Here is a 72,089-nt window from a genome sequence, read left to right as displayed (position 1 = left end):
AGTTACTTGTGAAATGTCAACTGTTAGTATAGATTATGAAACCATCTGCAACACTGTACTGGATAATGCTGACTTCCGGGTTTCTTCACTGGTAATAAGAGGATTTTCACCAAACTGGCTGTATGATATATTAATAATTCTGCACGTTTGGTATGTGACAGAGATGAGGAGCACTCACTAAGTATCGTCTCAATACGGGATATAGTTTTAAACACTCGGATTATATAACACTTCACTGTTTTTTGTTTCTTTGTTTTCACATAACACAGACGTCTTGGTATGTCTACTAGTTTAACGTATCCGTTAACCCCACCGCTGCCACCTATATGAACCCGTCGGTTAATCCCCCAGTTAACCGGGTTGTTCACATATATTAGATATTGGGGTTTTAGTAATGAAACCCAATTGAAGTTCCTTGTTTTATTACAAAAGGATTATGTCTATAATTCCTGAGTGTAGATCAACCGTAAGTTCCACTATTTATGAGTGAACGAGAAAGAGGACGGCGTTTATTAATATAAACGTGGATCACGTCCGTTCGATATTAGTTGATGTGAGTGACTGACTTAAGAGCGTCGCCTCTGGTGCGCGCTTACATAGATGCTGACATATGGGCTTCTCCGTCTTGGGAAAGCTACCGTTCACGTGTTCAACTCATGTCTTACTCATAGACAGTGGAAAGTTACAGGGTGGTGAAATCTGAATATAATATCAGATGTAAGAACCCATTTATATAATATGTTCTGTCGATGAGACAGGGGCCATTACACTCCCTTCCCTTCCACTTGACAATGACAGCAGCTTGTGGAACTTTCCCCCGGTAATGTCGACGTATACTGAGTATACTAGAATTAAAGTCACGCTCATCTTCGATGTCAGCGTATCGGGGGAAACGTTTCACTGGGATGTGGCAACATTCATTAGCGTCTACTGGAGGAGGCATCAGGACGACCCCGTCAAAGCCAACAGTACTAAGTGTTTCATAGACCTCAGGAGTCTGACACTTGATAAAGTTCCGGTTCTTACCTTGTCGGAATTGAATGTTGAGACCGTGCTGTCTGCAGTACTTCATCATCCAATTAAAGCGTTCCTCTACAGTTTTCAGAGAGTCCTTGGGGAAGTGCAGATTCAGCTTACTTGGCTGGTTGGCAGAGGGCAGGGTGATAGGGTCAGTGGCATTGGTGTTTCCACTCCGGCTAGTGTTTCCCATAGAAACATTACCGTCACTGTCATAATCACTGGGGTCTGACTCTGGAAGAGTGTTGGATTCAGTATGACCAGGCGAGTTGGCAATGGCATCTGTATCAGAGATGTCTGCGTCTGCGTCCATGTGAGAGCCTCTTCTGGAACGTTTATGTCGACCCCCCAATCTGGCAAATCTTGCCAGCTGAGGGGACCTTTGTGGGACGATCGGGAAGTCAAGAGCACCTAGGGAACGTCTGTCCTCTTATGTGGTCACGCCACTATTGCGCATCATTTGTTGTAGTAAACACCAGTGAATGACCCAGGTGTACTAATCTCAGTTATATGTGCAAAGTAGTATTGTTGTACAAAATTAGCAGAAATATAATTGCCCCAGATTGAGTATGGAAACCATAAATATTGCTATGGCCAGTGTTAAAGTTTGTTTTATGTGTTGTGAGTAAACCATCAATGTGTAATCCCAAATTGAGATGCTGGTACCTGTTTCTATGTTGCTAATTCAGTACTAACATGATGTTATAAGGAACGTATTAATATCTGTGTGTGAGAGGTTTGAATAATAGACCAGGTTCTTTTGAGACTTTACTCTTGCAGTGTCAGACAGAGACTGGCAACCCGGCGCTGCCACAGACAAACTCCCGCCTCAACACATGGGAAAACATATCGCACGATGATACTCCATCTCACAATCTCACACTGCTATTAGCAAGTGTGTAAAATGACCATCTTTATTGTCAAAGAAACAATATAACAGTTGTTTAAGGTTATAACAAATAATCGAAGATCTATTTTGTTACTTATAAAGTAAGACCTTGGGGTCCATTTTTGTCTGAGTGTGTTTAAATTGTCATATTATTCACTTATGATTTTAAAAAATATTTAATTTGTAAATTGTGAGTATCACCGCTCTTTTTCTTCTCACAATTGCTTCTCAGAAAATAAATACTGTAACTCACATACTAAGCTCATGTCTATTGTATAATATGGACACGAAGTAGTACCTTAAGCTGTGTATTCTTATATTACTCTATTAATTATGTATAGTAAAGTATTACAGAACATGTATTAATCCTATGTAATATTTCCATTTATTATGCACCATGTTATGTATGTGAATTATCATATTTACATATTATGTATTCAGCTTGTGAATGCTGACATCTGTACATGCCAGCACAGAGTGATACAGAGAGTTGAGATCGCTAGTCCTTATGGTATGGAAGCCGACTGTCTATTAGTTCCTCTGTATATCTCCCGTACGAGAATAAGAACCTATTTTCAAGATAACAAGTGTTTGTGTATACCCTCAGTAGTGTAGAACATTTTGGGGGTATCAAAGACAAACATAGATCTACCAAGCTACCTACCACCTTATGATAGTAGTTATATTCTAATAAAAGCCTGGGTGGTGGCAGTCTACCTTGTAGTATTATAGTTAAACTAATATGTGTTGTTAAAGAATGATATGGTTTTCCCAGGTTAATCCACCGAATATAATATAACTAAGTAAAGCTGAGAATAAAAAGAAGTTAGAGGAAATAAGCAAGTTAGTAAAAATATTGAAAGAAATACAATATATAAAGAAAAGAAAGACCAAGCAAAGTCAGAGTATAGAAGGGCTGAAAAGAAGTTCCAGAGGCAGATTGCAAGCGAGGTCAAGTCAAACCCAGAGGCTTTTTACCGCTATGCAAAGTCTAAATAAAAAACGCTAGTAGGCGTATCGGACCTGAGGCTTGAAGGTGGTAGTTGCGCAGATTCTGACCAGGACAAGGCGGAGGTGTTGAACAGATTGTTTTTTCCTCGGTGTTCTCAAGAGAGGATGAGAGCAATCTTCCTGTGTAAAGGGGCGGGTTTTCTTACTTCATATTATGTACTGTTCTTCTCTCTTAGATTCTGATTTTTTTCTTTTCTTACTCAGGTCTATCTTTTATATTAAACTTTTATGGTGTGTTTATTTAATAATTTCTCTGCTGATGTCTTTAGTTCCACCATGTAAATATATGTCTTATATTTCTCTGCTTATCTTTTCTAAATCAATGTTCTTTTCTTTTCATTTCTTTTTATATATATATTATTATAGTCTCTGAGTTTCAATATTCTTACCTTTCTGAAGTATACTTTACTTATATTCTCATACATGGGTTAGTCTGGGGAACCATGTCTTTCTTAGTACAACACTTATTATACTTACAACGGTAGCCTGCCACCACCCAGACTTTTATTAGAATATACTAGGTTTTAGTAGTGCATTGTTAGGTAGAGTGGGAGATAGGGCCTAGGCACGTAAGTACAAGGTGATTTTCTGAGAGCCAATGTTTAGAGGGAATAGAGTGGTGATACTCTCAGTTACTAATTTAATATTAGATGTTAATTAAATTCACTCAGACAAGCTGGACCCTCAGGTCTTACTGTACCATTCAAAAATAGATTTGCAATGACTTATTAATTCATTAAACACTTCAAGTACTTATTATATCATTAAGCAACTTCATTAATTATTCCTTCATTAGACAACTGTTGTATTATTTCTTTGACAAATAAGACTCAGTAGTTATTACACACGGTCAGATAATACTGAACCCTCAGGTCTTACTGTTACAGGTAACAAATCACACCTTCAATTCTTGGTTACAACATTTAACAGTCATTGTATTATTTCACGGCCAATCCAGCTGGCGGTATAATACACTTGTCACTATCCCAAATTAACTTATTATCAAACACACCCTGTTAGTTCAGAATGAACAACATGGAACACGTGGTAGAACACCTGGTTAGTGAACTCAACTCCTTCAATCAGTAGTACCGCTGGTAACACCAACTTTCATGGGTTCACTACTTAACCTTGGATCACTATATTTCTGCTAGTGAATTCCCAAATATCGATACCAATACTGCTCAGTACCAATAACCAAGATCAATGTATGGACACCAATCACAGGACAGGGTTCACTGGAGGGAGGTGTTTACACCGACCGCCAAGCTGAGGCTCACTCTCAAGGAGCGCCCTGGGGGGCGGGGGGGGGGCTGGACTCGTGGCAGTGTCTCTTTATGGCGTTCCCCGAGAAATCTTGTCTTGGGATTCTAATCTCGCCATATTAAAGACATCCTTCGAGAACCATCTTGCCCATAGGCGGCTACCGACCCTCAGTAGTGGTGCCACACAAACAGTGCCTGAAGATACATTGAGGAAGAGTCACGAATGCGTAAATGTCTAATTTCAAGTATACAAAACATACGTCTGCCAACGATACAGACGACACTTACTTTATATTAATTCTTTCACTGGGTAAATGACAATTTCACTGTTACATCATGAACACTGATATTCACAAAATTGACTTAGGTAAACTGACTTAATATGGCAGCGGGGAACACTCGTTCACATACCTGAAGATACGTTGAGGAAGAGTCACGAATGCGTGATTCTCCCTCGTGCAGCGGTATATACCTGTGCCCGTGGGGCCACTCTGGCCCACGCATTCATACCAGAAAGGTTGATCTCACCAACAACAGACCTTTCTACCATTTTGGATCGCTGTATACTTAGTTATGAACTTCAGTGTTCCTGATCAGGGTAATTTCCTATGTCTATTCATATAATCTAATCAGAGGTTGAGTTTGCCAGGAAAAGGTGGAATATACACGTTGATAACATCAATTTTGCAAGCTCAGGGCTGCTGCGAACAAGGAACTATTGACGGGGAGGCGTTAGATCTTGGAGATTATACAGGTTGACAGAATAGTTCAGGAGATTAATGACTTCCTTAACTAGACTACTGACACTAACTAAACTACAAACATCAGATTCTCTGATGTTTGGGCTACAAAATAATCTGACTTCAGTAGCAATTGGAAACTCATGGTTAATCCTATGGACAATACCGTGGGTGTCATTTGTACTGGCAGACTCAACACTCACTTACTTAACCAATGTTACTAACATTAAAGACAGTTAAAGCTTTCAACATCACTCACAAAGGATCTTGTATGCTTTAACTGTAATCAAACATATCTAAGTTGACTCAAAACAAGGATGTTCTCTCTCACATTCAAATTCATTTATAGAGAGGTTGGTTTCAGAAAGTCAGAGAAAATGGGATAACGGAGGACTAAGGCGTCTTGAAGCGATGAGAAAACGGACTCCTCAGATGGGGGACTCAAAAGAAGGCAGAGCTACATGTTTTGTGGGCTTTTGAGCGCAATATGAATCGTCTCATTTTGCGTTAACTGACGTGTATGACCGTGGTCATTACACCTGCGTTTGAGGAAAGACAGTCTGACACAGCGCTGACCTACATTGTCTTTTCAGAAGAGGGAATAAGAAATAAATTGTCAAAGCTAAAGGCTCATATGAGTCCCGGCGCTGACATGGTGTACCCCAGAGTGTTAAAGAGAGTCGTGCAACGAGCTTGTGGAACCCCTTTAGATCCTGTTCTGTAAATGCCTGGATTAGCAAAAGGTCCCCAGTGACTGATAAGTGGCTTATGTGAGTCCTATATTCAAGAAGGGAGATCGTCACTCCACGAATAATTTTAGACCGGTGACACATACTATCATAGTGTGTAAAGTACTAGAGATCATCATAAGAGATGCCATGATGAAACATCTACTAGGAAACAACCTTATAGAGGATTGCCAACATGGTTTTATGCCGGGACGATCCTGCTTAACACAATTACTCAAGATCCTGGATGTTTGGACTCATATTCTGGAACAAGGCGGTAATATCGACAATATATATAAGTAGATTTTGCCAAGGTTTACGACAGTGTACCCCATGAAAAACTGAGAATTATACAGGAAGGGTACAGGATTCAGGGAAGTGTCCTAGCTTGGATCGGATAATTTCTTTGCGATCTCAATCAATGTGGGGTACTAGCACGAAATCGTCGTGTGTACCAGTGACAAGTGGGGCACCACAGGGCAGTGTATTGGGCACGTTGTTTTTGGTTTGTTTCATAAAATAATGACATGGTAGAAGCTATACACTCCTCCATACAAATGTTTGCGGACGATTCCTGTAGATGTTCGGGGTACTTAGTTCTAACTACAGGAGCGAACACAAACACATGTAGAGTTCTGTAGGTTCTATTTAACGGAAGTATACAGGAGTGCACTTACAAGCGCCGGTAGCCCCTACACTCCTATATGGGTCAACTGACCTCTCTCTGACCTCTCAGGCAACATGTGATAAGTGGTACATTAGCAGCCTCCAGATCTCGCCAGGCACATTATCTAAGAGTGTGGTGAAATGAAACAGGGGCATTGCCACACGCTACTGACTAGAGAAATGTATATAAGTAGGGTACATACATGGTATACATACAACATACATAATACACATACACCTCCCCCCCCCCCACCTATACGCTCATAGCAAAGTCTTGAGCGGACCTTTTCCTGTGGATCCGTTCTGAGCGTCGAGGGGCTTGATCACTGGGGGGGGGGGATATGGGACTCAGCACTGGTGACGGGGTCAGCGGAAGGTGTTACGGGGCGGAGAAAACGGCGGTTCCTCCACCACACACGACCACTGGGTAACCTCACCTGGTAGTCCCGTGACCTATTGAGACCCATGACTACGCCCACTTTGTCCCAACATAGGGAGGTCTGGTCCTGGACGCGGACTTGGGTGCTGACACTCAACCTGGGGAGAGGACGGGCGTGGTCGTTGTAGCGGGCGACGACGTCTTGAACACGTTCGGCGGCTCGGCGATCACAATCCTCTGTCTTGGCCTGCCACTCCTTGGAGAAGGACTGAGGGTGAGCAGGGACACAAGAACGGAGGGGGCGTCCATACAAGACCTGGGCAGGGGAGCGTCCGGTGTAATTGGGTGTGTTGCGGAGCTCAAGGAGACCCCGGTCGAAGGCCTCGCAGTCAATATTCCCAGAAGGGGCCACTTTGAGGATGAGGTGCTTCAGGGATTTGACAGCAGCCTCAGCGTGGCCGTTGGACTGCGGGTAATGGGGCGGTGACAATACATGCTGGACTCCCCATGGTCGAGGAACGCAGCAAAGTCCCGGCTTGTGAATTGGGGCCCTCCGTTGGTTCATTGGCGCACAGGGACGGCCACGTAACGGAAGTAGTGGCGGAATTTGCTGATGGTGGCGGCAGACGTCATATCGTTACCACACTTGATGACAACCGGCCAACCAGAGAGACGGTCGACGATAACCAGGAAGGACTTTCCTGACACACAGAAAAAGTCGGCCGACACAGACTCAAAGGGGCGGGTGGGGTTGTCGTCACATGAAGGGTTCCTACTGCTGGCTTGGTTGTAGTACTTGGCAGGGCTTACAAGCATGGACAACATTGGAGATGTCGGGGTCGATGCCAGGCTGGAACGCAGTCTGTCTTGCACGCCGTTTGGTGGCCTCGGCTCCACGGTGACTGTCGTGGAGGCAAGCCAAGACGTGGGGACGTGAAGCAGCAGGGTCAACTACCAAAGGAGAGGTGTCACTGGCCAGAGGTAGGGGTAGGGCGACAGCAGGGTAGTTGCTGCTCCCTTCGTGCACCCTGTTGGCGTATTTTACCTCGAGAATCGGTGTTGGGAAGTCCTGGGAGATGATGGCCAACTCTTGGCAATGTCTGTAGGACAGCAAAGGAGTCGGGACACCATTATGCACGTCAATCCAGGCTTGACACGACCTGTTGCCAAAGGTGACATGTGTATAGAGTGAACCTAGGGCAGGGGCCATCTGTGAACCATCTGCCGTGATGCAGAGGTCCTTGGGAGGCGGTCCTAGATCACTTGGAGAGAGACCCAAGCATTGCAAATGGTGGGGACCGATGACCGTAGCCTCAGCGCCGGTGTCGGGCAGCATCTCGAGACAGGATGACACACTGCCGTAGGTCACGATGACGCTGATGTGCTGGGGAGCTTTGGTCCTGGGACGCGAGGAGGAGTACACCCTCCTAATATGGGTCGGGCGTTGTCCAGGGTCGTCGTGCCTCTGATTTGACGACTATGGGAGGCCCTCGCTGGTGGAAGGGCGCTGCTGCTTCCCTGCTTCCGCCGACGCTGTCCCTTGGGTTTGTTGGTCGGGCAACACTTGTCGTAGTGGCCCAGACGACCACACACATTGCACTGGACGCGTTTGGCTGGGCACCGTACTGTAAGTGACCAGTGGCCCTTGGTCACAACTGTTGCAGGTAGACTCAGCAGCTGGACACACCTGTGTTCTGTGCTGCCTACCACAACTGTTGCAAAGGGAGCCGGGTGTGGGCGTGTTGGGCATAGGCGTTGGGGTAGCCTTCTTGTCTTTCTTGTATTGGGACATAGCCCGTACAGCTGTAGGGGGAGCTCGGATGGCAGTGGTGGCACACCTGGCAGCCTCATAGGAACGACATATTGTCAAAACATCCTTAAGAGAAGAGGAAGAGTCGAGGGAGGTGAGGCGCTGGACAAGCTCCTCATCCTTAACACCCATCAGGATCACCTGCTTCAACTGGGTCTCCTCGCACTGCTGGTGATTACAGGGACATATGTCTATCTCTTCCGAGGCTCTCTTGAGTCGTACATAGAAATCGTCAAAAATCTCGTCCTCCATCTGTCTACAGCTAAACAATTCCTTCCTGCGGAGAGCTTCATTCCACTGACCTTTGATGTATCGTTCTAGAACATCCAGTACCTCCTCTACAGAACACAAAGAAGTCGGGGGCACCTGCAACGTATGTTCTAACACATGCTGCGTTTCCAAAGACAGGCTCATACGCAGCTGAATGAGTTGTTTAGGCTGTGGCAAGCTCTGGAGATCCACCATTGTAGCCATCACTCCACCGTCGCCGCCACTCACGAAAAGTCTGGAAAGTCTCATTAGGCTTCAAGGTGGGTGGGGGTTGGACAGCCGCTTTGGCAGAAGGCGTTGACAAGGTATCTGAGCCAGTCGATACCGGAGCAGTGGAAAGGCCAAGGGCTTGATTCACAGTGAGGCTAGATATGAAAGCTGCAAACCGTTCGTTATCTTCCAATCTCCTTTGGTGGTATCTGTTTGCCTCGACTTGTCTCCTCTCTTCGTCCTCAGCACGTCTTCTCGCTTCGTCCTCACGCCTTTCCTCCCTCATAAGCTTCATCAGAGCAATTATCTCTGAAGACAAGGTTGAGGGTCGAGGGGGGGGCTGCAACATGTATTTAGAGAGGGTGGAGCGTTGCGCTCTGACTGGTCATCCATCTCTGTAGAGCTGTCATCCGTCTGGCTCATCTGGGCATTTGGGACACCCCTGCGTGAGGCCCGGGGCATAATTAATTTATCTGTATATTATATCTCAAATCAGTGTTGACCGGTCAGCCCGTCGTATCAACCAGATCTGAGACAACAAAATTAATTGAATACACAGATGAGTAACTTATATATATATATATATATATATATATATATATATATATATATATATATATATATATATATATATATATATATATATATATATATATATAAAGAAATTACTGCAGTCGGTGTGTTCGTGCTTGAGTTGGTGTGTGTGTACCCGTGGTGGTGTGTAGAGGCGCGGGACTCGCAGAGGGAGGCGTGGGGGTGAGCGGTGGAGGGTGGAGCAGGTGGAGCGCAGGGCCGGTCAGTTACACTCTAGAGCAGGGGTGGGCAACCCTTGGCACGCGTGCCAAACATGGCACGCTAACGGCTTCTTTCCGGCACGCGAGACCCGGGCTCACCTCAATAAAAAAAAACCTTTATATGGCAACCGCATGCCGCCTTGGCGGCAGCGGGTGGAAGGATTGTTTCCCGTTCTGTTGTTAAATAATTAGCCATGCGGCCAGACGTGGTGTGACTCCTTTACCATCATTAATATTTTATATATTTTTTCGAGTTTTGCAGTTAAGCAAAGAATTTATCGGTTAGCAAAATCCAAGTTCAGCTATATGAATGTTTAAATTTAATTAAAAGAAAAACAAATATTACACCAAGATCTGTAATAATTATCTGGCTATCAGAGATTGCATTAAAAACATTATATCAAAAGTCAACCTCTTTTAGATCACTGGGTCATTATATGGCACATTAACTTAAAAGGTGTCTTAACTTTCATGGAAGGGAACATGGCTTTTTTGCTCAGTGTCCCATAAATGTCACATGCATATCCGTTCTCTCTAATCATTGTTCCTCTGGTGGTGAATGTGTGAAGTGTGAACCAGCAAAGTAAACATAGCAAGAGGGAGAATCGCTGACCACGTGCAAGTAAGTTATTATTTACTGTCCAAATTATCAGCTGTCATAGTGTTTGTCATGCTTACCCATAAATTTATCGATGTTCCTAAGACACTGCTGAATCTGTATACTCCTGTGCACAAGGAAAATTTGGCGCAACTTACCTTAGCAAGGCGATTTAAATTTTGCCCCTAAAATGTGACCTTTTTTAAGCTGAATAATGGATCTCACCCCGCTTAAGTGAGTAAAGCAAACCTTTGCTGAAAATTTTATGAACTTGTTGGTAGTGAGTATATTTATGGAGCGTGACATATCTGGCACACTGGTCAGAAGGTCCAAAAGAGGTTAATGAAGCCTGTTCTTCAGCATACTGTATGTGCCATAAACATAAGTTATTATTAAAGCTAAGGGAAATGTATTATTAATATTCAGGATTATGAAGTGTTATCTGCACGTGATCAGATAGCATGCATGCCTTTCTCGTTGATTTGCATTGTGTAGGCATGCCTATAATTGTACCAATTTATTTTATTTTTTATTTTTTTATTATCCACCAACTGATTTTCATAAACCTTGGTATATGTATGCAGAGAGTTGTTTGTAGGACTTCTTCTGTGAAGAGACATTTTGAAACTGTTCATAAAAACTTAAGTAATGTAACTGAGCAAGAACGAAGAGAATTAATTTCTCGTGAAATGATTAAGACAAAAAAACAGTCTGATGTTTTGATGAAATTTATTTCAGGTAGGCCAAGTTCCAACTTAGTTGCTGCTGGTTTTGAGGTTTCAAAAGTTATTGCCCAACATGGAAAGCCACTCAGTGATGGGGAGTATATTAAAGAAGCATGGCTAGAATGTGCTCCTTTCCTTTTTGATAACCTTTCAGAAAAGGACAAGATTATTCAGCGCATTAAAGATTTGTCTGTGAGTAGAAAAACAGTTAAGGATAGGATACTTAAGATGGAAATGAATACAACTGACCAATTAACAAAGGATTTAGCTTCATGTAAGTTCTTTTCTATTTGTGTTGATGAAAGCACAGATATTACATCATCAGCTAGGCTAGCAATTTTTTCTCGATTTTGTAGGGATGATGAGGTATGCGAAGAGATGATTAACCTTGTAACACTACCTGAGCGTACCACTGGGGCTGACATATGTAAAGCAGTTGTGAACGAATTATCTATTCGACAAATTGACATTTCAAAAGTAGTATCCGTCACAACAGATGGTGCACCCAGTATGATTGGTAAGGAAGCAGGATTTGTAAATCTGTTTGCAAAACATGTTGGTCATCCGCTGATAGGTTTTCATTGCATCATACATGAGGAGGCTTTATGTGCTAAAGCTGGTCTAAGGGAACTTCAAGAAGTGATGCAAACAGTCACCAAGGTTGTTAATTACATTTCTGCACGTGCCTTAAATAAAAGACAATTTCGGAATTTATTGAATGAGGTGGATTCGGTGTACAAAGGACTAACAATGTACAACAATGTTCGTTGGCTTAGTCGAGGATTTGTTTTGAAACGATTTGTTGAATGCATGGATGAGATAAATCTCTTTCTGATTAACCAACAAATGTCTTATAAAGAAATGTCTGACATCGTGTGGGTTTGTAAACTAATGTTTTTTGCAGATTTATGTGAACATTTAAATGACTTAAATGTTAAATTACAAGGCTCTGGTAAGACACTTGATGTTATGTTTGATTACATAAAGGCATTTGAAATGAAACTAGGAGTTTTTAAGAGGGATGTAGATAGTGAAAGATTTAGATACTTTCCAAACCTAAAGAAATACATCAATGATCTCACAAAGGATGACAAAACAGACTGCCAGTGTCTTCAGAAGCTATTTGTAAACATCATTGAGTCAACTGTTGAGCAGTTCTCAACAAGATTTGCTAGGTTCAGAGAATTAGAAGAGACTGCAAAATTCATTAAGTTTCCAGACAGTATAAAACTGGATGAACTAAACTTGCAGAAGTTTTCATGGATAGATATGGATGATTTTGAAATGCAATTGATTGAATTTCAAACTAGCTCAATTTGGAGGCAGAAATTTGTTGAGCTTAGAGCTGACTTGGAAAGTATTGAAAAGGATCAATTAGAGAAGGGAGTAAGAGAGAGAAATGCCGAAAACGAGGTACTGAGGACTTGGAATACTATTCCAGAAACTTTTGTCTGTTTAAAAAAACTTGCAACAACATTACTATCCATTTTTTCATCTACATATTCTTGTGAATCATTGTTCTCAGTGATGAACTCTGTTAAGTCTCATAATAGAAGTAGCCTTACTGATGAAACTAGTAGCGCATGTATATCTCTCAAGGTTACAAAATATAAACCGGATATAAATTATCTATCATCAGGGATGCAGCAGCAGAAGTCTCATTGATTCTAAATAAAGAAAAGGTTCACAATTATTCGTTCTCTAATTTTCATTTGATGTATTCTGTTAAAAATATTAAGGATTCGCTTTGGTTTAATATAATACAGTGTGTATTTTTGTAGGTAAAATAACTTTTATATTTTCTCTGTGGTTTTTATGCATCATTCATAAAGGATTAAGAATCAATAAAAGAATATCTTTAGTTTTATATCCTTTTATTGTGTTTTAGTCGAGTAAATCGATATTGAGCTTGGTATTGAAAAGGTTCTCCCATTACGTAAAAGATACCAAATAATATGTGACCCGGAAATTTTGGTTGGCACGAGAGAAAATTTTGTATCAAAGATTTGGTCGATTTTGGCACACACACTCAAAAAGGTTGCCCACCCCTGCTCTAGAGTCTAGACACAGCCGAGGGAGGATGCGCTGACACACTACTCCTCACAGATGCCCTATATTAGCCTTCCACCTTTGAGAATCCTTTAGAACAAGGTCACACTTATGGCACTTTACACACAGGGCACTTAAGACACTTCACCGAGACTTGAGGTCACTGCACACTGCTCAAAACTCATTGGTCATTCAAACGAATTTTTGGGGGAGACAATGGCGACGGTTGAGTTGGCGGAGCGGGGTCTACCGGTCTTGATTTTACACGAACGCACTTATTTCCACATAAATCGATCACTGATACTCACTGCGCCATGTAGTTGTTCGGGGTACTTAGTTCTAACTACAGGAGCGAACACAAACACCTGTAGAGTTCTGTAGGTTCTATTTAACGGAAGTATACAGGAGTGCGCTTACAATCGCCGTTAGTCCCTACACTCCTATATGGGTCAACTGACCTCTGACCTCTCAGGCGACATGTGGTAAGTGGTACATTTGCAGCTTCCAGATCTCGCCAGGCACATTATCTAAGCGTGTGGTGATATGAAACAGGGGCATTGCCACACGCTACTGACTAGAGAAGTAATGTATATAAGTAAGGTACATACATGGTATACATACAACATACATAATGCACATACAATTCCAAGTTATTCAGGGAAATTAAGGCTATACTAATTAAATTGTTAATAAGTTGACATACAATTAATTCACATATACTGCACCCGTATATATTTCATTTGAAATATACAAAATACTGACAGTGTTTATTGAACCTAATTACTGTAATTTAGCACAGAGACCATTTGGAAAACGATGAAATATAAATATGGTGCATTACCATAAGTAGGCAAATAATAATCTTTTAATGCAAAATAATCAATGTTTTGTATTAGGAAATATTCCCTAGATATCTAAAGTCTTATGTCAAAGCCTATTGACTATATATAAATTGTTTTTATTTACTATTCAGGCGTTATCGCACAATCCTTGGCTAAACATTAATCTCCCAGTGGCTGAATCCCTCGTCCTCCGATTGACTTGATTGTTGAGGGACAAGTGGGTGATCATTTTGATTAAACTCGATATCGTAGGCCAAATCATGAGCCAAAACTAGAATGAGGGGCGGTGCTTATATTGGATATCAATAAAAAATGAACTATAATCTAGTCTAAAAGAGCCGAACATAACCGAATATAACATGAACTATCTTCACCTAACATTACCTAATAGGTATACACAATAGCATAAAACAATGAAAATTGAATTAGTGAAATTTCGTGAATTCTGTTCATTGTATTATTTAGGGTGGTGAAATTTTCTCTAACTGTAAATAGTTTAATGGAATTTCCTCTAGGGAGCGATATCCAGCTGAGAGTTGTGTAGATACGTAGAAAGGTAGTCAGCTGGCCGATCACACATCACCATGACGGTGCCAAATGTTCCTCACCTGTTAAACTCAACTCAGCAGTCCTATCTTTAGTAGTGTGTCACATGCAAAATAAATATGTATCAATAATGAAACCTTTTTAAATCCTTCATAATGCATTGAGGCGTATCTTGCGGATTACTGAAAGTTTGTTTTGAAGGAAAATAAGAAACTGGTGAGTATGCAAGGACATTATAGTCTGTGGGGTTTCGAGATGTTGTCTCACACTCAGGATGAGTTGGAGAAAGGAAACTCACAATGCGCTCTCTGTATATATATTGTATTGGATGTACAATGCAGCTTGGTGCTGGGAAGCTGCTGCGTGGTTAGGAGCTTGCTGGTTCGGGAGCGTGGAGTAGAGAGAGCTGGTTGGTGAGGAGCTTGCTCGGAGGAGGTGTTGTGTGCTGCTGGGCTCAGGTAGAAGAAGGAGGGAGGTCACAGCGAGGTTGAGAGCTTATATAGCGGAGGTAGGCGTGGCTTGATGGCTGACCTGCGCTTTGTCAGACGTCGCTAGTAGCCGACCTTAGACCATGAGGGTGGGTAACCCGAAAGGGGATCGGCTAGTCAGCGACAAACTGCAGTTGTAGGTGTAGGGGAAATTTCCACTACAAGTCCCCAGGGCGCAATTGCGTTAGATAATTACCGATAATTCTAGAAGGCGAGCTCCTTCATCTTAGATAAGATAAACTGTATTTGTTGATACTTGTGTAGTTAATTTTATATTCGTAAGTTTTAATTAAATAGATACAGAAAAGGGGATGTTATATTTTCCTTATTGCCACAAAACATATTTAAGAAGTACAGCATTTCTGTTATGAAGTTCCAAATTGTGACCATAGGTTCCATCAATTACCACAATAGAAGTAGTTTGCAGACTCCTTATTTTCTTATGTTCTTATGTTCTTATAGTTGGGCGACGAGAGTCAGGCACGGTGCCATGACCAATATTGATTGTAAACTTGATATGAGCAAATTTTAGTCTGTGTTTGGTTTTATACGGTTCTGTTTGTTTCTTTTTTTTCATTCTTCTACATATATACTTATAAGTGCCGTTAGAAACCATCTACAATTCGTGTAGGAAACGTATCTCTTATGACGTCAATAGGTTAAGATGTGGTGTAATTACTGTTGTGTGTTTATCGCACAACGGCACAATACAAAATATACATTTTTTTTCTATTTGCGTCTTACTATTCGATGCTTCTGGTTTGAAGTAGATCCAACGAATTCATATAATAATTAAAAATACACTAATCATAATAATGTTATTACAATGAAATAAGGAGAGATCGATCTATTTAAATGACCCGCGCAAGTAAAGCCACGTATATTAGACTCGTGACCTGAAGTTCACTACACTGTTTGATTCCGTTGTGGTTCATCACCTTAGGAATTTTCTTAAATAATATGATTAATACCGACTAGAATGCTACGATATGTTGAAAAATTTATAATAATATTTAAAAATAAGCATAATTACAGTATACTACACTAAATACATATATAAAGTTTAACACATTAACATCATCAGGGCAAGGCGAAATCAATGCTGGAGCTCCGAACATTGTTGACGTATCATGGGTGGCTGATGTAAGTTCCTGTAACATTCTTTAATATTGATACCAAGAGCTCCGTCCTTCATTCGTTTAAGTTACTCCATAACGGTTAGATATTTATTGAAAGTGTTCTTTGGGAAGCCATGAGCGTATAAGCGGAGGAAGACAATATCTGCATAGTTTCTGAAGGTTTCGGATATTTCAGTGGTCGCCATTTGCTTCTGAGGAGTAAAGGTCTGTCAAGGTCTAGCTAAAGCCAGCAAGTAACTATATTCGTCTGCGCCATGGAAGGGATAAACCTACAAAGATTTCGCCGTGGCCTCACCGAAAATCTGTAAGTATATCGCACAGATGACTTTGAAAACCTTATGGAAGTTTTAATTGTGTGAAAATATAACCGTACTGAGGGAGTACGTGATGAACCTGTCGTCCTTATCACTCTGCTAGTTTATGCGTCATTTCGAAGTACCTTGGATAACTTGACTCTTATTTAGTACTCGTGTTCTTTATGAAATGAATCCTTTATTTCGAGTATATTTAGCTTGATTTGTTTGAAAGCTGTCAGCCCTTGTCACAACATATTTCTTGCCTTAGTTTAGTATTATCTGCACAGTGAGTGTTTTGGGCAAAATATTTGGTAAAGGTTTACGAATTTGTTATCATCCGAAGGAAATATGCGATTTGGTTTACATTTTTTGTACAGACTAATAGCATGATATTAAACAGAAATGGAAACTACATAGAACCTAATAGAACCTGACCTAACATACCCATAGGTTGGGTATGTTAGGTCTGGTTTTATTAGCTAGGAAATGTCTCGAAGAGGGATTCAGCGAGGTAAATGCCGTCGGGAGGAGAATTGTGAAGCGGGATTGAGTAATAATTAAAGAAAAAATACTTCAAATTGTAATGGAAAGTTGTCGTTTCTTTTAATATACCCTATTTAAAATCATCAAAAGCAAGAAGTATAGCAAAAATAAAGAAAATCAACAACTTCTAATGATAATAGTTTTGTAAATATTTACCACATATTTATAATATACACCAGAAAATGTAACCTTTATAATAGAAAGTTAGGCATTCATGAAGTGTTAGGGTCAATATTGATTAGATACCCACTGACTCGTTATTTGTTTTGATGATTCTTTTCTGAATATATTCGTAGTGGGTGTTTTACCTTGACCGGCTAAGTTCCTACTTGGTTAACATTGACAACTGACCTGCGGATGAGTTATTTGTTTTGGTGTGTATTTTCTTACTCTTTTTTCATCAGTGAGTACTGATATGATAATCATTTATTATGCAAATGCTTCGTTTGGTAGATATATAAGTGGCTAAGGTGCGCACTACTTTGTCTTCTCAGCGGTAATGCAGCGGTTTTTTATGCGTTATGAACGAATTTGACGTTCATTTCTGGCGCATATCAATAGTTTGAGATAAGCCCCCCCCCCTCCCCCCCCCAATCTCAGATTCTAAAGATTTGTAATAAAAATCAACGTTCAAAGAGTAAATTTATAGAAAAGCACCGTTCTTTCTTTGGATATTAAAAATATGTTTTTCCTATGGATTCTGAGTTTTGAACAAATTTGAAATTCATTTCTGCTGGAAATCACTCGTTTTTTAGATACAACTCCCCCCCTCCCCCAACAATTTTATTGGGAAGAAGTTGGAAAATTTGAGGCTTTTGTAGGGTAAATCACTGAAACGGGTGATTTCCATTGGAGAACAAGGCAAAAAATCTGATTATTTGTGAGAGATTTTCCCAATATTATTTATTTGTATGTGTTTTGTGTGTGTGTGTCTCCTCACACAAACACACACACACACACACACACACACATATATACAATACAGATAAAGGAAATTACTGTCTCTAGAATGAATGGCTCCCTGTCCCAGCCATGAAAATGCCGGCAACTTTAAAACTACCCACAGACATTCTTGGGTACATTCAGAGTGTCATCCGCGAAGAATAGAGGACCGCAAAATAAAAATCCGTGAATTTGGGGTGCTCCATGTACCAATATTCCCACACTGATGATGCTAGTGTCGTTTCCTTAGATGTCCTGTACTGGACCGTATGTGTTACACCCACTTCACCCATGGTGTTGACACAATACTCCCTCATATTGACCCTGATGCCTTAATACAAAACTCACTGGGTTACACCAACCCTAACTGTACTTATTACTTTCCTGGCTCTCCTGAGTTAAGTTCTAGTCTTCTACTACTACCTCATTCCTTCTCCTTAATTCCCCATAACATCAGCAGTATTCCCCTTCACTTAGATACCATTTTTGATCAGTGTACATCTTCTATTGCCCACAAATTTGATGTACTTGGGTTCTGTGAGACCAAACTCACTAACTATATTGAACATTTGTATAATATTCCTAATTATAATGTACACAGCGTCAAAACGTCACAACACAGTGGTGGTGTCACTATATGTTGGTATCAAGTGTAACACTTCTGTAAGAGATGATTTAAAGGTTCAGGAGGAGTTCATGGAGTGTTTTCACTGAATTACGTAATGACACGAAATACCCTAGTAGGAGTAATCTACAGAAGACCCCACACTAATGTAAGGAATTTTCTTGATTAATTTTTGGAGCTTATCATAAATTCAGAGAGGAAACTTTACTACATTACAGGAGATTTCAACCTTGATCTAATAAAATCAGAAACCGACACCTCATTAATAGACCTTTCTACCTGTCATTCTAAACTCTTCTTCAACACTAACCAAACTCACTAGAGTAACTGCCACCTCTGCCACTGTGATAGATTATATCTGGACTAACAACACACCTAACAATCCTGCAAGTGGAATTATTTATAACAGTATCTCAGATCACTTCCCAGTTTTTGCCATGTGTAAATCAGTCACAAGATCCGAAAGGTCTAATAAGAGTCCCAACAAAATACAGAGACTACTGCGCCGACAACATGCTCCTTTTTTAAAACAACTTAATGATTGCTTAGTGAGATCTTGTCTATGCCTCTGACAACCCTAATGTAAGCTGCTGCAACTTCTCTTGCATCTTTAATACTTGCATTGATAAATGCTTCCCCCACAAGACTAAGTAAAGTGAAAACTGTATCCATCTCCAAACCCTATATTACGAGTGAAATCAAGGCAATGATAAAGGAAAAACACACTCAAAAGGAAATTTGCAAAAGACCCATAACTTTTGGTGATCCTTACCGAAGTATCAGAAATAGAGTAACTCAGGCAGTTAGAAATGCCAGACATAGCTATTATACAAATAAGCTCCGGTCAGCATCACGCAACAGTAAGAAAACCTGGAATATCATCTATTCTATTCAGAACAGGAACACCCAACCTTCGGCTCCCCACTCAGCTTTTATGATAAATGATTCAGTTGTAACGGCACCATCCCTCATTACCAACCACCTCAATGACTATTTTATCAATGTTGGCAAAAATCTTGCAGAGAGCATCCCTAATCACCATGAGGAATTTAGAGCCTACCAGCAAAACAGACAGCAAAATGAGCAGCCTCTTATCCTCTGTCACAGCAGATGAATTAGTGACCAGCATAAAAATTTATAAAGATGCAGCAGCAGGCGACGACAATATACCAATGAGCATCATTAAGAAATTAACCCCACCTATTACTACCTGTTCTCTTACACATTTATAACTCCTCCTTCACTAGTGGTGTCTTTCTGGATAAACTGAAAGTTGCTTAAGTTCACCCAGCATATAAAAAATCTGGGGACAAAGGTCTTTTCAAGAATTAACGCTCCATATCAGTCCTCCCAGCCTTAAGTAAGATACTGGAGAAGCTAGCATGTAGTAGTCTAAATTCCTTCTGCAGTGTCAATAACATCCTTACAGACTCTCGGTTTGGATTTAGAGCTAGAAGGTCAACCGAGAGTGCTCTGCTATCCTTTACAAATGACATCTTAAACTCCTTTGATGACAGTCAGTTCACAGTCTATATATTCCTGGATCTCTTTAAACCTTTTGATATTGTCCACAATACCATCCTCCTTTCAAAGCTTGATCATTACAGCGTCAAGGAATCATCCCACAATTGGTTTACCTTATGCAGTGGTCCCTCGATTAACGAACGGTTCAATTAACGAAATTTTGGTTAACGAACTAGCTCCCATAAGGATTTTCAGTTCCATTAACGAACAAAACTTCGATTAACGACAGCCTTACGAGAAACACGCTTTGTTGTGCGCATCAGCTGATCGGTTAGTCTGCCAATACAGTAATTGGCTCTTATGTTTACATTTGTTTCCATTGGAGTAAATATCAAGAAAGTTGTGCTCTTGAATATTTTTGCATTTTTTATATTAAAATTATTAGGCATTCTGAAATTAAGTTAACATATTGATAATACTGTATATACAGTACTGTACAGGGAACAGTTTTTGTGTGCCCTTCAGTTGATCGAATCATCCACCAACGCTTCTCAGTTTAACTGTTTACAGTGGAGTGAACATCTAGTTTGTTGGTCTCTTGAATATTTTTTCATTTTTACATTAAAATTTTTGGTCATTCTGAAATTTAGTTAACATATTGATAATATACAGTGCAGAAATTATTATGACACATGAAGAAGGCATCAGAACCAATGCACTCTGTAAAGAATATGGCATGTCATCATAGACTGCCTTTACAATCGGCTGTTTGATGTAAACAAAGCCACTGGCAATACGACATACACACCTCAAAGTAAGTTAAAATACAGTAATCTATTGTTTGCTTTTTATTATTGTACAGTATACTGTACAGTACAGTACTGTATTTAGTTTATATTTAATGTTTTGTTAATTCTGTTACCGGTATACAGTACAGGTGCTCCTCTACTTACGAACGAGTCACTCCTGTAGATACCGAACATATTGTAAAAAAATGAAAAGATTATGGATATTTAGTACAGCTATACCCTTTAATTCAACCTTAAAACCTGGCTCACTCTTCTCCTGTTAAGTAATGTTTGTTCACTGGAATTTTCTTCAAAATAATCCAGTCTCATCCACATTAAACACCTGTTCTGGCAGGTAACCTCCCTCGGTGATGATGTTTGTATCTCTGAAAGTTTGTAAGTTGAACGTTCTTAAGTAGAGGAGCACCTGTACTTTGTATGTATACTTTTTCTGTGAGTTAGAACCAATTGCCCAATATTCCATTGAAATAATAGATTTAGTTAACAAAATTTTCGGTTAACAACCGACTCTGTGGAACCAATTGTGTTCGTTAATCGAGGGACCATTGTATCTGACAAATAGGAAGCAGTATGTCTGCTATAGTAATCGTCAATATGACTCCTCACCAATTTTGTATGGCATCCCCCAAGGCTTCATTCTTGGTCCTATACTGTTTTTGTTGCACATAATTGATATAGTCCACTCCAGCACACTCATAAAATACAACTTATTTGCAGACGATAATAATCTCAATGCCAGCAACTCAGATCTCCATTCCGTGATGAGAACTATGAGCAATGAATTGACTAAAGTCAGGAACTCAGTAATACATAATAATCTGACCTTAAACCTCGAAAAAACCCACTACACCATTTTTCACAGAAGGAAAAACTTACCTCCTGATTTGGACCCCCTGTACCTTGGTAACACAGTCCTCAAATGCAAACAAAATACTGTACAGGTACACCACCGATTATCCGGGAACTGATGGTCCAGCACCTCCTTTAGTCCGGACAAAATTACGAGAGAGCACTTAACTTTCCTACTTCCCTTCCAGTCAGGGTGAAGGTAGTTTTAGGCTTAAAGTTTTTGTCTTATAAAATGTAACAGACTAAACTTAGCAAAATATAACTTACATTGCTGGAATCCTTGTAAGATAGTGATTAATTTGAGTACAACCATCATATACAGTAGTTTGCACAGGAGATAAAATTTTTTGTCCTTTAGTCTAGTGTAGTACATTTGAGTACAGTGACCCCTCGGTTAACGAACTCAATCCATTCCAGAAGGTCGTTCGTTAACCGAAACCATTGTTTCAATGGGTTTTTGGGTAATTGGTTCCAGCTCACCGAAAATTTCCTAAATTCAACAAAAATGGTAGAAAAGTTCACTTACTTTGAGGTGTGTATGTAGAAGGCTCCTGGATGATGATGGGAATTAGAATGGGGGTGGAGGAGAAGGAAGAAGAGAAGGCATTGGGGTGGAAGAGAAGTCACCCCATGGCACCATTTCACCCATAAAATTTTAGTTCTCTTGGTGTATTTCAAGATTATTTTCTTTAAATCAACACTGCACTGCATTATGTATTGTCAATATGTAAAATATATTTCAAAATGACCAATAATTTGCTTGGAAACACAGAAAAAAGCGTTTAGTTGAAGAGAGTCTCAAGCAAGATGTTACCTCCACTGAAAACAGAGAGAGACTAATGCCTGTTTGCTGTGTTAAGAGGCTGGATGCCGCGCATTAAACTAGTCACTTTACCTTCAATTATGTTCAATAATTGTTAAAATGACTAAAAAATTGAATATTAAACTTTTAAAATTATTGAACTTCTTGATATTTACTAAAATAGTAACGAATTTAAGCCCTAGAACCGTGTATTGGCGGACTGATACTAAAGCTGGTTGCCCGGTCAGTGCAAGCGAAAACATGTTGAGGTCGGTTCGTAAGAAATTCGTTAACCGAATTGAAGATCCTTATGGAAGGCAGTTCGTTAACCGAGGCGTTCGTTAAACGAGGGGTCACTGTACAAAGTGTGTTCAGTAATATGTTGCTCAAAATTATGGATTTTTCACATTTAATTTACATTTAACATTTGTTTAATTTAAGTTTCTAGCGGTCCATGGTGCTTTAGAGACATGGGAGGTGTATAATTAGTGGGTCAGGTGTATTGTTGAATTATTATTACCTGACCTCGGTTGGTCCGGTAAAACGGATAATCAGGCAAGGGTGCCGGAAAATCGGTGGTGTACCTGTATTAAATTCCTTGGGGTTATTGTTGATGAGAAACTTAACTGGAGAAATCACATACAGTATTACCCCGCTTTACGCGGTTTCACTTTCCGCGATTTCTCATTTATGCGGTGCCTCGCCAGAACCGAACTTTCACTTTCCGCGGTGCATCTACTCATATACGCGGGAAGCGGCGCGGGCAGGATGCGCACAAGGTCGCCCAGTCATCAAAACATTACCGAGTTCTTCACCCACCACAGCCGGCCCAAGTCAGTGATAGTGATAATTATAGTGAGCATTTGGACTTATATGGACTTTGAGGGGTTTGACAAAGAGGCCCTGCAAGCCTCTGTGGTGGATAGTGATACAGGTGAGGGCCAATAATCTGCCCTCTGCCTCGGAACCAACCCCCCATCCCCGTGTGCCCAGCCATCTTTTCTACTAATGTAAGTGTTAAAAAAACTAATATTATTGATATTTCTCTTAATTATTAATTGTGTGTGCATACCATCATAAAGTTAAGATAATATTTTTACTACAACATAGTTGTGTGTCGTCAAAAAGTGGAGTTTGGGGGTCGGGCCAGTCTCTTGGAATTAATCCCATATGTTCTGTTGTTCACTTTACGCTGTTTTCACTTTACGCGGTACCCTGTGGGTTCAATTGACCGCGTAAATCGGGGTACTACTGTACACGCCATTCACAGTAAAGTCAATAAACAATATGGTGTCATGTATCACACTGCTCAGTCACTCACTCTCACAGCAATGAAAGAAATCTATTATGATCTTGTTTACCAACAACTGATACACTGCTGTCACACACTATGGGGGGGGCTCTCTCTTCAAAAACACAACCCCTGATTACTGCACAAAAGATGACCTACTTGAAAAACACCTGATTACACTGACGAACAATTTGCTAAATTGGAAATGTTAAAATGAGGATATTAACACCTTCTGCTGTGCCCTACGTATTTGTATACAAATATGTCAATCACTTACTTGACACTAATTATTTTCAGTTACGGAATAATTAAGGTATCTTTAATTATTCCGGAACTTAAGACACCCAGACCTACTAAGACCCCCCCCCTCCCCAGTGCTCCTCTCAGTCCTAGACCTCCATAAATTATCATGGTATGAAGGTGTGGAACAACTTGCCCCCACCCATCCGAGCAAAGATTACGCTCCCTTTCTTTAAATCATCTCTTAAAAAATATCTATTCTGTAAGTATTAATACCTTTTGTGATACCTACTTTATATTCCTGCTTTTATTGTACAGTACTACCAAAACCGTTTTATCAGAAATTATCATGTACATAGAAATTATCATTGCAATAAATATATTTGCCAATTTGACATGATACTGATCAGCTGTCCTCTTGTTCCACCTTAATACAACCCACATTGTACTTCTTCTCTCCCTTTTCATATTTATGTATATTAACTCCACTGTAAAGTATGTATATACTTATCATATAATGTAAAAAAAAAAAATTTTGAAGTAATAACTGTGGTAACATTCTGATGTTACTACCACCATGCTATGTGTACAATTCCAGATGATACTAAATGTTACTTAATACCTCCTTGAGATAAATGTACAGTATATGTCAGGTGCCTACAAGAGATCTCAGGTTCTCACTGGCACAGCCATGTTCATAATATTTTTTCGACTCTGTATCTATGTTCTTGTAGCTAAATAAACTGTTTCAATATCAGTCTCTTCTAAGAATGCTTCTGCTGCTTGTTTTTCTTATCAACTAAAGTTAAGTTAGGATTAGTTTAGAAATAATAAATTTTTAACACATTTACTGCAACAGTGTCCTCTACAAAGCAGTGAAATTGCATTTTTTTTTTTAAATTAAATTATTGTCTATGAAAAATTGGCTGCGGGTGTCTTGTCAATAATTACCTATATAATAAACATTAGAAAGGAAATTTTTGGTTTTGAAGTACAATATTGTACACTAAATTATCTTGGGAAACAAAATACATCATAATTCCCAGTAAACTAATCCATTGTAAAAAGTCATTTCTGCTACAACGCGTGTTTTCTCAACGCAAATTGGTTGTAATGCGATTGATGAATAGGGGAACGCTGTTTGTAAAATGCGAACTTTTTGCATACGAATGTTGGCTGTAACACGATTCCATCCTCAATGTTTTGATTTCATCCTCAACGTATTAAGCGTGGCGCGGGGTTATGTAATGTTTACAGTTCACGTTCGACATCACGTGTTCAATTGAGTCGTGTCTTTTGTTTGTGAAGTGTTTTTTAGAGGTACTCTGTAAAATTCGTTCTTTTTTGCAAATTTAGCTGTTGCCCATAAATACTGTATGAAAAGAATAAGTAAAAAAATATGTTTCGCAGTGTGGACTAATACAGTAGAACGTCGATTTAAAGCGATTCAATTTAAGATTATTGATTTAAAGCGACACACAATTAAAGACAATGTTTTAATTTAAGCGTTTCTTTCCTATTTTGCGCGAGTCAATCTGGTGCATCATATTTAAAATTTTGCGCCTAATGTTTCTCTGGGCACTATACACTGTCCTAAGGGCAAAGCTGTATTGTACATTTACTCAAAATAGTGTACTAAATGATGACTAAAATTTTTGTCTAGTGCAAACTATAGCATGTTTATATAACAAATTAATCACTATCTTATAATAATTTCAGCAATGTAAATTATTTTCTTTCCCAGTCACTTCTGTGACATTTTATAAGCAAAAAACATAAACTCAAGCTAAAAGACATAAATAAACAAATAAATACTTCACTAGAACTTCCGCGCCAACTGTCAAACATGTCACTGTCACTTCCTTCCTTCCCCCCCCCCCATTTTCCCAGCCAGGGTTTGGTGTTTAGGCTTAAAGTTTTTATATTTTATAATGTCACAGGCTAAAGTTAAGGAGAATATAATTTGTATTGCTGGAATCCTTGCAAGACAGAGAATAATTTGAATATAAACTTCATATATTTTGCACAAGAGATAAAAATTTTTGCTCTTTGTACTAAAATTCTTAAATTAGAACTAAAATTTGGATGTCTAATGCAAACTATAGTATGTTTATATTCAAATTAATCACTATCCTATAAGAATTCCAGCAATGTTAATTATATTCTCCCATGTCAGTTCAGTGACATTTTATAATGTAGACACACACACTCACAAAACACACAAGTAAATAATGGGAAAATCTTCTCACAAATAATCAGAAGCAAATGTCTACTCCTTACTTTGTTATTAATAAAGCACGGAGGGTAGACTCAAAATTTTTAATACTACATTTGTTTCTGATTATTTGTGAGAAGAATTTCCCATTATTTATTTGTGTGTTTTGTGAGTGTGTGTCTACACACGCACACACACACACAGGTAAATAAAAATCCTCGAATTATCTCAGCATACTGTAGTTGGAGAAGCAAAAATTAGCTTGTGAAATGCTCTGGTAACATAAACAATATCTTGAAGGGAACAAGGTAAGGTTACCGGGTACATAATTTCAGCGACATCCTCCATCGAGCTGTGTGTAGTCACGCAACCAGGCAGGGTATATGTCTTAGAATTTGTGACTCATTTATTAAGGAGCTATATCAAGATTCCAGAGTTGGCATGTTACTATTATGGGAATTTTTGTGGAACAGGTGTGTTTATTGGCCAAAAAGCGGCAAGTTGTTAACATTAAACCCCAAAACTGAATCTTAACAATTACAGTAAAGGTATAGTATACTGTAGCAAGAATTTTGGCATGCATGTTGGTGATACATACCCAGTACTGTACTTCAAATACTGTACTGTACACCCAAATTTTATTGCAAATTTAAATGTCAGTTCAAGGGGTTGAAGTTGGTATGATAAGCATTTTTATCCCCCCCCCTCCACATACCTACCCAGGTGTATGTTCCAGAGACAGTTTAACTTCATGTGACTTTGAGGTCAGGCTTCTTAGTATGGACCATTGTTTTGCTCCAACAGAGGCTACTGAATTCAGGACAAGGTTTTGGGATTATTCTAGGTGCTGTCTAATATGAGGAAGGCCCATTTTACAGAAAAGCCTACATGATGTGTAATATGTGTAATCTTTGCCCTTATGCATCAGAACGTCCTCGTTTGCAGACATACAATATAGATAACCAAGTCTTGTCTTTTGCAGTTCGTTAAATTTTGATCAAACATTATGATAAATATTTAACCAATCCACTGGAAACAAAATACGTATGTCTTACCCACTAATTCTTTTGTTACCACGTACTAAATGTACAGTAAATTCCTTTTTGTATGAATGTGTGCATGTGCATATATACAACTGTATCTTCTCTTTACTTTTTAGATAAGTACAGTATGCCTATACAACACTGTATGTTTACCCATATTTGTGTAGTTGATGAGTACTCTATTTCATAAACTAAACTAATTTTGAACCCTAAAACCCTAATATGGAATTTTTCCAAAATTTTAAGCTCTTAAATTCAGTATATGTACAGAAATTGTCCAGCATATATGTGCAAAAATATGAATGAATTGTGACGAATGATAAAAGTATGTAATTTGTTACAGAATTAAGAAAGGTATAAAGGAAGATTTTTGGCTATAGGGCCACTGATGATTCTTCCTGTGATGGCCGTTGCAGCCATTTTTTGTTCCGCCACTACTGCAAATTCAATTATGTAACATGAACTTTAAAAATAATCAAAATAATCTTGTACTTGAAGTGTCTATACCCATGTTTTCAGGGTAGAGGATTGGAATAAAGCAATCATAATTCGTGTACAGTATTGTATGAATTTATTCTACAATCATATACTGTATGTATACTTTGGTCAGTATACGGTACTTTGTCTGATCCAGAAATGGCAAGAGTGATTAAGGAATTTTAGGTATCAATGGAAACATAAAAGTCACAATGTGACTCACCATTAACAGATGCAGTAATGTGCAGTCACTCAAAGATGCCATCAATGAAATGTGAAATCTATTTAGTGACAACAGCACAGATCTTCTGGTGCTCCCCAGCAGAGACCTGGAAAATTTAGACAAGAACAGTACGATGCCTATGTCAAAGACCGTCTTATAAATGTGTTTAAACCCATTGCTGATTCCATCAAGCGCGACAACCTTCCTCTCTTCAGTCGACCTCCAGGCAGAGCAAATTCTAAAGATCAGCAACAAGTGTTCTCTTTGAAGAATGACTCTTCTCTTTTCTCCAGACTTAGTGTGAGATGGAGAACTTAACAAGTTCTTTGAGCATGAAAATTTAGTACAGTGATCTCCGTTTGCCAGAATAATTGATGCAGAGCACTTCCGGGAATGAGAGATTTCCGGGTAATCTGACGACTCTCTTGAGCCGGGAAAAAATCCTTCATCCTCGTAATTTTTCGGATGCGGGAAAAAATTTTCTCGGAATTTTCCGGAAAATGTGTCCCTCGGTAAATTGTAATTCCGGCTATCGGAGAGTTCCGGGATTGAGGGATTCCGGCTAAAGGACATATTACTGTATATCCTCCTGTGATGTCGCATTTGGGTAAACTGAGACATGGCACTAAATCAGATCATGTGGGATGTTTGAAGGATTTAGTACCGCCATGCACGTAGTAGGCTCTCTTATTTGGACACCTATTTAGACTGTAAAAACCTCGCAAAATTCAAATCGTCCAAATTTAATACAACTTCCTCTGGAGAAAATTAATTTGAGTCTGGTACTTTCGATGTTTGGCTTAATTTTGCCTTATTTACCCTACTTTTTTTCGAATTACTACCTGTAATAAAGCAACATCCTAATAAACCAACGAAAATAACACAAAGTTAAATAAAAACTAAAAACAACACAGAAAAAGTTTACTAACAAAAAAAACACAAACCGAAGACACAGCACTGATGGGCTTGGGTGAATGGTGGGTTGAGGTGGGTTAGTTGGATGTGGGCCCATCCTGGGCCACATCCAGAAATCCTTCAAAGTCTAAGTCGTTCTTGAGTGGTTCAACATCTGCCGTTGCAGCATTCTCGGCCCCATCTGCTTCACAAATGTTCTGGATTGCGTCGGCTACATCCTGGCGGCGTCGGAAGAGTCTTGTTATCACAGACTGTTGTTTTTCCCTGATTTTGCAGTTGTAAATTGCCATGAGAATATCATTTAGACTGTCAAGGTGGGGCAATGCATTTTGTAGTTCAGGGGCGTCTTGGGTGAATTCCTGGAGTGATTCTTTCGTGTCACTGCACTCTGCGAGAATCTTTGCCAGCTTGGCAGTGGCCTGAGCTAGAATCAGAATCATTTTTAAGCATTTCAATTATGTTTCTTCAGAATTAAAAGTCACAAGGTTCATAACAAGTGTCCTCCGTGACCTCGGCAAATTCACCGCCTACATGCTTTACTGACTCGACTGTCTAACAGTGAACCGTTGTCTAGCTGCTGCGCACCTGAGGCACTTCCACACTCGACCTTGAGATGAGGGAAGAGTGGTGTCCAAGGGTGTGTGATTGTTGAAACATTGATCTCATTCCACGAATCAACCATTGTGTCAACAGCATTGCGAATGTTAAATTTTTTCCAAAATTCCTTAACAGTTAGGATATGGGCAGGGGTGGAAGACGGTCCTTGGGTGGCAGAAGATGGTCCAGGTGTGGCAGATGGTTAAAGGTGGCAGACTCGTTCTCATCTTCACTCTCAATATCACTAGCTGTAGCAATCTGTAGCAGTTCAACTTGGCTGTCAGGTTCATGGTGCATTTGGTTGTGAACGGTGTGGTAGTACATGAGCTTAACATTGGCTATCAGTTCTTGATCCAGCAGCTGTATCTTTGAAGTTGTGTTCGCTGGAAGGAAGCACACTTGTACGGTGGGATGGAAGTCTACCAAATACCTAGAATGACCAAACTCATTGTCCATGAATAACAACGCCTTGAAATCTAGGTTCTTACGCCTACAATGTGCCCTTGCGTCAGGGATAAATACTTCTCAAACCACTTCTTTGACAGATTTTTGTCCATGTAACCTTTGGCAGTCTTCTCCCAATACACATTAAGCTTATTCATATCTTGATTCCTGTATGCATGCGGTTTCTGGTACTTGTAAATAACAAGAGGTTTCATTTTATGCGAACCAGATGCATTGCAAGTGAATAACACACTTGCGAGTTTGGTGCCCTTTGCTTGTTTCTCTGTTTTGTGCATGTACGTGATAGTATGGGACTTTTTCCAGTAAAAACCAATTTCGTCATAGTTGTATATTTGTTCGTAGGAATAACCACCATCTTCAACAATCTGCTTTGCAATCGCTGGAAATGAGTCAGCTCCACTAATGTCTGCAGAGGCATTTTCACGATGATACTTCGCCAACTTCACTTGACACCGCTTTTTAAAATTAGCAAGCCAGCCAACAGACGCCTTGAAACTGGGGGGAGATGAAATGTTTTTCTTTTTGCACACTGCACTGTAAATCACTCTAGCCTGCTCACGCAACTCTGGCCCGGACACGCTGGAATCCTCCTGCTCTCTCCTGCTCAACCACTTGCTAAGGTACGCCTCGGTTATTGCAATGATTTTGCGATATTCACTTGTGTCTGCACTCATTCGTTCGTGGGTGCCAAAATACTTCTTTCCAATGTCCGTTTGTTGTTTAATAGTCCCTTTCTTTTGCTTCAGTGTTCTTACTGTACTTTCAGGTGCACCTGTCAGTCGCCAAATTTCACTGGTCTTCATGCCTTTCTCGATATATTTCACAATTTTCACCTTGTCAGCCAAACTATATTTTGCATGTTTCTTGCCAACTCTGTACTCCCTTTTTGCCTTTGGTGGTTCTGGGAGCTTAGGAAGGTTCCCATTCATACTAAGTTGACCCCCACCACCTACTAGTTCAACACTTGCCATATCAAGGGCGCGAAATGAGCGTCTGAGCACGAGATCACTAAGAGATAAAGTTCTGGCTGTCTCGGTGCGTGGGCGGGAAGGAACTAATGGCACTACTAGTGCCACAAACAACTAAGAACTAACTGGCGGGCTGCTCAAACCCGTCGAAATTCGAGTTTCCGCCGTCAAAATTTGAAATTGTGTATTTTTTTGTGTTCAAGTAAAAACGTTGAATTAAAAACTCGCGAAATTTGAGAACCTACTGTATTCTTACCTTACATAGAATCCCAGTTGCAGGAGACTTTTTGTGTTCAGTAGTTGTGTGGGATGAATACCTTTCTCATAGCATAAAGGCTGGTACACGACAGTGAAGAGGCAGAGGAGTGAGGAGACGTGTGAATGTGACAGGTTTCATTCCTAGAAATTGGCAAGAGTGTTCCTTCGGCTGTAAAAGTGATGTCGGTGAGTACCGAGAAACAGGTTATCAGCACACAACATGCAACCGTTCTCTTCACCCAGCATTAGAGACGCATCTGGTGTAGCTCCATGTAACCATGAAGAGGCAGACACGAGAATGAAGCTGCACTTGAAAGATGCTGTAAATGAGGGTTAGACCACGGCATCAATACGCACTGTAGATACAAGTGTGGATAGTCTTAGCTGTTGCATCAGCTAATCGTCTGAACATCGATGCACACTGGGTCTCCTTCAAGACAAGGAAAAATATGAGTCACATTCCAGTCAATGAAACTGCCAGAGCAATGGGACTTGATCGCTGCCTTGCATTTCCAATGTTTCATGTCTTTGCAGGCAGAGGAAAGAAAACAGCCTGAGAAGTCCTATGATGCAGTTACTGCAGCTTTTGGTGCAACACCTAAAGAAGTAGAAGCCTGGACGAAACATGTAGAACGTTTTATATCGTACTGTATAACCACACCAGTGGCAAAGAAAGTGTAAACCAGGCCCACAAAGAGCTCTTCACTCGGAAGGGAAGAACTGTGGAAAATATACCACATACCGTGAGAACTGTGTACCAAGCTGGATTTTGCTGGGCACAGGCGATGATTGCAGAACCTGATCTTCCTTCGCCAGATAAATGGGGTTGGGTTATGAATGATGAAGGTGAATGGAATGTTTATTGGACCACTTTGTCTGAAGCATCAGCTGCTTGTCGTGAGCTACTACGGTGTGTTTACAAAATGGGGTGCAGTGGACACTGCAACTGTGTCAAGGCAGCTCTCCCATGTACTGGCCTATGTCTGTGTGGGGGTCAGTGTGCTGCTAATTGTGATTGAATGTATCTAAATGACTACAACTGTTACACTGTAAATTGGAAGATTATGTATATGGTGATATTCTTATTTTGTCTTGAACATTGGACAGCATTTAAGATGTCTCATTGCACAGCAAGTGCATAATGGGAATATTTTAATAAAGAATTATATTTATGCTGCCGTTGTATGTCGATGTGTTAAAACAAGAATATTTTAGACAATGCACTGTTTTCAGTTTTTTATTTTGGCAAAGAGCTCATGCACAATGTCGGCAATTGAAAAAGGCCCTCTGACAATATTTTCTCAGGATTGCACGATATAGGTACATAATACACTACATCTGATGGTTCTATTGCACCCCTTGACCCTGAAAACATGGGTATAGACACTTCAAATCCAAGATTATCTTGATTAGTACAGTACAGTGGTCCCTCGGTTAACGAACACAATTCGTTCCAGAAGGTCGTTCGTTAACCGAAAATTTCGTTAACCGAAACCATTGTTTCAATGGGATTTTTGGATAATTGGTTCCAGCTCACCGAAAATTACATACAAACTAAAAATAAATGCAGTAAAGTACACTTTCTTTGAGGTGTGCATGTAGAAGGCTCCTGGTTGATGATGATGATGGGAATTAGATGTGGGGGTGGAGGAGAAGGGAGAAGAGAAGGCAGTGGGGGTGGAAGAGAAGTCACCCCATGCTTCATACCGCCATTTCACCCATAAAATTTTAAGTTCACTTGTGTAATTCAAGATTATTTTCTTTAAATCAACACTGCACTATATATTGTCAATATGTAAAATATATTTCAGAATGACCAATAATTGTACAGTGCTATACTGTAAAAACATAAAAATAGTTTATGTTCAAGAGAGTCTCAAGCAAGATGCTAGCTCCACTGAGCAGAGACACAAACTGACGCCATTCTGGGTGAGTCAAGTGGCTGTTTGGCGTGCTAAAAACTAGTTCCCTGTACTTCAATTATGTTAAATAAGTTGTTAAAATGACAAAAAAATTTAATATAAGACTTGGAAAATTATTGAATAGTACAACCTTCTTGATATTTACTCAAATGGTAAAGAATTTAAGCCCTAAAACCGATTACTGTATTGGCGGACTATACTCCAGCTGGTGAGCAGGCGAAAACATGTTGACAAAATTTCGTAAGGATTTAACCGAATATTTGTTCGTTAATCGAGTTGAAGATTCTTATGGAAGGTAATTCATTAACCGAGGCGTTCGTTAACCGAGGGATCACTGTATTAAAGGTATGACGCATAACTGATTTTGCCGTTATGGCGGAACAAATAATGGCAGCCACGACCATTACTGGAAGAATCTCGAGTGGCTGTATAGCTTAAAATCTTTTAGACCTACCCTATATATGTGCCAAATTTCATGCTTTTATCATTAAAGTCACAATTCTTTCACATCTGCTCCACTAATTACAAAAAAAATAATTGTTTTTTACCCAACAAATGGAGTTATCGCTATACAGTAAGATCTCATATTTTGCGCAATTTCATTTCACGTTTTTTGATTTCGCGAGCACTACCTAATGTAACCAAATCTTGTATTTGGGGTAAAATATCGTGAGTTTCGCGAGATCCAACCGGCTGAATGCTGGCCACCGTCTTGAATGAAGTCACAGCTCTCATACCAGTTAGTCATTTCTGCTACAACGCTTGTTTTGTCAAAGTGAATTGGTTGTAACCCAATTGATGAATAGGGGAACGCTGTTTGTAAAATGCGAACTTCTGCATATTAATGTTGGCTGTAACACAATTCCACCCTCATGTTTTGATTCCATCCTCAATGTTTTAAGCGTGGCACGGGGTTATGCAATGTTTACAATTCACACTTGACATCGCATGTTCAATTGATTCCTGTCATTTGTTGTGAAGTGTTTTTTGAGACACTAAATTTTTTCTATTTTTTTGCAAATTTAGCTGTTACCCATAAATACTGTATGAAAAGGATAAATAAAAAGAATGTTTCGCAGTGAGGACTAATAACGGTTTACACCAGCGCTCTCTGTTTACATCACGTGATCAGTTGAATCACTCGGTTTCTGTCAATTACTCAGTGAATTTTGCTATTTTCTCCAATTTTGATGTGTTAGCAATGAATACAGAAAGATAGGGTAAGAAGAATGTTTCCAAGAAGCGTTCTGGTGATCAAATTGCTGGTGGTGAACGTAAAAGAGAGTTACAAGAACGCAACTATCACGTTGTAGCCCACACCATCCTAGCGACCACCCGGGCTGCTATTGTGTGCATTTTTGGGTGGTGCTACCACCTGTCGAATCAAGATTATGGCCTCTACCTCTACTGGGGGTCCTACTGGTGCTAGTGGGGGTGGGACAGACCCACCTAATCGGCTAAATAAGGAAAAGGAGAAGCGGGACTATCATAAGGGAGTTAAGTTTGCCAAGTACTCGATGCAGGATAAGCAGCGTGTGATTAAGTTACATACATACTTTGTATGTATAATTTTTCTGTGAGTTGGAACCAATTACCCAATATCCCATTGAAATAATAGATTCAGTTAACGAAATTTTCGGTTAACAACTGACTGTGTTACCAATTGTGTTCGTTAATCGAGGGACCACTGTACACTATTTTCATTTGGCGAATTTGAATTTGGTGCAATTTTTCCAGTCTATATTACTCGCGAAATACAAGATCTTACTGTATACTGTATAGGAAAATGTCGATAATTTTGGTAGCCGCGATATAAAAAATTTGTTATATAAAGTCGTGATATATCCCGACCCTACTATTCTCTTAATGTGGCTTAGGAATAAGAAAATAAAGCATAAAACAATAAAATAGAAAAATGAAGAGCATGGCTGTGTATGTATAGGAAGTGAAAATTTGTGTGGAGGAAGTGGGCTATAACTGCACACCCGACTCCCCATTCCAGCCGCTCTCCCTCCCTCCATTCCACAATGTGTGTCACCTGGGTGGCTGAGCAGCTGACTGTGTCACGTCACCCGGAGGAGCTATTCTTTGTACGTAAAATATTATATACTGACCCAGTAAATGTGAGGAATAAAAAAAATTCTGCATTGCCATTTGGCAACCATTTTATTATACACTGGACACAGGATACAGCCATCAACGCAGATCCCTCACTCGGCTCCCCTCTCCTCTTCCTCTGCTGTGTGTGCTTACTCCAAGGCATGAAGAAATAATTATTCCTTGTTTTTGATCTTGTGACCATGGTTTTTCATTGCACGTTTTGTATGAACGATTGTGTGTACAGCACGTGTAATAAGAGTAAAAAAAAATTACGTATATTTACTCAAATTATGTGGTTGAAAGGTAACCATAATATAAGGTCGCATCTCACACAAAGAAATTTCTATTCCCATTATGTTTTTGCCCTTAAGGTAATTTTATTTTAATTTTTTTTTCATATTTTGTATAAGAGATTGTGTGCATGTAATAGAGTAAAAAAAAGAACTAAATAAATATATAAATAAATAAAATAAAACATTGTATATCTTCCTGACATTACGAGTTGAAAAGTAACCATAGCATATAACTGGCATTCCCTCTGGTAAAGTTTATTCTCTACTTGTAAATTTTACCACAATCGTGGCCTGTGGTGACGAGTGAGAAGAAGAATATAGCACATACAGTAGACCTTCGCCTACTGTAGGTTTGCCATCCGCGGATTCTAGGTTTTTAGTCTGTACGCCATTTCACCAGCCATGGCGGTGAATTTCAAGTATCTGGATTATTGTGGCATCTTTATCCCTCCACGGTCTGATGTATTCCTCTATAAATGTGAGGAATGAATAAAAATAATACTAATAAATAAAGGAAAAGAAAAAATACTGCATTGCCATTTGGCAATCGTTTCACTAAGGACATGGGAGACAGGAGCGCGATCCCCTCCCACGATCGTGGGCTAACTCCCGCAGACATAAGAAATTTTTATATTCTTTGTGTATGACTATGATAATCATTTATTTACCATATTTATTTATCTTATTTTTTGGCATTTGCTCTGAGTGGTAGTGTGTGCATATAACAGTAAAAGAATGAGTAAAATTACATAAAGTAATATCTCTGTTAGCTGGAATCCCTCAAACCCGTAACTCTCTGATAGCCGGAATTCAAATTTTCTCGGAAAATCGCCCCCAGAGCCGTAATTTTCCGGAAAATTGCAGCTCTGGAACGATTTTCTGAGGGGCACATTTTCCAGAAAATTGAGAAAATATTCCCGATACCCGGAAAATTCCGGGGGTGGTGGAGATATTTTTTCTGGTTTGAGAGATGAAAATCAGGTGCATTTTCTGGAAATTCCAAGAATAAAAAATTCCGGTACCCGGAAAATTCTGGAAAATTCAGGGGATGGGGAATATTTTTCTGGGTTCGAGAGATGATGTAATGGGCAATTTCTGGAACTTCTGAGAAAATTTTTCCGTTCGCTGGAAAATTCCGGGGATGTGGGATTTTTCCCGGTTTGAGAGTCGTCTCGTTACCCATAAATCTCTCATCCCCAGAAGAGATCTGCACCAATTATTCCGTTGATGGGATATCACTATATATCTACCTGAAACTATGAGTTGAAAAAGAAGAATAACGCATCTCACGGATTGGCCTGCTAGGGAGAGGCTGAGATCCCTGTCACCACACCCCTTTCCACCCTCCCCTCCCATGATCGAACACTATCTCCCTTGGACATTTCTTCTCTATGTTTTTGACCGTATGATAATCATTTCTTTTATTATTTTTTGCACATTTTGTCTGAACGATTGTGTATGCATGTAACAATAAAAAATTAAATAAACTTGCGGACTGTATATCTACCCTGAAAATATGAGTTGAAAAAAAATTAACACAGCAAGGCCTGATAGGGGGAAGAGCTAGAACAGTGGTTCTCAACCTTGTTTGCCCCATGCACCCCTTTCACCATATGTCAGAATGTCATTCCCTCCTCCTTTCCAAGATTGTCTGCCTCAAAAAGTGCATTCCAAATAATATGCATATAATACTGAAAATCCTTTATTTTTTCCATATTAGTACATATACATTTACAATTTTACATGAATTATTTTTATAGTGGAGTTTTACAAATTAAATGCCAATTGAAAATGTTGATGGATTTATAAAACTTGAATAAAAGAAAATAGTTTTTTTTTATTTATAATGAATTACTTAACAGACCAAACTGAAGCATAATGCAATAAACAAAAAGTTCAATAGAATACCAGGATATTGTAAATTTGTAATTAATTTTATTCAGATGAAGATTACAGTCAATGAGAAACCTGTGATTGTTTTTTCTTCGCCAATTCTGGGATACGCGGAGGAGTGCTTGAAAGGGCACAACGCAGGTCATTTTCTACCTCTAATCTACTACGTTGCTTCGTTTTAATTTGCAACTGAGTTGAAAAGCCTGACTCACAAAGATATGTCGACACAAACGGAAGCAATGCACGGATAGCTCTTTCTGCCACTTTTGGGTAGGAATCGCACATCAAGGGCCAAAATTCTGTGATTGATTTCTCATCGAACATATCTCTTGCTCCCGAATCAGTTTCCCCCCCCTGAAAACCTGAATTCCCCCCCTGGGGGGAATTCCCCCCTGGTTGAGAACCCCTGAGCTAGAAGGATGTAGTAATAGGGACAGTTTAACTTGGCAACCTGCCAAGTCCACACACACATACACAGACATCCTTGACCACTGGAGGGTCGAGACCTACCAGGCGCTGCTGAGCAGTGGCCCCCCTTGGCCATGTTCGGCCCCACTCCTCAAGTCCTTCTCCTCGATCCATCATCACCACCTGGATATCAACATCATCAAAAGTGACAATTTCGTTTCAGAAAAAAGTGGGATCAGTGATAACCAGTGTTTAAGCCAGTGAATTCAGCACCAGACAGTACCAGTGAGAGCAGTGACCCACCACTGAGATGAGCACCCCTGGGAACTGACCACCAACTTCTGACCAGGAGGTGCTAATCAGTCCACCATGGGAACAACAGTGGGTCGGCTTCACACTTGACTACGAGATAACACAACACCACCCAACAGAGTGAGGTACTGTGACATCACCCCACACCACACAGTGTTCCCATGACCACGTGAGGTCCTTCAAATCAACACCTACAGACGAGTTACTACACCACGTGAACACCACACCACCCGGTGTCTCCATGACCACGTGAGGTCCTTCATATCAACACCCGAGAATGAGTTACAACACCACGTGAACGCCACACCACCTGGTGTCCCCATAACCATGTGAGGTCCTTCTTGTCAAAACCTACGGACGAGTTACTGCACCACGTAAACACCACACCACCCAATGTCTCCATGACCAGCCCTGGCCTGGGCCATCAACAGTAAACTATAATAATTTGTATGTTCAGTTCATGTTCCTTCTCCTTTCAGTAATGAAAGCTTTTGTTAAACGACCCACCCACCCCATGTCTTTGAATGTAATAAGTCATTTTTGTCCAATGTATATTTTCAGCCTTCAGACTGCAGAACTTTTTCAATAAACCGTTAATGATTATTATTATTATTATTATTATTATTATTATTATTATTATTATTATTATTATTATTATACACACACACACACACACACACACACACACACTCACTCACTCCACCGAATTGTACTGTAAAATTTATATTACTATTTAATTATGCTATTTTATATGGATTTGACTCATTTAATTAATATACAATACTGTACAGGTATTATTTAGTGAAGGAAAGGGCAACTGCAGGGTGTTAAAGGAACCTAACCCCCATGGTTGGCGAGGGACTACTGTACTGTGAGAACTTTTGAGAAAAAAAAAATCAAGATAGAGTATTGGACTTACTAAGGAGTGGGGAATCGAATGCTGAAGTTATGCATCAGTTACCTTATTATATTAAAGGGGTTATAATATAATAATACAGGTGCTCCTCTACTTAAGAACGTTCAACTTTCAGAGATACAAACATCATCACTGGGGGGGTTACCTGCCAGAACAGGTGTTTAATGTGGATGAGACTGGATTACAGTATTTTGAAGAAAATTCCACATAGAACAAACATTACCTATGAGGAGAAGAGTGAGCCTGGTTTTAAGGCTGTATTAAAGGGTATAGTTGTACAAACAATTGGACTTAAAAACAAGCCTCAGGAACGTAACTCATTCGTAAGTAGCGGAGGAGCACCTAATAAAATAAATAAATATTGAAGTGATAACCGTGGTAACATTATGAGATGTTCTTATTACCACCATGCTATTGTACAATTCCAGATGTTACTAAATGTTACATAATACTTCCTTGAGATAAATGTATAGTACAGTATATATCAGGTGCCTACAGGAGAGCTCAGGTTCTCAACTGGCTCAGCCATGTTAATATTGTTATTATTATCCACTCTGTATCTGTGTTTCTCTGGCGAAATAAACTTTCAATTCACGAAGTCCTACAGGCTGATATCACAAATTCATCTCAGAAAAACGGACTTCTTTAACACTCATTCCTCTCCATTTTATTGGTGTAGCTTGGAAATAAAGCAAAATAGTATAAAACTAGAATAAGGAAAATGAAGTTGTGTGTGTGAAATAATAATAATTAACGGTTTATTGAAAGAGCATGGCAGCCGGAAGGCTGAAAATATACAATTACATAATTGGGAAGTGGGTCTCTTGATTTACAAATGTTATCCAGGCAACATAAGTGATACAAATATGATATATAATAATTAGGTGTTGATAATTTTTACAATGGTTGGGACTGGGCTGTTCTTAAGCAATCAGTACATGCTCGTATGGGCTGGATGTGGTTGGAAAGGTGTGTGTCCACGTGGCCAGGACTGTAGCTTGGGGCAAAGCAGGTGTGCTCCATCCTTCAGGTTAGGTCAGATCCAGCCACACTCAGTATTGCTGTGTTTTTCCAACGAGTTGAAATTCCCACTTTTGTATATCACTTGTGGGTTGATCGTCAATCTTTGCTCTCTGTGTGCGTGCGTGGCCGGCCATAGCTGCGTCACTGACTTTCCAACCCAGCCGCCTCATATATTGTTAAATGTAATGAAACTAAAATTTGTAGAAAAATCATTACAATACAGTGCAGAACTTTAATGTAGCTTAGAAATAAAGAAAATATAATATAATATAAAACTACTGTACAGTAGTACCCTGATTTACGCGGTCAATTGAACCCACAAGGTTCCGCGTTAAGTGAAATCCGCGTAAATGGAACAACAGAACATATGGGATTACAGTAATTCCAATAGAGACTGGCCCGACCCCCAAACTCTACTTTTTCCGACACAATACCTATGTTCTAGTAAAAATAACATCTTAATTTTATGATAGTACATGCACACAGTTAATACTTAAGAGAAATACAGTCGCCAAGTTAATGTCCATTCAAATAATGGACTCAACTCCCTCCCCCTCTTCTCACACTACACTGCTGGCTCTTCCCTCTCTGAGACATTTTGGGGGGAAAACCACTAGATTTTAATAAATAATACCTCAAACTAAAGTTAGGATAATATAATTGACATTGCTGGATTCCTTGTAAGACCAGGAATATTTTGAATATAAATGTCGTATATTTTGCACAAAAGATAACATATTTACTCAGAGTAAACATTATATCTAAAATTTGTATGTCTAATGCAAAATCTATGATGTTTATATTCAAAATGATAATCATATTGTAAGAATTCCAGCAATGTAAATTATATTCTGGCTGGGTAATTTGTATGAATTTTATGAGCTAAATAAAAAAAATATATATTATACTTCACCGCGTATATGAGTAGATGAACCGCGTTAAGTGAAAGTTCGGTTCTGGCGAGGCACCGCGTATATGAGAAATCGCGTTAAGTGAAACCGCGTAAAGCGGGGTAATACTGTATAAAATAAGGAAAATGAAGAGAATGGGTGTGAAGGTGGTGTGCTATAAATGCTTGGCTGCACTCCCATCCCGATGTGGCGTCATTGCTTAAGCCCCGTCCACACGATCGAGCAGTGCCCAGCGGGCTTTGCCCGTTTACCAGGCAAAGCCTGTGTGTTGTTGTACACATGGGGGTGGTTGGCGGCAGTCATAGTCGGGCGCCGGTAGGTGGTCAGCAGTGGCGGGTGCGGTACAATCACCATGGTGTGTCGCAGGAATAATCGCCGGACAGTTAAAGCGAAGAGCGTTGTGTACTATAATAATTGCTGCTATGTGCAAAGAGAAGAACCAAATGCAGAAAAGGGAATGGTGCAAAGAGTGGTTAGGTCGAAGAAAAGTATTAGGAAGTCATGCCACGATTTTACGTGAACTGCAAGATGGACATGAGAAAGACTTCACCAATTACATGAGAATGGACCCCAACACCTTTGTACACCTTTTACAAACTCCTAGTGAACGTGGAACCATACCGGTATATAAAAAAAACAGGATACCAATATGAGGGAGAGTATATCTGCCAAGGCTCGTCTAGAGGCAACGCTCATATATCTTTCAACTGGGTGCACCTACACGTCACTTCAGTATAGAACGAGGATATCAAAACAAAGTTTGTCCCTCATAATATCTGCAACTTGTCAAGCCATGTATGGAGTACTCAAGGAAGATTACTTGCAGGTGAGATTTGTAGTACAGTACATAAAAATTCATTGAATAATGTTAGAATTATGATATGCATAGACAGGAAGCTATGGGACTAGAGTGAGGAGAGCGGCAGGAACGAAGAACACACATGAATCTCCTTGTTACATAATACATATACAATCTCCCGTTTATTGTCACGCCAATAATGTTCATTGCATAAGTTTATTTGGTTATACACTGGACATCTGGACCGAGCGGGCAACATATACGTATTACATTTGCAGTACTTAACTCAGGTTTTACAAAGTACTAGCTTACGTTCTGTCAGTATCTCTGTTCATTCCTCACCGACTTGAGGACCCCGACCCCCGAGGTCAGCGGTGGTGTAGTGATGAGCTGTTTTTGACAGTCACGTGAGGTTCCAATAATAACACGTGTCTTGTATTGCAAGCTTGTGTAATGTTGAATATTAATGACAATATTATAGGAATATCAGTTTTCGGGTTTTATCGTTTGTCTGGCAGAGTCGTCGCTCCATATCCGGCAGCAAACCACCAGACAGGTGGACCATGATTTCGCTCAACGACTGGCACGAGCAATCCGCTGGTTTGCCCGCCAATTTTGCCCGATAACGGGCATTTAGCGCGTGCCCGCCGGGCACTGCTCGATCGTGTGGACGGGCCTTTACACACAGCACCATGCGACAGCCACACATGTATGATTCAGCTGGTTGACTGCCTGGCTGAAGTGGGTCGCATATCCCAGAGGACGGTTTGGGTGTGAAGGAACCTTTTTTTTTTCTTTTTTTCATATTCATAAAATATGGGCTGTTGTATTTTATGATATGCTATGTATCAATTTTTTATTTATCCTAGCAATAAATATGGCAGCTCATCTCTGTTGGGATTTGTCTTCAAGCTTATGATTCTAGCTGATTTTGGACTCGAGATATCAGGTTATACTGTACAGTAATTGGTTCTGTTAGGGGGCTCATTTTTTATGGTTATGCATTAGGAGAGAGCAAAATAAATTTAATGGGGCACCACTGTCCAGTGTGCTTGTTCTTGCATTACCCCCTGAACCGTAGATTAGCTCTTATTATTATTTTATTATCAGTACCATGTATAATGCCATTGCTGTAAAGTTTTATATCATGCAATCTTGCAAATATGTATTAATACTATTTGAACTGTGCCTCCCAAGTAATGTTTGAGTTATCCGAAGTCACCCCAACTCAAACACAATTTTCACATACTGTACCTCCATTCAAGTTATATTTTCAGCTATAGCTATAGGATATATCAAGCACCACAGATTGTCTCTAAATTTTCAAGTAAGACATGTTTCTATTAGTTTTCACTCGTGTAGTTATATTATTGTGTGTTGTACTCTGGTACGCTCCTGTTAGAGAAAGTTTTGCAGCATTTGAATTTAAAAAATGGATTTGATTATTGACTTCCATTTATAACTTACACTTTAAACTAGCAAATGATACTCACATATCAAAACTACATAGTTAGGGCAACAATTTGATACCAAGAAAACTTTGCTTGCTGTAGCTCTCTATCTGTCACCCCATCTTATGGTACCTTGTTTTATATTTTAAGTGAGGAACCAGTGAGAAAGCATCTGAAGAATGTGTATGCCACCTTTACCCTGGCCACCATTGCCGCCTCAGCTGGTGGCTATGTTCACATGTTTAGCTCCTACATTGGAGCTGGGCTGTTGACTGGCTTGGGAGCTTTTGGAACACTGATCTGGCTTATGATGACTCCTTACAATGACAAGAACCAGATCCAGCGCCTTTCTCTTCTTGGCACCTTTGCTTTCCTTTCTGGATGCAACCTTGGTCCTCTTCTTGATCTGGCTGTTATGGTCAACCCTGCTCTGGTAAGTTTATATTTTGCCCCCTCTTTGTTGTCTTAAAGGCAGATGCTATTTGTCTACATGTTTTTAAAATTCTATGCCAGCACTGTACATCCCAGACCGTAGTTCGTGAAACGGTCTAGAGGGAGGGTGTAAAGTCTGCCCCCACCCTTACTGTATGGCGCGTCGCTGTCCAGCCATCGCCTCCAACATACAAACTAGCACCCTCACAGTTCAACAATCGAGTTCTGATACTTCCATTTCTCAATAAGGACTGAGAAAGGATGCCATTGTTTTATTTAATAAATTTATGAAATAATTTAGCTAATCAAGTTTTACAGTACAGTATTGACATAATAGGTTAAATCACTATTAGATAATCATGGCATTCTGTACAATACAGAATACACAGTGGAGACAGTGTGTCTTGGTCGTTGGGTCTACCGCACATAGGTAACCTTGATTCCTACAATGGATGACATACGAGTGACATATGCTTTTCAATGACGACCTGTAGCCTATCCGACATGGATGCCACAAGATCTTGCAACAGTTCCAGTCTTCCCCTTGTAGTATTCCCACTGTCTGTTAATGTGTACCATAATTTGATTACCGGTCAGTTTCTCTTTATTCTCCCACAGTTGACCATGTATACACACAACCACACATGCTATATAACGTTTATGTCTGTTTTCTTGCTGGGCCATTCTAGGAGCTCAAGGTTGTCCTGCCTCCCAAACCTCTGTTGACATTATGGTGCACATTAACAGACAGTGTGGATACTACTGTACTACTACGAACCATATTATCACTTGCATCATGCATACTATACTGACTACCAATCTCAGGGAAAATACAGCTTGTTTTGTAAAGAGTATGTCATGATATCTAATAATGATGTAACCTGTTATGTCAAATAATGTAAAGCCTGATTGGATAAATTGTTTTGTGAATTTATTAAACAAAACTATAACATCCTTACCCAGTCCTTATTGGGAATTGAAAGTATTAGAGCTCGATTGTTATACTGCGAGGGTGCTAGTTTGTGAGTTGGAGACGATGACTGGACAGCGATCAGTGGAGCCACAGCTTGAAATTTTTGGCTTATCTTGACAAATTTACCCCAACATTGAAAGCTTGAAAGAAAATTTTGGAAACCTTCCATAAATTAAAACATTTTTTCTCTTAACCCTTAAGCCCTGGGTTAGGGTAATGCTGGCAATACCCCCCCCTCCCCCCCCGTGGGGTTAAATCGAGAAAAAATAAATTTTTTCCAAAAATTATAATAATAAAAAATGGCGGGAAAATAGGCGAACGTTCTGGAACGTCACCCGGGACCTAAGGGTTAATTTTCTGCTTTCATAAAAGAAATTACAATATTCTTTAGGCACTTAGTTTAAGTAATTTAGCACCCCTGGGCCCATGATAGCCGATTTTACACCTCTATGCAACGCAAATTTTCCTGCTTTCATTTTGACAGAAATGTTAAAAAAATATATACAGTATGTATGTATATATATATATATATATATATATATATATATATATATATATATATATATATATATATATATATATATATATATATATATATATATGTATGTATGTATGTATGTATGTATGTATGTATGTATGTATGTATGTATGTATGTATGTATGTATGTATGTATGTATGTATGTATGTATGTATGTATGTATGTATGTATGTATGTATGTCATGTAAATCCACAATGAAAACGTGGATAAGATAAATCTTGATAAAATCACACGGGAAAATGGAAACAACGGAGTACCTTAGCTTTCGTCTTTATTCAAGACGAAAGCGACAATTAAAATTTATTACCCCCTGTATTTAGTAAGCTATACTAAATTATTACTACAGTACTATAGTATGTAGTCTACCGAACTAGAGATGGTCTACCAGGACATTGACACTAGCGTCCATTAACCTAACTTAACTTAACCAAACATGGGTTGAGTTACATTAATGGACGTTACAGTGTAAATAACCTGACCTAACGTGACCCAACCTGACTTGACCTGTCTTGACTCTACATTGTAAATATCCCGGTAGACCAACTATCAATTAGGTATTTCACATACTATAGTAGCACCATTTTAATTTAGTTTCATCTCCAACAGTCCAACAAATACCATATGTTTAGTCTTCTTTTGTAATGCAGAATACCAGGTGTTAATTTTCATTTGATTATCTATTATTTTTGTGTATTTCATATATTTTTTTGCATTTTGTAAAATTGTATTGCTTAAAATTTAAATACAGTAATTGTAAGTGGATATAATTTTGTCATGCCTTGAATTTTTTAGCTGTCTGGAAAAATTCAGTCAAAAATTTGGTAAAATTTGTATTTTCATGAGTGGCATCACTGAAAAGACATGCTATCCAGTAAGGGTGGGGCCAGAATTCACACTCACCAACAGTATCAAGAACTTCAGTCTGGGATTGTACATGTACAGTAGTCGCTTAACACTTTGTGTATGGGTTCCTCTCTGAGCTGAATAAATTTACTGACATTATCCAGATAAAATATTAATAGTGGTGTATTTTTTAAATACCCTGAACTGTGTGTTAAATTTTAGAGTGAAAAGTTAGGCTTAACCCATTCATTATAGGGATTCCACTTATCATTGTATTTGGCTAACTAGGCTAAAGAAAAGCTATTTCTTAAATTTATAAAATGTTACCAGGAACACAAAAAACAAATGACACTAATATTTTTGGTTTGTTGTTACATGTTTCCCTCACATCCAGTACAGTACTGTATGTATTTTATAAATACGTGTGGTAATCCGAATTAGTACAGTGGGGTATGCTATAACGAGTCTAATTGGTTCTCGAACCTTGTTCGTTATAGCATTCGTTCGTTATAGGATTAATCCGCTCCAGGCCCCCAAATACAACCACTTAACACTGAAAAATATACCGTATATACTCGTGTATAGTTCGAGTTTTTATGACCAAATTTTTAGGCAAAAAATTGGGGGTCGTCCTATACATGCATAATAGTTCTGTTAGGTTGAACCCGTGCATGATGGGAAGGGCGAGGAGCAACTTTTAGCTTCAGACATGAAAAATATTTACCATTTACTGCCAGTAAACAATGGAAACGTAAAATATGTACCAATTAGTAATGAAAAGTTGTGCAGTTCCTTCAGCAAATGAAGCTCATCAACTTACAATAGGCTAAATTACCTTACAATGTGCTTTCAGTAGTCTATGTTGAAGTTCTTAGCACAGGCTAACTTATCATATCATATACGGTATCACAGTTCTCATTGATCTACAAAAAATACCGGCAATAAAAACCTTTTCGATATTTCACACTTCATATAATACCCGGTAATCTACTTCAACCTCCTATTGTTTACAACGACGCATGACGCACCACCAGCTGTTGAGTGTATCAGCTTGACGGTACACGTGTTTTTCGAATCGTTTTCAGTTAAAAAACTGTTACATCACATGTATATTTTACCTTAACTGTGCCTGAATGAATATATTCTCGGAAATAAATAGTAGTTTTGCTGAAACGTGATGTATTTTAATGTAAAATAGGATAAAATACATGACGAAAACAAAAGACTTTACCTAACCTTCCGATGTTCAAGAGAAGTTACTCGTTTTTTTAATAGTTTTTGGTTAAAATATTGTTATATTACAATGGTATTCTATTCATACTGTGCTTGATATAATGCATTCACGGAAATGAAATATTTTTGCTGAAATGACGTACATATTACAGTGGAAAGTGGGATAAAGTCGTGACGAAAACAATTACTTTCGCTTTCTTTCGTTCAAAAGATGTTACCGTAATCGCTTTTCGAATGGTTTTCAGTTAAAAAACTGTTGTATTACAATAATATTCTATCCTAATTGACTTGAATAAATACTACGATACCATATTTCTGAATATTTTCATTAAAATCCATCAAAATCATTTTCCTTGTCATCGTCTGCAGCACCAAACAGCTTCTCCCAGTCCTCTCCTTGATCAGGGCTAGAGGCTGCGTGTTTTTCGAATCGTTTTCAGTTAAAAAACTGTTACATCACATGTATATTTTACCTAAACTGTGCCTGAATGAATATATTCTCGGAAATAAATAGTAGTTTTGCTGAAACGTGATGTATTTCAATGTAAAATAGGTTAAAATACATGACGAAAACAAAAGACTTTACCTAACCTTCCGATGTTCAAGAGATGTTACTCGTTTTTATAATAGTTTTCGGTTAAAATTCTGTTATATTACAATGATATTCTATTCATACTGTGCTTGATATAATGCATTCACGGAAATGTAATATTTTTGCTGAAATGACGTACGTATTACAGTGGAAAGTGGGATAAAATCGTGACGAAAACAATGACTTGCTTTCTTTCGTTCAAAAGATATTACCGTAATCGCTTTTTGAATGGTTTAGTTAAAAAACTGTTGTATTACAATAATATTCCCTCCTAATTGACTTGAATAAATACTTGAATGGAAATATACATTATTTTTGTTGAAACTACCTGCATTTCAGTGTAAAGTGGTGTAAAGTGTCGTGTCGTAATAATAAGTGGTAAACAATTTGCCTTCGGCACTCGGTGTTTCAGGCACGGCGAGCCTCAGTTTATAGGACGTAGAGCGTTTTTACTGAAGATTTTGTTGTTCCATTACCCTCAAAAGTCGACCTATAAACGAGGAATATCATAAATTAACGATTTCTTGGTCAAAAAATCAGGGTCGACCTATAAACGAGGGGGGGTTATAGACGAGTATATACGGTAATATAAAATTGTACAAATTGTAAAAAAGTGCATAAATATGCATCTAAACTCCTGAAATAAAGAATATCATTAATACTTGTAATAAAAAACAATAAATTGGTAAAAAAAAATAAATAAAAAAAAAATAATAAAAAATTACTGTTCGTTGTAGGAATTTCGTTCGTTATAGCATTCTCAATTTTATAGGTAAAACCGTTCGTTATAGGAATATTCGTAGTAGAATCCGTTCGTTATAGCATACCCCACTGTACTGTAATTATTATTTTGGAAATTAAATTATGCCCATGGAACTAACCATTGTGGCATCATTGTCAGCCAGGAGTCAAGCCAGAGCAATGTCTGGAAAGACATTTAGTTAGGTTACAGTATGGTACTTACATTACATTTTAGACCATAAAAATAAAGAGTGGAAGGTCAGAAATAATATCAACAGGGGGGAATTTGGCTGTAACTTACTCACCTCTTTACCTAGGAAATTTATAATTCATACTAGTTTACTGATTCCAGCATCTTCATGGAATACAACCTCCGACATAAATTAAATTACTCTAGTGTGTTGTACATGTATTTGAAAATCCAGTACTCCTGCATTCTGAGTTCAGTATTAAGTAAACTATCTCACTCGGTTTCTAAAATACCCTGTACAGGTACTACTGTAATACAGTAATAGTATATGATTACAGTATACTAATTAAAGCTCAGTCGATATACTGTGTGTTGATCTTTTGTAGACTTTTAATTATTCTTGACTTTGTGCTTTATTTTAATAGCAGGACTAATGAAATAATGTAAAGACATGTACATAAAAGTTTTAGAACCTGTAAGCAAAAGAAAATTGCTGGAAGTGGAAAAATATGGGTTTTTCACAGCCAAATTGCTAATCTTGACCAGGACAATTAATGTATACCAAATATTTTATTTATTTTTTAATATACAGTATTCATGTTTTTCCTCAGATTCTACAAGCACTGCTTGGCACAAGCGTGGTGTTTGCCTGCTTCTCCCTGTCTGCCCTGTATGCTCCCCGAGGCCAGTATTTGTACCTGGGTGGCACATTGCTGTCTGCACTATCCACACTCTTCTGGCTTTCCATGCTCAATATCTTCTTTGGGTCTCGTCTGCTCTTCCAGGTCAGTCTTCGTCGGTAATTTGATGTGTAACTCGGTAGGTTTCACGTAAATGGCACTGACACATTTTGTAACTAAATAGAGTAAGTTAATTTTTAAACATTAATTGATATTGCCACCTTTTTCAGTAACTAATTATGTTTTGATTAAATCCCTTTATTACACCATGTGGCATTACCTAGTTAGGGAGATTACTATAATTACAGTACCAAGATAAAAGTGAAAGTAAGTCCCATTGGCAGTACAGACACAGCACACTGAATACTAAGCCTTTGGTAATCAAGCCCAGCACTGCACTTCACAAACTGTCAAGTTAGGTACCCGTTCACAGACAAATGGACCGGGGATTACCCCATGCACAAACCAGTGACCTATAACACAAGAGGTGCTTGTGTGTCATAAATGCTAACACAAAAAAAACACCAGAGGTTCATGATTAAAACAATCCTGTTAAAGGTATAGAAACTTCATATAGCTACATTAGATTCTTTAAAGGTGATATCTGTTTTTGTTAACCCAATAACTGCGACATACATTCTTGAATGGTAAGCTGAGAAGTGGAACATACATTCTGAAGGTCAGAGCATTTTGAATGCAGCACCCAAAAAAATTTATATCTCGCGGGGTCAAGTATGGGATGCTTACACTCGCCAGTTTCTTGAGTCCCCCCGCTGAGACGTACATTTTCTCTATCCTCCATTTCAGAAACCTCACGACGTCTCATGTTGATGTTGTATATACGAGTATACTGTATCTAAAATAACGAATGATTATACATGTGTTACCCTAAGATATACCCTGTATATACATTCTTACAGCTGAAACATTCGTGATCCATTGCAAGCTTCAACTACACAGTATTTGCTTTTAGTGAAATTGTCAAATAAGTCGAGTGTTGGGGTGAGCAATAGAGGTTAAAATCCTTTTTCCACCCTATGAGAGACTGACGGCCAAACTAAGGTAAGTAATGGACTCCTATTTGGTTTCCAAATTCTTCTACTTACAACATGCCCTGACAATTCGCGGATGACAACCTGGATGTACCCAAGAATGTCTAAGGTAGTTTAAAAGTTTCTGGCATTTTTGTGACCAGGACTGGGAGCCATTCCTTCTAGAGACAGTAATTTCTTTTACATGAGGGTAGACTCTTACATTTTTTCCAAATGTTGTCTTTGTTTCTGATTATTTGTAAGAGGATTTTCCCATTATTCTTAATTTGTATGTTTTGTGTGTCTGTGTGTGTACACAGACACACACATACAGCATATACAATACAGATAAAAAAATTGTCTGAAGGGCAAATGTTCACAGATTTGGCTATTCGTCGCCATTTTGAGAATTTAACCCCTGCAAAGTTTAAGGACATGCTGTACTGTCTTTTAATCCACAAGAGTTAAAAAAATGTTTTGAAAGTCACTATACAGATTTTTTTTGTTCCACACTGGGGGTTGATCAGCGAATCACTCTACTGCAGTTATTGGGTTAATACACTTTTTGGTTGCTTTTATGAAGTTCTGTATAGGAAAAATTTTCAACTCAGTCAGTAACCTTACCATGTTTCAGCTTTGTCTTGAGCTAATTCTAAAACAGGGAACCTCATAATCCATTGTCACATAAATTTCACTTCAATGGGAAGTACAGTACTGTATAGGTGTACATTGATAACTGACGAATATAGGCTGGGAAAAGTCGTTGTTTAGTGAATCAACGGTTATTGAAACAATCTCATAAGAACATAACACATTCAAGGGGTTAGGGACCGGCCACCCTCCAAAAACTCCCATCTGTCCTTCATATATCTCTGTCGTGCACACTCAAGCAAGAAAATAAAGCAGACATATAAGGCAAGTATAATAACCCTTAAATAAGCAATGTAAAGCATAAATTGAGACTGTTACTTACCTGTGTTGAGGATGGTAGAGACAGTCTAGGGTGGCAAGTTCAAGTGTCTAGCACTCTTTGGTGGTCCATCACCACTCTCATTACACTTTATTATGCCTTATGTCTTATCACATCAAGCTACCCAGCACATGAGGAACTATCACTGGGGCATTCAGGCATGATTCAGTAACACACTAACTCAGAAATGACGAAAAAACACGAAGTCAGAGACATAGTAAGTTTAAACAAGAGCAATGACAGCGGGAATGAGTCAGGGCAATGTGCAGAGCCCTCTCGTGGCAAGAATTCGCACCACGCCACCATCCGCCAATTTCGAAACAGCCTTGTCGCTCCTCTGCTGATAGTCGGATCTCCGGGGTATCGACGAAATCTTGTGGGGTATTTCCCCTGTGTGTAATTGCTGGTTGTGCGAAGCAGCGGTTAACGGGACATCGGTTTTCGGGGTACACCTATATTTGGTACATTTGTTTTAATGATCATAATTTTGAGATTCTGTAAAGGACTAAATATAAGTAAATACCAATCTCTGAAAAGGTACCTGTACTGTACGCATGTTTTAACAAATTTCAGGTGAACTTGTACGTTGGACTAGCTGTGATGTGCGGCTTCATTGTTTATGACACACAGAATATTTTGGAAAAGGCTCGTCGTGGAGACAAGGATTATGTAATGCACAGCGTAGAACTCTTCATTGACTTCATTGCTGTTTTCAAGCGTCTTCTCATCATCCTGACAGACAAAGTAAGCTTATTATTGGCTAGATTAGATTTATGTTTACTGAAGCATAGAATGATACTGGCATTTTTGCATAGGCAAATATACATGTAATAGTGTTAACTGACGTACATGCATAAAATATATAAATAGTTGGGAAAAGTACTGTACTATTAGAAGTAAAATGTTAAACTTTCAGGAAGGTAGGGAGCACAATGAAGAATGTTGAAATGTGAAAGCATTTTACGAAAGATAGAAGTTTATTATTATTGAGAATATACCTAACAGGTGGACCTTGTTTAATGCTGGGGTTAGGTTCTGTGAAAAGAGCACTAATTGAATCGGTGCTAAAAGGGGTTGTTACACCATTATATACATGGAGATCTGTTCCTACACTTGTTACCTATATCCCAAAACAGTATATTTGGGGGTATATTTGGATATGAGTAAACACATTATTGCACTATTTATTCAACCTGTTGAATACAACTTGTAACATTATTCTATCCATCCAGCCATCAGCTGATGAAGTCACATACTCACACTTTCTCAGGTAGGTGGTGGGGGGGAGGGGAAGCTGCATGGGGGGACTGTAGGTGGAAAAGGAAAAGTTATCGTACTGCAATCGGTAAGGCAACTGTGTCTCCATTGTTGAAAAGTAGCAGGGGCTACCTGTAATAATGAAGGAGGTGGTGGTATGAGAAAGAGAGAGACTAAAAGGAAGGATGTGATAGAGGGGAGGGTTTTGAATGTTTAGAAAATAGAGGCATATGTGTTTGCTCAGAACCCACAATGCCTCTTTCTTTGATAATGGATGAGTTAATGGTGTGTCACAAGAAGCAGCTGAAGTAGACCAGATGAAAATATTGGGACTTGTAAAAAGGAAATGCCATAGCAGTACACTTCTGTTGCAGGGCCAGGGGGAATAAAAGACCATGAATGGAGAGCCTATTTTTCTTTTGATTCTGGCCACCATGCACCAGGGATTAGTGTTAAAATCCTATTTTTAAGCAGAGTCCATAGCCAGGCAGGTCACGAATAGACTACATTTTCGGTCACAGCAAACTAGCCTTTACAGGCTAAATTGCTGGTCACTGCAAAATAGTGAGACAAGCTGTTTTGGGCTATTTTGCTGGTCCATTGTTTATGTAAAAATTTCTGGTAGACATATGCAATTTCTTCATTTTTTTCTACTGTTACATGCCCACACAATCATTCATAAAAATGTACAAAATCAATATTACAAAAAAATTTATGTAAGGTCAAAAACATAAAAGGAATAAACATGCACTGGAGTTAACACTCACAGCGAGGGAAGGGAAGGGGGATATTTTAGTTGTTGTCTTGTGTCCCATGTATAGTGAAAATTGCCAAATGACAATGCATTTTTTCTTTTCTTTTCTATTATTATTCTTATGAAGCAAGTTCAATATTTATATACCGAAGTGAAAATAACGCACACGGTATTTGCACACTTTGTCAAATCCCTTCCCTGCCTTATCCATATACTAATTACAGTACAGTATGTAACAAAATTGAGGAATAATTGATCTTGAATTGCAAAAATCCACATTCTGCCCCACTGAGGATTTTTGGCAAAGAGGATAAAGTAATGTAGAGACAAGTGCATGGATCTCAGTACTCACCTTAAGAGTCACCCCAGCACTACCCAGGGGCATTCTTCGTGTTACAGTGGACCTCACTACTCGCATAAAGATCCCCCCCCCCCCACCGTATGCCACCTGAAGTTTAACTACCCCAACGCTACCAGGGGGCATGAGGGTATTCTTCAGTGGACAGTAGGCTTTGTGCCACCTGGTGGTTGTTGTATATTTTTAACTAAGGTGTGCAAATATTAAAAACTTTATTTAGATTACAGGTATACTGTAAGTGTGCATATCTTCAATAGTCATGTTTTTATTACAGTAATTACTCTTATATCATTACTTTTATTATATAAGCAATGGACCAGTAAAACATCCCAAAACAAGCTGTCAGGTTATTTTGCCATGACCAGTACTTTAGCCACTGCCTAAATTAAGAGAGATCCAAGATGGTGGATCAGTTCTGGATTCATGGCAGAGGTTGGTAGCTGAGTAGATGTGAGTGCTGCTTGGGTGGACACAAGCTCAAAGCAGGCCTCCTTCCTATAGAGGGCAACCTTTGTTTTTGTCTTTCTCATTTGAAGGCCGGGAATGGGTTGGGGAAGAATGGGTGATTGTAAGGTCAGCCCCTTCCTCCCCTGATGCCAGTGGGGATAAAGCGTGGTGAACTATCCCCCTATTCTAGGCATGCACAGTAAGATATAGGATTTTTATATCTTGATCAGATACCATTCATCAGATTCCACCCTCTCCCTTTTTTTCCAATGTTAAAATATTTGTTTCTTCTTTCAGGAGGCTCAGAGTAAGAAGAAGAGGAAGGATTAATGCATCAACATTTAGTGTAGATCATAAATAATAGTTTTAAGTTTGTGATAGCAAGAAAAGTGTCACAGGTTTATTATACCAATGTCTACGATGGATTTTTTTTTCCTTTTTTTTATGTTGATCAAGATTGCTGTCAAATTTTTAGGTGTTTGGTTTTGAAATTTGATGTTCAGTTCAGAAGCAGCAACTGTACTTGAGACGTCAAGAAGAAGATAACATGGATGAAAAAATTGTCAATGCAGCTTGATGGAAAGAAAGATGGCTTATTTGTGTGAGGGAAGTTACACAAGATGTTTTGATCATAGTACCATACTCTATGTGATTTGGGCAAGAATTGGAATGATGGAAATCTGACAAATTTATTATCACTGTGCTGCACTTTGCTCACCTATGTCTAGGAGCCAGTACAAAATGCACACAAGTCGTGTTGCCTCGTACAGTTACTTTGTCAGGATTTCTCCCTCAAGTATCATACCACCTGGTAACTTCCAACCAAGCATCAACAATTTGGTTCTCCAGCATGTGAGGACATGTTCCATTTATTATGGCAACCAGTCATACTTTTTTGTACTTTGAGATAGGATAAGGTCATCATTTGTAAGATACAAATCACACACACATACATATTTTGAGCAGTAGTTAGTACCTATGTTGTTTGTGTAGCTCTGGTTCATTTAACACCCATGCCATTGTCCAAAAAACATTGATCAGGGGTACATTTTTGAGACCCAAGTGTGTGGTATACTAATTATCCAAGCCTAAATTAGGCATTGATTTACAGATGATTTCATACATCCCTTCACAGAAATCTCCACTCTGCTTTGTTTGTACAGACTTGGAAAGTTATTGTTTAGTTAATTTTTGTGTATACAGGTATAGCAGTGAAGGATGAATTAAAGCTTTACACCAAATCATGGAAAATGGCTCATCATCAGTTGGGTCATTGTGAATACTATATATTTTACCCCATAAATATGAATAGATTTTATAAAGTATTGGCGCCTTCACTTGGTTTTCTGTATTCGTAGTGCGAGTTTTGTTGCCACAGCAAGTGGAATTACTGTGATTTTCTTCAAAGAAACTAATCAGTGGTGTGTGTAATATTAGAGATGTAATGTTTATAATTATGTTATATACTGTACATTAGTAAAGGAAGGGTTAATCCTATGTAGTGTATATTGTCGTTTCATTATGAATAAAAAGTTTTATGCTTTTAAGTTCACATTTCAGAAGGATTTTGTTATAGCAAATACAGAATATTAAAATTAAGGATATTTGCTTATGTTATGGTACTTTGCATATTTTTGCTTTCTGTTGGGGTAATTTTTTGTAATTATGGTATATTTTTAGACTACACTTACATAATCATGAACATCTAAGCTGATGTAACTAAAAGGATGCCCATGATTAAGCACTTCTTTTTATAATGGTCTGTGGCTTTCACAAGTTCTTGCTTAAAAAATGGTAAAATATTTTGTCCAGTTTATATATTTTTATAAACTTTCCATAATACAGAATAGGTATTCGTGAAAGAGATGGCACGTTTTAATTTTTGGAAACTGCCGACAGAATGCCACAATAATGTTCGGCAGTGAGACAGTGAGTTGAAGGACACCACCACCTGCCTTTAAATATAATAGGTAACCCCAGATGGTATGACCTGGTCTTTGTCTTATCCATTAATAATGAATAGCCTGGAATGTGTAGCTGAAAGGCTACTTAATCTCGCAAAGCCCATCACCATTATTGAAGTAGTAATGTTTTCTGTAGCACTTTACTGTATGAATTACTTTGGCAGAGTCATCCCACCAGATAATATATTGAAGCATTTATATACCTAAACATGGAGGAGTGACTCAATGAAAAGTGTTGTGATTTTGTTTAAGTGCAGGAAACCTGGGATAAGGACTTGTTTCATGGACTGTTGATGATGGTGTGACCTAAATTTTCTTCCTTCATTTGATTCATCATGAAGTAATTTTTTTTCTATTTTAATAAACTTCAATATCTTAGTTACCTGGATCCTGATTATATATGTTTTTAACTATCCCTCTATATCTTAATTAGTGTGAACATATATGTAAAGATACTGTGAAATTGGCTTGAAGTACCATGTTCAAGATGGTGAATGATCTGCATTTTGGTAACCAAATGTAGGTACTAGAGATACTGTTGTTGATTATACAATCGACAATATATGAGTGTGTTGTCAGAGATGGTTAATTGGAGATTTGTGAAAAATTACTGTACTCAATATTTTCTTGATGTCATAATTATCAATAAAATACTTTTCAACATTTGTATGTATATTTATATAAATTTATATATTTTCAAGGGTTATGTTCCTAGAGAATGTTGACAAAATTAATTTTAATAACGTGACTTAAGAAATTGGATCAGTTCCAAGTCCAAATACAGGGGGTCCTCGCTTAACATCTGGGTTGCATTCCTAAAAACATGACGTTATACAAAACGTTAAGCGGATCAATTTCTATAGAAAATAGTGCATACATATACAACTACAGTGATCCCTCGGTTAACGAACGCCTCGGTTAATGAATTACCTTCCATAAGAATATTCAATTCGGTTAACGAAATCGTGTCAACGTGTTTTCGCCTGCTCACCAGCTGTAGTATTAGTCCGCCAATACAGTAATCGGTTTTAGGGCTTAAATTCGTTACCATTTGAGTAAATATCAAGAAGGTTGTACTATTCAATAATTTTCCAAGTTTTATATTAAAATTTTTAAGTCATTTTAACAATTATTTAACATAATTGAAGTACAGGGAATTAGTTTTTAGTGCGCCAAACAGCCACTTGACTCGCCCAGAATGGCGACAGTTTGTGTGTCTGCTCGGAGGAGGAAGCATCTTGCTTGAGACACTCTTGCACATAAAACTATTTTTACGTTTTTACAGTACAATTATTGGTCATTCTGAAATTTATTTTACATATTGACAATATATAGTGCAGTGTTGATTTAAAGAAACCATTGTTTCAATGGGATTTTGGGTAATTGGTTCCAGCTCACCGAAAATTACATTCAAAGTAAAAAAAAATGCAGTAAAGTACACTTACTTTGAGGTGTGTATGTAGAAGGCTCCTGGTTTATGATGATGATGATGATGATGATGATGGGAATTAGAAGTGGGGGTGGAAGAGAAATCACCCCATGCTTGATGCCGTCATTTCACCCATAAAATTTTCAGTTCACTAGGTGTAATTCAAGATTATTTTCTTTAAATCAACACTGCACTGCACTATATATTGTCTATGTTAAATAAATTTCAGAATGATCAATAGTTGTACTGTAAAAACGTAAAAATACTCTTGTGTTCAAGAGACCCACAAGCAAGATGTTTCCTCCACTGAACAGAGATACAAATTGAGGCCTTGGTGGGTGAGTGAAGTGACTGATGGGCACACCAAAAACTAGTTCCCTCTACTGCAATTATGTTAAATAAGTGTTAAAATGACTCAAAAAATTAATATAAAACTTGGAAAATTATTGAATAGTACAACCTTCTTGATATTTATTCCAATTTTAACGAATGTTAGCCCCAGAACCGATTTCTGAATTGGCGGACTAATCTTCCAGCTGGTGAGCAAGCCAAAGCATGTCAAAATATTTTCGTAAGAATTTCGTTAACGGAATTTTTTTTCATTAACCGAGGGACCACTGTACTTACTGTATGCCACTCCCAACCCACTAGATTTAGCAAGAAAAATCTTTACTTTCCCATTATAGTAAAGATTGAATACATACATAGTACAGTACAGTAGACCTAAATGTAAAGTGAATGATTGTAATAATTAGGGTACTATAATAGATAAATATTACTCGCCCAGTCCTTTATATCGTTTGATTCATAGGTGACATGCCCGAAAATGAGCCTGACCATCGGGAACCCAAAGCTCGTATAGGGAGACGTTACCTCAAGAACGTGCTTCAGGCACTATAATGGGTCAGGATCCTGATCCACCGGGTAAGACTACCAACGTGCAAATCGGCGGGATGGCCTACTGTTGCCACAACTCAGGCGTCAAGTACCCTAATGATATTTCCCTCAAACCCCCCAAAAATGTAACCAACACTAAAAAACAAATTGTATATGGCCGAACGAACAAAGTGTTAAGATGATATCTTTGGGATATGGAAATTACTATTCTCTGGTGTTTGTGAGGTTGGTTTTGATGCATTTTCACCATAATTCTCATAATTTAGATTCATTTAGCACCAGGTTGATAAAATATTATCCTAAAAGAATCCCTCACTGAACACCATGAGTCATTTGTTTACAAAGGGCAAACAGCTGATTGGCTTACCACAACATGTGTTCAACACGGTAATTTAGTACAGTAAGGCCGTGTATTTATCACCACTTAATAAATACTATTGTAGTGTATTTATTATCACTTAAGTACAGTATTGTTATAGTGTACAATACAGTATTGTGTGTGTGCCTATATCCTGGTTTATTCATTCATCATTTGTCTAAGTGTATTAAGTAGCCAAATTGAGCCATCATATATCACTCAAAGGTAGTAAATAACGTTTTTAGGAAGGTATCTTCATATCAGTGATACTGTGACCCTTGTTGAAAGCTGGTCTGCTGAAAGTTCACAAGAATGCATCTTGAGTAAATAACCTTGTACAGCTTATCCTTTTATTTTCAAGTCATATTACAATTAATTACATACAGTATTGTATTTTTTCTATATTACTGAAGATGTTATATAAATCATGATAAACCATAAGAGGCTAATCATATGAGAATATAATACTGAATCGGTAAATAAATAAACCTGACAAATGTGGCAGCAACTGATCAGTGCCAACCTGCTTACATACTCTAAGTGTCTTAATTCTCAGTAGACCTATAGCAAATCTGATTAGACTACTGTACAGTATTCAGTAAGTGTGGTTCTTTTCATAAGATTTATTTATCCATCTTCACCCATTTTTTTTTTTTTTTTTTTTTTAATTCTGGTGACCAGAGCATCCCATAGTCTGAAAAAAGCAGTCTGATATACTTACTGTACTGTATTGGTCCGATTTTTTGAGGTGTTACTGTAGGCTATTCCATCTCAATACTGTACAGAATATCAAAATTTGGAAGGTGAAAAAGTTTTTGTTAGTGTATTCATCGTGACTGCCTTAGGGCGGGGTACCCCTTCCCCATGAATTTTTCCAATGATCTTGATAGGAAACCCAGTCTACCGGGACTGCCTTCGGGTTTGTAGACGTATCTGAATAACCACAAGCGATGGTGCTTGCGGTGGTGTAAAGACTGTGAATACAGCCCATAGTGTTGGCACTTTCTTAGACACTTTTCTTCTCTTTATTTGAGGCGAGTTAAAGGCACCTTCTTTCAAAGCAATTTTAGCAAGTATTAATGGTGATGGTAGGAGATGAAAGAAAAGTATGTTCATGTAGATGCCTTTTGCGACTTGACTTGACGTCTGTAGATAAGGTAGAAGGCTATTGCTTGTAATGCTGGGTGGGAGGGCCGGGATTAGGATTGGAAGTTCTTTGGTGGCAGTTTGGGGGAGGCGGGGATTGGTTTAGGATCAAGTGAAAGAGGGAGGAAATGTGAAGGAAAGTAAGAGATTGACAGTATCCGGGCTCAACCAGATATGCTGAGGTTATAATAATTATATTTTAACTTGCATCTTGCGTGATTAGGTTATAAGGTTCTAGCTCTCAAGCCTTTTTCATTTAGTTAAAAGTATGTTTATTTTGAGGTAGCCATTGTTTCAAGGAAGGGGTGACGACCTCTGGCCAGGTTCTTGTGGAGCTGGCTGAGCAACGTATCTTGTTTTAATAAGAGTGGAAGGAAGGGTCAAGAAGACGAGGGTTGGAGAGGCCAAGGATAGTGTCGTTTGGTCACTCTCATCTTTTAATGAAACATTTTTCTGTTTTAGAGAATTGAAGCGTTTTGTTTATAGTAGGGAAGTTTAATTTCTAAGAAGAGGTGTAGGATCCAACTTACTACTTTTGTTCACAAGGAGGTGGTCCTATCTTTTTGGTTTAATTGAAAGATTGAAGCTTGACTTGAAGGTACAGTATTTAATGGATATACAGTTCTTTTTGTTTTTGTATGGAATTTGATAATTTTTAGATATAATTTGGTATTGGTGGTGGGTTGTCGACTCTTATTCTGCCTAATCTGAATCATGCGTGTTCTTCTCTTGCTCTTTCTTAATGGTTCATTGTCGAGCCAGTTTGCTATAGTTTCTGAGTCTAACTCTCGTACTTTTTCCCATGTTCTTTTGGCTTGGATGTAGATGTCTACGTTTACTGCGTTGATGTTGGCTCTTCTATGTACAGTTGTACCCCACTTAACGCGGTCAATAGAACCCAGAGGGTCCCGTGTTAAGTGAAATCCGCGTTAAGTGAACAACAGAACATATGGGATTAATTCCAATAGAAACCGGCCCGACCCCCAAACTCCACTTTTTGAAGACATAACTATGTTGTAGTAAAAATAACATCTTAATTTTATGATGGTACATGCACACAATTAATACTTAAGAGAAATAGAGAAATACAGTCGCCAAGTTAATGTCCATTCAAATAATGGACTCAACTCCCTCCCCCTCTCACACTGCCGGCTCTTCCCTCTCTGAGAAATTTTTGGGGAAAACCACTAAATTTTAATAAATAATACCTCAAACTAAAGTTAGGATAATACAATTGACATTGCTGGATTCCTTGTAAGACCAGGAATATTTTGAATATAAATGTCATATATTTTGCACAAAAGATAACATATTTACTAGAGAAAAATTTTATCTAAAATGTTGTATATGATCAAAATGATCATTATAAGAATTCCAGCAATATAAATTATGACGGTATCACCAAAAGGAAGCCAGCAATGTAAGATACATGGCCGCTAAAATTTGTATGTCTAATTTATGATGTTTATATTCAAAATGATCATTATAAGAATTCCAGCAATGTAAATTATATTCAAATGAATTTTATGAGCTAAAACAGGCAGTCAGGCAGGGTGGCGGGTGGGGCAAATCTAAAAATAGCGTCTCGAGCCGGACACTCACCGCGTATATGTGGAAAAAATCCGTGTTAAGTGAAAGTTCAGCTCTGGCGAGGCACCGCGTATATGATAAAACGCGTTAAGTGAAACCGCGTTAGGCGGGGTAATACTGTAGTTCTTCGTTTGTTACTCTTTCTTCGTAACTGATGTTATATATGAATCTTAGGCTTTTATTTTGTACCATTTGAAGTTTCTTGATTCTCGTTGCACTAAATGAGTTGGTTGGTACAGGTGGGTAGCACATTACTGTTTTTATTAGTGCCGTGTATAATTTCCTTTTGTTTGGTATGTTCAGTTTTTTTAAATCTTTTTATTTTTGAGAGTTTGCTACGTTGATGATGCTCTGGTAACCATTTGTTGACAGTTTCAGTCCCAGGATGCTGCCTTCGTTGGTGTATGGGTAAATTTCTCCATCTACTATTACTGGTTCGACCTTTTTCTTGGCAATTGGTGTGATTTTAAATTGATATTTGTCCGTATTTGCCATTTTTTTTCGTAGTCATTTATGTTTTTTATTGCTAAGGCCTTATGGCATGCCATCATTGCCTGTTGTGGAGGAGTTTACTTGCGCTGAGAGGAACTTACAAACATACTCCCTGAATGTATAACTTCTTTTTTTTTGGGTATGATGGCTAATTTTTTCATAACTTATGTTTAGATAATATCTAAATGTATCAACTTTACATCAGCCATGAGACAACAGTATACAGTAGTTATGTAGAATAATGACACCCTACCCTGGCCCTGGGGGCAGAGGAAGGTTACCAGCTGCCATCATCAAGACGAGCATACTCACCTCCCTGTACTGTAGTATCCCTCTTCACTCACAGTTAACAGAGTACCTGTACATTACGGGTACATAATTTACATAGTTAATGTAAAAAGCAATACAGTGTCTGAATTTCAGTTTAAAGGAATAATGAAAAGGTATCCTTAGCATGACTCAAGCCTGATATGGTGCCTCTTGTGCATGGCCCTGTAAACCTCCATCCTGAATAAATCCAAGTAAATTTTAAAAAGCAGAAATTTATTAACTGTCTGGCACAGGGCTGTAGTATATAAATATTCTCTTAATTCATGCCATCATGCTTGATATTGTGATGCAGACAAAGTGGAAATGGAATTTATGGTTAAATGTTTTCACTGGAATACTGTACAGTATACTGTACTGTATTAATATCATAGACTTGGGAGAGTTGAAATTGAGGATCTACTGTACTGTACAGTATGTGTTTGTGTACTTATACTGTGTACAGTATGAAACGTAAGCATACATGTAAATAAAAATATGGTAATCTTTTCATTTTTTACAATGTGTTTGGTATCTACAAGAGTAAAGGAGGACTTACAAAAAGCCTCAAGAACGTAACTCGTTCGTAAGTAGAGGAGCACCTGGATTACAGTATAAAGCTGAAAACATGAGGTGCACAGGATGCTGATCAACTAATAGGGTTGGGACCCCAGGTGATGCAGCCAGTGAGATAGATGCACAGTATAGTTGTCACAACACCTTTCAACCAATTAGTTGACATGGCCACAAGGATTACACATGTGCTTTCAAGACTCTTTGTTACAAGCTAGACTTTGGTTTGGACCTAAGGCACCATTTTGAATCCGAGTACAGTAGTTAAATTTGAGGCAAATTCCAAATTTTAGTTTTGGTATACTGTATTTATAAAATTTTGCATATCAGGTCAAACATAGCTTGCATATTTCTTGATTAGTCCGAGATATTGATGGTGAGATAATTTAGGATATTTTTGGAGGTACAATATATTGGCAGTGCTTGTAAGTGGTGCAGAATCTAGCTGTTGCAAGAGTCAGAAGTAGTTAACAGTACTTTAGGGTGCTATTACCTTTTTTGACTGAGGGAATCTTTTCTACATTTGAAAGGAAAATTGTGTGTACCTGGAGTAAGAAGTGTTGTATAGAAATGAAACTGGCAGTTAAAAAGGTGACATACATTGACGTGAGCAAGATGAAGTTATCTAAGAGGACGGATGGGTATTGATGACGTTTTGTGTAGATTTAGGCAGAGTTGGTTTGGGCATGTGGAGAGAATGGAGAAGACCAATAGGGTCAAGAGCTGCATACGTGTGAAAGTGGAGGGGAGCAAAGCTTGGAGTAGACCAGGAATGACCTGGGGAGAGGTTGTGAGAAGTGACCACAGAGATAAGCACCTAATGAGACTGGCTGCAAGAACTGTATAGTTTGAAGAGCTACCATCTGGTAGTTATGGCTCACCCACGTAAGCATGGGAAATGCCCTTAAAACATTATGTTGATGTTGATTCTGTCTTTATGCAGTCCTTTTTGTTGCTTTATGAAAGATAGGTTGTTCATTGACCAAAAGACAGTGTGGCTTCCCAAGATGAGAGATACATACATCTGGAAGATAAATTCTTAAGTAAGATGTGTGTAAATAGGACCTATAAACTGGACGTGGTGTGTAATTGTGATACAATCATTGATGCATTTTCAAACATGACTTGTCAATGTGGTTCAAGTGACACATCACTTTCCTGAACATGACACATGCAAGTGCAAAATTGATGAGTAACAAACTTTGATGATTATGATTATGACAAATGGACCATTACTTCTCAGCAAGTAAAATCCCTGTCATTTGTCTGTTGTCTTGTGGTTTACATATACAGTACAGTACAGGGGGTCCCGGACTTTAGAATGTCCGACTTATGAATACCCGCCAATAAGAACCAGGTTAAACTTGAAATTTACAGTATTTTATTTACCTGATGACTTATTTTTTACTTTCATTTACTGAATTTTGTCATTCTATTTCTTCTTTTTTATATAAGACTTATGCTATGATATTGGGATTTTAAACATTGTTCTGTTAGTACAGTATGCACATAGCATGTGTTACAACATAGGCTACTACAAATCCGACTTAGAACGTCCTCTGGAACAGAACCCCGTTCGTAACCCAGGAACCCCCTGTACTATATAGTACAGTACAATATTCCTACTTTATTCCTGGAGAAAAACCAATCCAGAAACTTTCAGTGATCATTTAGGTCAGAATTTAAAAAAAAATTGTGTCCTGAGAGTGAGAGTACTGTGACAATTATATGCTTGTATGACAGTAAGAGTTAAGTAGAAAGGAAAGAGGCAAACAGCAACACTACTTGGATGCTTCTCCTATTTTAACCCAGATCAGAGATCATCCTGCCTGATAAATTATCATTTGGGTGAAGATCTGGGATTACATGCCTGATATGTTCACCCAATATAAACCTGAATAACCTGTCAGTAAATATGGGTAAGGTCACACATCAGGTCTTCATATCCATTCAATGCACCACTTTTTTGTCCTAATCTTCATGAAGTACATTGTCTTTATATTTTGATATGCAGTATTTAAATATTGGTTTTTCTTGGTACTGTAATTCAAATGGTAATTGATCATTTTTGGCAGCTCAATTTTTCACTGAAAAATAAGTCACATATTGATGAATTAATTTGATTATACCCCGATTTCCTTTGCTTCTAAGTTCGGTATAATTTTTTTTTAAATAAAGTTGATTTTTTTTTTCATTATACTCCAAGCTCTATCAATAAATTGGTTAAACTTAAACTACATTATCACCCATTTATGAATTTCTTTTGCATAGATTTCTTATGATCATGAATGAGAAATCAAATTAAATTTTTTTTAATTGATTGTGCAATACCATACTACATTTCTTCACTTTATACGACAATATTTTTTATAAAACTTTTTTAATATAGTAGAGCAAATTATCTTGTTTAGATATAGTTCATTATATTCTACATAGACACACAAGCTTCATTGAGTTTTTGATACTTATTATAAGTGAAACTTTTACTCTAATTTGTATTTCTCTCATATGATTAACATTATCTGGGAATCACTGGCACTGCACAGCCTATGTTATAACAGTACTGGCATGAAGATTGTAATGCATGATGTGTTGATGTTGATTCAGCAGCGAGGCCCCACCACTACCACCTGAGACCCCACCATCACCACCTGAGACCCACCACTACCACCTGAGACCCCACCATCACCACCTGAGACCCCACCACTACCACCTGAGACCCCACCATCACCACCTGAGACCCACCACTACCACCTGAGACCTACCACTACCACATCAGACCCTACACTACCACCTGAGACCCAACACTACCACCTCAGACCCCACCTCACTACTAATTTGAGACCCCAACACACTACCACATGAGACTCCACCACTACCACCTCAGGACCCCACCCTACCACATGAGACACCACTACCGCCACAGAGACCCACCACCACCTCAGGCCCCACCACTCCACCTGAGACCCCACCACTACCACCTGAAACCCACCATCACCACCTGAGACACCACTACCACCTGAGACCACCACTACCACCTGAGACCACCCACTACCACCTGAGACCCCACCATTGCCACCTGAAACCCTCACTACCACCTGAGACCCACCACTACCACCTGAGACCCCCACCAGCACCACAGGGACCCTCCACTACCTGAGACCCCCACCACCACCTGAGCCCCACCACTACCACCTGAGACCCCACACTGCCACCTGAGACCCCACCACCACCTGAGACCCCACTACCACAGAGACCCCACCACTACCACCTGAGACCCCACCCACTACCTGAGACCCCACCATTACACAAGGAGCCCACCACACCACCTGAGACCCCCACCACACACCTGAGACCCCCACCACCACCTGAGACCCCACCACTACCACCTGAAACCCCACCACCACCTGAGACCCCACCACTACCTGAGCCCCACCACTCACCTGCCACACACCACACCATCACCCACCTGAGACCCCACCATCACCACCTGAGACCCCCCACAGCCACCTGAGACTCCCTACCACCTGAGACCCCACCACCACCTGAGACCCCACCACACACCCCTGGACCCCACCACTACCACCTGAGACCCACCACTACCTGAGACCCCACCACTGCCACCTGAGACCCCACCACACCACCTGAGACCCCACCACTACCACCTGAGACCCCCACCACTGCACCTGAGACCCCACTACCACAAACCCCACCACTACCACCTGACACCACCATCACCACCTGACACTCAGCACCATCACCACCTGAGACCCCCACCACAACTGCCACGAGCCCCACCACCACCACCTGAGACCCCACCCACCACCACCTGAGACTCCACCCCACACTACCACCTGAGACCTCCCCACCACTACCACCCCAGACCCACCACTACCACCTGAGACCCCACCACTACCACCTGAGACCCACCACCACCACCAGAGCCCCACCATCACCACCTGAGACCCCACCACCACCTGAGACCCCACCACCACCACCTGAGACCCACCACTACCACCTGAAACCCCACCACTACCACCTGAGACCCACCACTACCACCTGAGACCCACCACTACCACCTGAGACCCCACCATCACCACCTGAGACCCCACCACTACCACCTGAGACCCCACCACACCACCTGAGACCCCACCACACTACCACCTGAGACCCCCCACACCACCTGAGACCCACCACTACCACCTGAGACCCCACCATCACCACCTGAGACCCACCACCACCACCTGAGACCCACCACTACCACCTGAGACCCCACCACCACCACCTGAGACCCCACCACTACCACCTGAGACCCCACCACTACCACCTGAGACCCCACCACTACCACTTGAGACCCCACCACTACCACCTGAGACCCCACCACTACCACCTGAGAACCACCACCATGACCTGAGACCCACCACTACCACCTGAGACCCCACCACTACCACCTGAGCCCACCACTACCACCTGAGACCCACCATCACCACCTGAGACCCCACTACCACCATCCAAACCCCACCACTACCACTCAAAACCCACCACCACCACCTGAGACCCCACCACCACCACCTGAGACCCTCACCACCCGACACACCACCATCACCTGAGACCCCACCACCACCACCTCACTCCGAGACCCCACCACCACCTGAGACCCCACCACCACCACCTGAGACCCACCACTACCACCTGAGACCCCACCACCACACCTGAGACCCACCACTACCACCTGAGACCCCACCACTACCACCTGAGACCCCACCACTACCACCTGAGCCCCACCATCACCACCTGAGACCCACCACTACCACCTGAGACCCACCCACTACCACACCTGAGACCCCACCCATCACCACCTGAGACCCCACCATCACCACCCATCCCACCACTACCACCAGACCCCACCATCACCACCTGAGACCCACCACTACCACCTGAGACCCACCACTCCACCACCTGAGACCCCACCACCACCACATCAGACCCTCCACCACCTGAGACCCACCACCACCACCTGAGACCCCACCACCACCACCTGAGACCCACACCACCACCACGAGACCCACCACTCAACAACCTGAGACCCCACCACCACCCCAGACCCAACCACTACCACCTGAGACCCCACCACTCCACCACCACCTGAGAATCCACCCCACACTCTGACCTGAGACCCACCACCACCCCACCTGAGATCCCACACACTCACCAATCTTGAGACCCCACCAAAACCACCTGAGGCCAAACTTTTACCACCACCTGAGACCCACCACCACCACCTGAGTAACGCACCAACTCCAATCAAGAGCCCACCACACCACCACCTAAAGACCCACCACTACCACCTGAGAACCCACCACTACCACCTGGAGACCACCACCACCACCTGGAGAACCCACCACACCACCTGACACCCCACACACCTGAGCCCCACCACCACCTGGGAGACCCCACCACCTCCACAGAGACCTCACCCCACCGCTCCCAACACCCCACCACCACCACCTGAGAACCCACCACCACCATCCTGACACCCACCACTGGCCACCTGAGAACCCACCACTTCTGCCACCTGAGACACCATGCCCACCTGATCTTACACTTGCCATGAGTCCCCACCCAAACCTCCTGAGACCCCACGCCCCACCTCCCGAGACTCCCACGCCCACTCTGAGATTCTGCCACGCCTGGCTGAACCCCACCCAAACCACCTGAGACCCACCACCAATCTCCACTACCACCTGAGACCTGAGACCCCACCCCACCACCACCACCTGTCCCACCAAACCCCACCCTGAACCCACCCCAAACCCCAAATCTGAGAATCCCATCCCACCCTGCTGGAAACCCCAAACCACCCACCAACCCAGCACACCCCAACCCACCCGCCTGCCACCCCACCCTGCAACTCCCCACCACCCCCTGAAAACTCTGCCACCACCTCTGAGGACCTGAGACCCCACCCCACCCAAGACCTCCACCACCCAGATTCACACACCACTCTGAGACCCACCACTCACCACCTGAGACCCCAGCACCACCACCACCTGAGACCATCACCACCACCTGACACACCACCATCACCTCCTGAGACCCCACCACTACCACATGAGACCTCAACACCACACCCGAAACCCACCACTACCACCCAAAACCCCACCACAGCCACCTGAGCCACACCACCACCCACTGCACCACCTGAGACCCCACCATCACCACCTGAGACCCCACCACACCAAATGAGACCACCACCTCACCACCTGAGACCCACCACTACCACCTGAAACCCCACCCACCACCACCTGAGACCCACCACCACCACCCAAGACACCACCACCACCAATCTGACACACCACCATCACCCACCCTGAGAATCCCACCACCACCAATCTGAGAAACCCCACCACCACCACCTGGAGACCCACCCACCACCACCTGGAAACCCCACTCACCACCACCTGAGAAACCCCACTTTCACTACCTGTTCCAAGACCCCACCACCACCTGACACACACCACACCACCACCACCTGAGACCCCACCCCACCACCACCTGAGCCACCACCATCACCACCTGAGACCCAACCACCACCACCTGAAACCCTGCACCACACTACCACCTGAGACCCACCACTACCACCTGACACCCCACCACTACCACCTGAGACTCCGCTCACTACCTGAGACCCCACCATCACCACCTGAGACCAACCACCACCTGAGACCCACCACCACCACCTGAGACCCACCACTCACCACCAGAGACCCCACCACCACCTCTGAGACCCACCACCGCCACTGATAGTCCCACCACATCACCACCTCACCAACTCTGCACTTCCACCACCTGGAGACCCCACCACCACCACCTGAGACCCCACCACACCATGAGACCCACCACCACCCACCTGAGACCCACCACTACCACCTGAGAACCACCACTACCTGAGAACCACCCACTACCACCTGAGACCCACCACCACCTGAGACCCACCACTACCCACCTGAGACCCCACCACCACCACCTGAGACCCCACCACTCACCCGAGACCCACCACTACCACCTGAGACCCACCACCACCACCTGAGGCCAAACCACCACCACCCTGAGACCCACCACCACCACCTGAGACCCACCACTCACCCAAGACCCACCACTACCTCCGAGACCCCCACCACCACCACCTGAGACCCCACCACCACCACACACCACCATCACCACCTGAGACCCCACCCCATCACCACCTGAGAACCCACCACCACCACGAGACCACCACTACCACCTGAGACCCCACCATCACCACCTGAGACCACCACTACCACATGAGACCACCACTACCACCTGAAAACCCACCACTACCCCAAGACCCCACCACCACCACCTGACACACCACCATCACCACCTGGAGACCCCACCATCACCACCTGAGACCCCACCACTACCACCTGAGACCACCACTACCACCTGAGACCCACCACCACCACCTGAAACCCCACACCACCACCACCTGAGACCCACCCACTCACCACCTGAGACCCCACCACCACCAATCTAGACACCACCACCATCACCCCACCTGAGACACCCCCACTACCACCTGAAACCCCCACCACTACCACCTGAGACCCACCACTACCACCTGAAACCCCACCACTACCACCTGAGACCCACCACTACCACCTGAGACACACCATCACCACCTGAGACCCACCACTACCACCTGAGACACCACCATCACCACCTGAGACCCACCACTACCACCTGAGACCCCACCACTACCACCTGAGACCCACCACTACCACCTGAGACCCCACCACCACCACCTGAGACCCACCACTACCACCTGAGACCCACCACCAACCTCCACCACCACCACCTGACACCCACCACAATCACCTGAGACCCACCACTACCAACTGAGACCCCACCACCACCTGAGACCCACCACTACCACCTGAGAACCCACCACCACCACCTAACACCCCACCATCACCACCTGAGACCCCACCACCACCCTGAGACCCCACCACCTCCACACTGAGACCCACCACTACTCCCTGAGACCCCACCATCACCACCTGAGAACCCACCACCACCACCTGATACTTACCACTACCTGAGACCCCACCACTCACCACCTGAGACTCCACCACTACCACCTGAGACCTCTACCACATGAGTCCCCACCACTACCCTCCTGAGACCCCCATCACCACCATTGAGACCCCACCCAAAACCACCTGAGACCCCACCACCACCACCTGAGACCCCACCACTCACCACCTGAGATCCACCCACTACCACCTGAGACCACCACCACCAGCTGAGACCCAACCACTACCACCTGAGACCCACCACTACCACCTGAGACCCACCACTACCACCAGAGACCCACCATCACCACCTGAGACCCCACCACTACCACCTGAACCCCACCACTACCACCTGAGACCACCACTACCACCTGAGACCCCACCACTACCACCTGAGACCCACCACTACCACCAAGACCCCACCACTACCACCTGAGACACACCACCATCACCACCTGAGACCCCACCACTACCACCTGAGACCCCACCACCACCTGAGACCCACCACCACCACCTGAGACCCCACCACTCCACCTGAGACCCACCACCACCACCCACACCACACCACTACCACCTGAGACCAACCACTACCACCTGAGACCCACCACTACCACCTGAGACCCACCACCACCATGAGACCCACCATCACCACCTGAGACCCCACACACCACCTGAGAACCCACCACCACCACCTGAGACCCACCACTACCACCTGAGACCCCACCACCCACCTGAGACCCCACCATCACCACCTGAGATCCCACACTACCACCTGAGACCCCACCACAACCACCTGAGACCCCACCACTACCACCTGAGATCCCACCACTACCAATTGAGACCCCACCAAACCACCTGAGACCCACCACTACCACCTGAGACCCCACCACTACCACCTGAGACCCACCACTACCACCCTGAGACCCACCACCACCACCTGAGACCCACCACCACCACCTGAGACCCACCACCCACCTGAGA

General features: G+C 40.5%; 1 protein-coding gene across 1 annotated transcript; it reads left to right on the top strand.

The window, feature by feature from the left end:
• The first annotated feature begins 16,165 nt into the window (after positions 1-16,165).
• On the top strand, positions 16,166-56,886 carry LOC121873161 (bax inhibitor 1-like). The gene is made up of 5 exons (XM_042376487.1): positions 16,166-16,470; positions 43,367-43,649; positions 49,372-49,545; positions 52,015-52,185; positions 54,555-56,886. The coding sequence occupies exons 1-5, from the start codon at positions 16,421-16,423 to the stop codon at positions 54,585-54,587; spliced, it is 711 nt and encodes a 236-aa protein (XP_042232421.1). The 5' UTR covers positions 16,166-16,420; the 3' UTR covers positions 54,588-56,886.
• The last annotated feature ends 15,203 nt before the right edge of the window (positions 56,887-72,089 follow it).

The sequence above is a fragment of the Homarus americanus genome, unplaced genomic scaffold, assembly GCF_018991925.1.
Source record: "Homarus americanus isolate GMGI-L3 unplaced genomic scaffold, GMGI_Hamer_2.0 scaffold32929, whole genome shotgun sequence".
Lineage (NCBI taxonomy): Eukaryota > Metazoa > Arthropoda > Malacostraca > Decapoda > Nephropidae > Homarus > Homarus americanus.
The sequence above is the reverse complement of the archived record's forward strand: the minus strand, read 5'-3'. Positions and strand labels throughout refer to the sequence as shown.

Coding starts and splice junctions, on each gene's coding strand:
- LOC121873161 (XM_042376487.1), top strand. CDS start 16,421: ATGGAAGGGATAAACCTACAAAGATTTCGCCGTGGCCTCACCGAAAAT. Junction 49,546..52,014: donor GGTCTCGTCTGCTCTTCCAG/GTCAGTCTTCGT, acceptor AACAAATTTCAG/GTGAACTTGTACGTTGGACT. Junction 52,186..54,554: donor TCATCATCCTGACAGACAAA/GTAAGCTTATTA, acceptor TTCTTCTTTCAG/GAGGCTCAGAGTAAGAAGAA.